Here is a 63,991-nt window from a genome sequence, read left to right on the forward strand (position 1 = left end):
TTCTTTGTGGCTTTGATTGCTTAAAAAGTAGAAATGTAGTTTAAAATATTATATACATAAGAGTGTAAAAAAATAAACATGTCTCTCCATGACCCCTCACAAGTGTTAAGTTTGGTGTTTTCCTTTTGGGATTTTTCTCAAACACATATAATATGCATATAATGATGAACTAGAGTAAATATTTTCAGGAGTTTATTTCCTTTTTTTAAAAAAAACTACTTAGAGCAGGACAAAGAGAAATTGGGGACTAATATTTGGCAGTATCAGGACAGGCAAATAGTCCAGTATCAATTCCTTATCTATTTTCTCCATTTCACTTCTTCTTAAAATGACATTTTCAGTGGTTCTGATCATTGAAACCTTAAAACTCATTGTTTTAAGAACAGCATTAAAGGATAGTTCATTAAAAGGGCAATTTGTCTGTTGCTAAAATTCAGTTTCTTACTTCAGGGCAAGTTTATGTCCAATGTCAGATCAAGACTTGCACAAACGGTGAACAGTTAAGCATTTATTGAATGTCTGTTATAAGTAGTTTTAGTCCAAATGTGTGTTCATATTTCACCATCTGTAGAAATGAAAGATGTAAACACAACCCAATATTTCATAATGATCGCTCTACTATGGTAGCATTGAGGACGTTTGAAAATATAATTGAAACGGACAGAAGAGTCAGAATTCATATTCAGAAACTTGTGAATCATGCCCATGGAGTCCAGATTTGTTGCTGTACAGCAAAGTCACAATGGAGAACACATTCTTCAAAGCTCTTGTATGAAATGAGGTACACCTGCCTCTTGTGTGGCAAACTCTGTGGGACACTGTGGAAATGTAACAAAATTAATTCTCAAGGAGTTTTTTATTTAAGGAAAAAAAGAGTTCTTTTTCTTGTCTTGCAATGGCGCCCTAATATGGGCGCCTGTGCACGTATACACATAAACTCAATAAAGATTGGCAGAATTAATATAAATTTCCTATTTAAATAAGACATTTCTAGAACCTAAAAAAATGCATACTGTATATACCCAGGTTTCATGGAATAGTCTCAGTGATGCATCCCCCTCCCCATCTACTTTCCCATAATTACTAGAAATACAGTGAATTCTGGAGAAGCACTCTCACTCAAAGATACTTAAGAAATGAATGCTTCTCCTCTACAACACTTATCTGACGTAGGTGTATAGCAACACAAAGGACTGAGGTTTCCTAGGCCACCTCAAGCTGTAGATATATTTACAGAACCCACATGCAGAGACCCAAAAAATGGTACTGCTCTCTCTGAACCCCTCCTGGCAGCTTCATGACATTGCAAGCTTTGACTTCTCTAACCTTGGGATTGCAACCTCCCTGCAAGACTGTGCTGCAGATCTCAGTAATACCAGGCTCTAGTTTCTGCATCCCAGAATTCTTTGGGCAACACCACTTTTCTCTCCCTGGTTCTATACCAGTAAACTGCCACTATCCCTAGAAATAGGTAAAGATGGACTCAATTTATTTAACTACTAAATATAGTTTTTCTACAAAGTATCCTTTTTCTGACTAAAGACTCCTTCCTAATTTCTACGAGTTATCTTTTCTGCAATCAGTTCACATTCTCCAGTCAATCTTCCTACCTGGCCTCACTTTCAGTCGTAGACTGGCCTTCTTATCAGTCCTGTTCCTGAAATTCTTGCCATCTCTCTATTCTCTCAATTCTCACCCTTGCCCCCAATAATGAAAGAATGAATTAATGAAAGAAACATTGTCTCGGTTTCTCTTACCAGACTTTCTAGATTAAGAATAACTACTTGTGGGACACCTTCTCTTCCTAAACACCTTCTTCATACCCAGCCAAAGTTAGTGACCTTTTTCTACATTTGCATAAAAAGTAGTATATAACCTTGGTTCCTGTCAGGGGTTATATGTCATAGTAGGTGCTCAATAAAAAATACAAGGTTGTTCAACAGAGTAGGCTTCAAACTGTAACCATGCCATATACTTAGTGTTAAATTTTGGCCAACCTACCAGACAGCTCTGTACCTCAATTTGCTCATCTATAAAATGGGAATAATAACAATAATAGTAAAAAATGGTACCTGGCACATAACAGGCACTACAAAAGAATAGACCGCATTGCCTTTTGTGGAGTAAATGAAAGAATGAACGCATGAAAGAGATGTCATCTGAACTATTTTTACACCCTGACAAGCTCTTGTGGAGCTCCTCAGTTTCTAGATAGAGGGAGCAGTTGGCTAATTCAGGAACTCGAGTTTTCCAAGGCCAGTGAGTCATCCTACCCACCTTGCATCTTAGTTATTTCCTATTTCCTCCATTATTTCTAGTGGACACCTAGATCCTTGGTGTTCCACCCTAAGGCACTGCCCAGCTGCAGTTTACCTGAGGCAGTTCTCATTCTCTTTCTTGTTTTGAGTTACTAAAGCCCATAGAATTATCCTAAATCCTATAATCATTTAATGTTACCAAATCTATATCCCAGAGATTTCTCCCACCCAATCCTCTCCTGTTCCAGACCCTCAGATTTGATGGCTTGTCCTTTTCAAGGCATCAAAGATTGACTAACTGAGATGAAAAGGCAAAGTAACTTAAATTCTAGTGATTGGAGAAATGATGTTATCAGTGAAGCAACTTGGTCTACAGGGAGGGATGATGTAAATTTAGCAAAATCTGTATTAGATTCTGACACATTTTATCTTCTTGGCTATCAATAGTGGGAAATAAGTGCAAAACAAACTATGAATAGGAATAACCAAAAGTAAAAATGACTTTCCATTTAAAGAGTAATGCAATAATATATATCAAATATTAAAACATTTCATCATGTAAGTATCTTGGAGATTTTAAGTAATTCAGAATATGTAAGGATGAAGTCAGACTGTTTAACAATATCCACTTTTGAGATTCTGATTTATTTTATTATTCTATTAAAATTATTTTATTTCCTTCAGTTGACATTGGCTCATCCATCACTTAAAAATGGTACTGCTTTTTATACTTTAATATTCTACATAGTTGAAAATACATTTTTATGAAATGTTTCTCTTAAAAAAATTTTTTTCTTGATTGAAATTCCCTTGACCAAAATAATATTTTCTGTTATATTACAGCCTCACTGTTAGGAATGAAGAAAGAGGGGAAAATGCAGGAAGGCCCACACATACTACAAAAATGGAGAGTATCCAGGTCTTAGAGGAATGGTGAGTGTGAGATCCACATAGTAGTTGCTTCTTGTATTTATATGTCATTTACATCTACTGTGTGCCCAGGTATTATCACTTCCTTCATGTACTCTTCAAAATGATTTTGTAAAATGAATATAAACTCAGTCTGGAAGATCTTATTTTGTCATTGCCATTGCTTTTCCTTAAGTTTTCTGATAGCTATGTGAAGTATTGGCTAAACCATTGTCTATATTTATCTCTTTCAAAAAATAAAAATTATTACATGAATTAGCACCCCCCCAAATTGCTCTCATTTTTTACTTCCTTTTTCTGATAATATGTTAAGTTGTTCTCTTTATAAGGAAACCAATCTAAACATTAAAAAAAGATATGGAATATCCAAGTTGGCGAGGAAGGGCACCACCTGGATCCTGGCCTATTTCTACCAGAGCAGACTCTGACCAAGTGTTCTTCCAAAATGAAAAGTTGAAATGCAGTACCTCTGGAATAAAATAAAATACAAGTAGACTGCATAATTATAAGTGCTTTCTTTTTTCTGCCTTTTATGAGATTTTAATAATCATGTTTCATAGTAATTTTAAAGCTTTTTAAAATTAAAAAATCTAAGTGAATAGGAATATTCAGGCATTATGGAGTCATAACACATCCATTTAAAATACCTAGTCAAAAAGATAAGACAAAAATAAACTATAAGTACTTCTTTGACCAATGTGTTTTAGGTTGAAATATTATTATATAGACCAATGAATGGGGAAGGAAGGTTAGGATCATTTTAACCATAAGAATCTCCAAGCTTCTCTCATCCACTTTGATGTATAAGAAAATGGATTTATGACTGATAGTTTCTGCCGTAGTCACTGAGAATCTGCATATAAATATCAAAAAAAACCACCACTGTCATTATAAAAGTTCTCTGTTTTTCAGCTGTGATAATTCTATCGTGACTAATAATTTGTTCATAACTTTTTATAGAAAAAAAAATTTTGAGATAGGGTCTCACTCTGTTACCCAGGCTGAAGTGTAGCAGTGTAATCATGACTCACTATAACCTCAAACTCCAGGGTTCAAGTGATCCTCCTGCTTCAGCCTACCTAGTAGCTGGGATTACAGGCATGTACCACCACACCCGAGCTAATTTTAAAAAATTATTTTGTGGATACAGGATCTCACAATGTTGCCCAGGCTGGTCTCAAATTCCTAGTGACCTTAGCCTCCCAAAGCACTGGGATCACAGGCATGCATCACCATGCCTGGCAAAAAATTCTTAAAATTTAGGAAAATACGTGACAAGTGCACACAAATGTATCCAGTGACAAATGAAAAAAAAAAAAAAAGGCTACCAGAAATGAAAATTAAAACTGTATCTTATGACTGGAAAATTGGGGCGTGGAAATCAGCTTATTCTAAGTAACTTACACACTGTTTCTATTAACTTGCAATATATTGTTAAAGTTTGAACATTTCCAAGCTTTATTAGAAATGTATGATGACCACATGTGTATTGTGCATAGACCCTTGCTATTTCAACACTTGGTTCCCTTACACACCTCTTGTGCCTACATGAATTTTTGTCAAGAAGTAACTGATCTAGTCCTGGCAGATATTTATGTACCAAATCAGGCTGGACTGAGTGGTAAAATATTGACCACTAGATGGCAGAAATTGGATAGAATTTCTATCTGCTCCTTGCTTCACACAGTCTAGCAGTCAGGTTCAAGTTTCCTTTGATAATGGTCCCATTCTGTCTCTGCAGCCAAAACCCCACAGCAGAGGAAGTGTTGTCCTGGTCTCAAAATTTTGACAAGATGATGAAGACCCCTGCAGGAAGAAACCTTTTCAGAGAGTTCCTCCGAACAGAATACAGTGAAGAGAACCTACTTTTCTGGCTTGCCTGTGAAGACTTAAAGAAAGAGCAGAACAAAAAAGTAATAGAAGAAAAGGCCAGAATGATATATGAAGATTACATTTCTATACTGTCACCAAAAGAGGTAAAAATCTGGAAAATATTGAGGTGGGCTTTCTAAGACCAAGGATAACCCTAAAAGGACTGCTGTCCAAATTGGGTAGTGCATGGAATGTGAACAGGTTAGAAGACTAGCTAGTAGATAGTTTTGCTTCCTTTGGGAGAGTCCTTCTGAGCACTTGTTTGAAGACTAGGTTTCTCCACTAAGCTTTGATCATTTATCCTGGCTGAATGGTGTGTGGTAGTCCACTTGCTTTTCAAAACTGATACTAATGAGCCTGTTTAAGCACAATTGCTGTGACTTAAACTAAAATGGAAAGAATGAATTTATTTTAGTGATGTTTCTCAAAGTCTGATCCCTTCTCATCACTTGTATGAGAAGCACCTGGAGCATTTGTTTAAAAAATAAATCCTTAAGACTTAGGACTTCTGTGTCTAAATTTTTGGAAATAGAGCCCAGAAATCTGTACTTTTAACACACTTTCCAAATATATACTAGTTTGAAAGCCTCTGGTATAGGGGCTCAAAAGAAAAAAAAAATCCACACCTGACATGTTTAATGTTTATGACTGAATATTTACAGAACTGAAAAATGGGCCTTTATGACTACTACTATTCTTGGGGCAGGGGCAGAAATGGAAATTAGTTTACTTATTCTAGATTTTCTGTGATTGAAAGTGCAAGCTTTCTCCTCCATTGCCAGAATGCGCCTAATCAATAAGTAACACTTCTAGCAACTAAATAACACTTTTCTATTAGCTTTTAAAACTTAATTTGTTCTTGAGAAATGTCCCTGCTAACAGTTAGAAGCATTTGGTGAGAGAGGGGTTAGTAGTGTGACCAGACCCTTGGAGTGCTGAGTAACAGAGCTTCATAGAGGGTTCTAGAATGCCTTCCTTCTGCTTTCATGCAACTCTGTTTTTTGTCTTTTCTGTTTCTCCTAAATGGAGATTTTTCACCTTTGCATTTAAATGGCTTAACCTGGTACTTTCTGTTCCCAGAAAGGCTGGGAGTCTTCGCCTTCACACCTCGCCCGTGTGCACCTAAACATTAATGGGGGTCATCTGTGACTCATCCAATACTTGATGTGATCCCATCCCTCCCTACACCCCTTGCTCTGAGATCTGTAAAAAGGAATTTGTGTCTATTTTATGAATCTACGTTTGGAATGCTACACAAACTATTTCACTTCTAGTAAGGTATACAATACATATATAATTTAGATTTCTTTAATTAATTAGGTTAAAGTGCCATTGGTACCTTTGTCTCTACAAAATGAAAAATCTTCTGCAATGGAATGCACAAAAGATTGGTTTTTTTTACTTTCTACATGAGTAGGGAAGAGGTATTCATAAAAACAAGCTGGAGAGAATTTTTCTGTAGCCTCAATACATTGATTACTGAAGTCACATTGTATTTCTAATACCAGTATATTTCTGCATCCTAAAAATACATTCTTCAGGTTACTGGTCTACCTAGACATCTAAATAACTCTACTTGGATCTTATTAGCATAATGATTTAATTCTCAATTTTATTTTGTAGTAGCATTATATGGCAAATAAACCAGATGATCCAGATGTGCCCAAAGAAGTGCTTCTTGTGCCTATAATTACACAAAATTTCATAGTCCTTGGGAAGATCCTTTAGCCTATTTCTTTCCCCAAAATCTGTAAAATAGGTCACCTTAAAGTAATAGTTGTCTAGATTATCTAATCCATTCCTTTGTACTATATATGTATCATCTTAAAATGATACTCTTCTATCTCTTAAATATTAGAAGAAAAAGTATTCTTCATATTAAGTGCGTATAGCTCCTTTATTTTTAGTTTTCATTTTTTAACCTTTAGTTTTGTGGGAAACATTTTCCCATTAACCTCATAGCTCCTGATGTTCTGATGTCAGTGATTGATGGAGCTGTAGAAAACAATTTTCACAAAATCACTTTCTATTTGCATCATATTTAGAGTCACTATATTTATTGATTAAAGAAAGACAAACTATTTTTTTGCTAAAGAGTTTTTTCACCTAATTTCTTTATTTTAAGCATAAGTTTCACCAAAAAGTCATTAAAATATTATTTCCTGTTCAAGAACATGATCTTTCATGAATTACATAGTCTAATATTTAGAGTCATGTCTCTTTTTATTCACATCTTTATGTTCCCATTATTCTCTCCTTTATGTTAATATCCTCAAAACATGATGGGGGGGTTACATTCAAATGTTTATCATTTTGCTGACTTGTAAATAACTCTTGACATAGAATCTAAATTATTAACCATGTAAAGTGCCATTGTTGAGCTAACTGATTTATCGCGTCAACATAGTAATTAAATCTGACCATTGTTTAGCAGCAAGACAATAGGTATTTTCAATGATAAAAGATAACTGTCAAAAATCTATATTTAACACCTAGGTATCATGTTTAATGACTTGACTCATTGATACACTCACAATACAGCCTGCACTTTCTAGCTATTCTGGAATCCTTTCCAATCTAGGTCACTGAATGTTCTGCGAAAAAACTCGTCAATTTCTAATCAGCCACAATACATTGCTAACTTATGACACTGAGTTAGCAATCTTCAAATTTTGTTTTCTAACATCAGAGAGAACACATGTCACATCATGAGCGCCTTGATGATAAAGTAGTCAGAGCACTGGTGCATGGGATTCGAATCCTGGCTCTTCTACAACATAACATGTGATCTGGGATAAATTACTTCAGCTCTCCAGGTCTCAGACTTAGTTGCTTTGTTTACCAAAATAACAATAGAAGTAAGCACAGAAACTTGTCTATAATGACAGCTCTAGGGCCATCTTGTCTATAATGACAGCTCTACTCATCTGCGTTCCAAGAGATACATTCAAACAATCAGTCTTATTTACAACTTATAATTGTTTTAGTAAAAACAACAAACACAAAATAATGCATGACTAAATGTGAGCATAGTAACATTTTATTAAAATTGATGGAGAATCAGATATTCTTTGAATCTATACATTTTAACATCTAATACAAAATTTAGTTCAAATTAAAAGCAGAAAAATTTTCAGTGGTAGAAGTTATAATTGATAACATTTGATATTATAAAGGAAAAATATTTTAAAAACAGAATTTTACTTGGAAAAGAATCCTAAGTAAAGTAACTTCAGTAAAGTTAGAAATAAAATGGAGAAAAATTGTGCTATATAAAAAAATTGTTCAGAAAATTAGGTAAATTAACATAAAGGAGGGACCTCTACAGGAGAAAAAACTTTCAGTGAAAACTCATCATGTTGAGTATAATTCTGTCCAAAATATCCATGGAGTGAAATTTCTATGTATCTTGATCACTACAACAAAAAGACAGGGTCAAAACATGGTGCACGCCCTTTCAGCAATACTCACCTATCTTCATATTCCCCTTCATTGGACAGGAAATCTTGTAAGATTCACCAGGATATATAACTCAGTTTAGCCAGGGATTTCCCAAACCACACTGGCAAGATTTCTCTGTTTTCATTCTCCTCACTTTACCTCCATACTCTTGTTGAATCCTTCTCTCTCACATTTTCCTCCCAGTAGTTCATGAAATTACTGGTGGATATTTGTATTATGCTTGAGAGTCCCTTGCTTTTCTTCTTCCCTGTCTCCTTGAATGCTTCTAACTTCACTGAGGCCTATTGCAAAGTCACTTACTTGAGTCTATTTAAACTACTCTTCAGTAGGCACAACTCAACACTGGTGAGGTGGCCAACACTGCTTAAACTGCCAGTTCAACACTGCCAAAGCTATCAGTGCCGTCCTGTGCCCTGTCTCACAGTAGTAAATTTTTTTTGTAAACTCTATTATTGCTGTAATATACCCTTCCCTGTTTCTCTTCCCCCACCTGAATAAGAAGAAACTTCCAATATCCAAGGATAGCTTTTGTCTTGTGCTACTCAATTTTCTCTTCCCTTAGGATAAGTTCTTTCCAAGAAACTCCTCAGTCCCTTGTGCACTGGAACCCAGATAAGCTGATTTTATAAGTCATTCAGATACACCTGAATCCAAGGGTGACTATTGCTGAGGTCCAAGCTGGGATTCCTTGCATGATAGACATTCCACATTCTGAAGCACAAAGATGCCACAAGATACAATGATAGACTGTTATATCCCTTGGGTTTATCCTTGTTATTTGACCTCTCTACACTTCTTTTGTCTAGCTAACAACCTTTTCAAACAACCAAAATACTAAGGTAAATATTTTATCATTTAAACAGAAATGGCAAATGCATTTTTGTTATACATTATTGAATGTTAAACTGTACTAATTTTCTATGATATTTTACTATTGTTTTTGATTTTCAAAAAAATTGAACATGGGTATTCAAGACATTTAATAGTTCAAGTTATTTTCTTTCTCTTAAGATAACAAGTATGATTCCAGCTACTGAGAAGAAACTATTAACAGTATATTTAATGATGCTACTACTTAAGAAGTAAATGACCCTCTTTAGCACTAATCTAATATTTCATTCTCCATTGAAACAAAGAGTTCTCTCAAGTTTGAAAGTAAGATCACCACTTTCAAAAACAGTGGGGTGTGGTTGGTAAGACTACATTTTACCATAATGCCACATTTTAGGTCAAGGAGAATCAGTGTAGACTCCAATGTCAACATTGTCTTATAGCATAGAAACACAAAAAATAATTTTAGATGAAATAAAAATCCTTGGGGAAATTTTTTTTTTATTTTTAATTACTTTGTACATATGATGACCTCATATGGAAACAACACAGAAAATAAAAATGAAACAATTCATTTCTAGAATGTCTTTATTTTTAATGAATTTCCAACAAAAAAGAATATCTAGTCCGGTCAAGAGTGTTTTCCAGGCACACCTCAGAGATATTACAGTTCAGTTACAGAATACCACTATAAAGTTAGTTGAAAAAATAGTTTGTTTGCCCAGAACATGGAAAAGTTATGTTTATACTATACTGCAGTCCATTTAGCGTACAATATCATTATGTCTTTTTAAAAAGTGCATACCTTAATTTAAAAATACCTTATTGCTAGTATATGCTAACAATCATCTGAACCTTTAGTGAGTCATAACCTTTTGTTGGTGCAGGATCTTACTTCGATGCTGATGGCTGCTAATTGATCAGGGTAGTGACTGCTGAAGGTTTGGGTGACTGTGGCAATTTCTTAAAGTAAGACAATAAAGTCTGCTGCATCAACTGACTCTTCCTTTCACAAAAAATTTTTCTGTACTATGTGATGCTGTTTGATGGCATTTTACCCACAGTAGAAATTCTTTCAAAATAGGAATAGATTCTCAAATCCTGTTGCTGCTTTATCAACTAAGTCTATGGAATATTATAATTTTTTGTTGTCACTTTTAACAATGTTCACACAGCATCTTCACCAGAGGTATATTCCAACTCAAGAAACCACTTTCTTTGCTCATTTGTAAGAAGCAACTCCCCACACATAAAGTTTTATCATGAAATTGATAACTTCAGTCACATTCAGGCTCCACTTCTAACCTTAGTTCTCTCTCTCTCTCTCTCTCTCTCTCTCTCTCTCTCTCTCTCTCTCTCTCTCTCTCTCTCTCTCTCTCTCTCTCTCTCTCTTTTGGTCACATCTGGAGTGACTTCCTCCACAGAAGACTTGAACCTTTCAAAGTCATCCATGAGGGTTGGAATCTACTACTTCTAAATTCCTGCTACTTTTACCTCCTCATGAGTGTTCTTAATGGTATCTAGAATGGTGAATTCTTTCCAGAAGGTTTTTCAATTCACTTTGCCTGGATCCATCAGAGGAATCAATACCCATGGCAGCTATAGCCTTACAACATGTGTTTCTTAAATAATAAAGCTCAAAAGTCAAAATCATCCCTTTATCTGTAGGCTGTAGAATGGATATTACATTAACAGGCATGAAAACAACATTTATCTCCTTGTACATCGTCATCAAAGTTCTTGAGTTACCAGGTACATTGTCAATGAGCCATAATATTTTGAAATAATTTTTTTTCCTTTGCAGTAGGACTCAACAATGGGCTTAAAATATTTAGCAAACCATGCTGTAAACCGAAGTGCTATCATCCAGGTTTTGTTGTTGCATTTATAAAGCACAGGAAATATAGATTTAGCATAATTCTTAAGGGTCGGAGGATTTCAGAATGGTCACTGAGCACTAGCTTCAACTTAAAGTTACCAGCTGCACTGACCCCTCACAAGAGAATCAGCTTGTCCTTTGAAACTTTAAATCTAGGCATTGACTTCTCTCTAGCTATTAAAGTCCTAGATGGCAACTCCTACCAACAGAAGGCTGTTTCATCTATACTGAGAATCTGTCATTTAGTGTAGCCACCTTCATCGGTGATCTTAGCTAGATCTGGAATAACTTGCTGAAGCTTCTATATCAGCAGCACTTGCTGATTCATCTTGTACTTTTATGATATGGAGATGGCTTCTTTCCTTAAACTTCATGAACCAACCTCTGTTAGCTTCCACCTTTCCTGCTGTCACTTCCTTACCTCATTCGACCTTGATATAACTGAAGAAAGTTAAGGCCTTGCTGTGGAGTAGGCTTTTCTTTTCTTTTTTTTTTAGAGTTGGAGTCTTGTCGCCCAAGTTAGAGTGCAGTGGCACACTCATGGCCACTGCAACCTCGACCTGCTGGCCTCAGACGATCCTTCTACCTCAGCCTTCCAAGTAGCTGGAACTACAGGCATCGCCATCATATCCAACTAATTTTTCTTGATTTATTGTAGAGATGAGGTCTCGAAACCCTGGGCTCAGGCAATCCTCTTGCCTCAGCCTCCCAAAGTGCTAGGATTACAGATGTGAGCCACTCCACAAGGCAAAATAGGTTTTTGCTTAAGGGGATGTTGTGTTTGGTCTTCTATCCAGACTCAAAGTTGCTCCATTTCAACAATAAGGTTGCTTTTCTTTCTTATCATTTTTGTGAGTAGCAATTTTAATTTCCTTCAACAACATTGCTTTTGCATTCACAGTTCGGGTGTTTGGTATGAGAGACCTCACTTTTGGTCTGTCTCAGCTTTTGATATGCCTTCCTCACTAAACTTAATCATTTTTAGGCTTTGATTTAAAGTGAGAGATCTGAAATTTGTCTTTTTACTTGAACACTCAAGAGAGCATTGTAGGGTTATAATTGACCTAATTTCAATAGTGTTGTGTCTCAGTGAATAGAGAGGTACAAAGAGATGGATAAAGATGAGGAAATGACCAGTCAGTGGGTGGAGCAGTCAGAATACACACAGTATTTATCAATGAAGTATTGATTACATCTTATTTGGGCATGTTTCTTGCCCCTCCCAAAACAATTAAACAGTAACATCAAAAATAACTGATCAGCCGGGCTCGGTGGCTCAGCCTGTAATCCCGCACCTTTGGGAGGCTGAGGTGAGTGGATTGCCTGAGCCCGCGGGTTCGAGACCCACCTGGGCAGCGAGACCTCATCTCTACAATAAATCAAAAAATCAGCCGGGCGTGGTAACGCGCGCCTGTAATTTCGGCTACTCGGAAGGCTGAGGCGGAAGGATCGCTGGAGCCCAGCAGGTCGAGGCTGCGGTGGCCGGAAGCGGCCACTGCACTCCAGTCTGGGTGACCCAGTGAGACTCCAACTCAAAAAAAAAAAAAAAAAACAAAAAACTGATCACAAATCACCATAACAGATATTATAAAGTTTTTTAATTGTAAGAATTACCAAAATGTGACACAGACACGCAAAGTGAGCACATACTCTTGGATAAATGGCATTAATAGACTTGCCTGACACAGCGTTGTCACAAACATTCAATTTGTAATAAATAAATAAATGAAGCAATATTTGTGAAGCGTAAGAAAGCAAGGCACACTAAAATAAGGTATGCCTACATAAGTTGGTCTAGCTAAATCACAGAACTATAGCCTAGATCACTATTTTCTGACAAATATTATAGCTATATCTGGGATATTTCAATCAACCCAAATCCACATGGTCTATAGAGCTTAGGAATCTGGGAACACTGGATGGAATATGAGTGGCTTCAATCAGTGATTGTTTTAGACCCCAGACTTAGTCCAAGCAACGAGTGGAAAAAGAAGCTAGAACCAACAAGGTCTTTGCAAAATGCTTATGATAACATGTTTAGGTATAGGTATAAAAGGTTTGTATCTGTTTGAACGTATCATGTGATAACTAACTATAGATCACAGTGTCCTATTCCTTGCTAAACAGTGAAAACTGAGGAAAACAACCAGGACTCTGAGTGATTGTTTACCCTTTCTAGGATTTTTCTAACACGTATTTCAGGGTAGCACACTTTAGTTCTGTTCCCCCCAAGGCATACCCCTATTGCCAAGTATTATTCCCACTTCCCTTTCCAACATGCCTTATCAGTTCCAACAGGATTAGCATTTATCCTAAGGAAGGAGACAAAACCAAAATCACTACAGAATTTAATTTCTGTATACTTTCCAAATAGCACTATTGTTATTTTAATAGGTATTCTGAATCCCTATTTATATTTCTCCTCTCTAAGATTCCACTTTGAAGCAATTGTTCTGCTTCACCTTTAGTACAGATATCTTTGGATATTTATCAACTTTCCTGGTCCTTGCCCCATAGACTTAAGGCATTAAGAATGCCTGCTGCATTTCTGCTTTACTATGTCCATTCATATTCCTGGTTTCCTATTTTTTTTTTTTTTTTTAAGTTGGAGTCTCACTCTGTCGCCCAGACTGGAGTGCAGTGGCCGCTCCCGGCCACCGCAGCCTCGACCTGCTGGGCTCCGGCGATCCTTCTGCCTCAGCCTTCCAAGTAGCCAGAATTACAAGCATGCACTACCATGCCCGGCTGATTTTTTTGATTTATTGTAGAGATGAGGTCTCGCTGCCCAGGCGGGTCTCGAACGCACGGGCTCAGGCAATCCACTCACCTCAGCCTCCCAAAGGCACGGGATTACAGGCTGAGCCACCGAGCCCGGCTGGTTTCCTATTTTTAATACAGCAGGACTAGTTGGGATATGAAACTATGGGGAATTGGCATTTGATGTGCATATTAATTTTTGCCAGAAAACTATTCTTTGCTAGATTTTTATCTTGTTATCAAGAGTTGCACCCAGTAGTCACAGAACAGGAGGAAGTGAATTCATAGTCTGGGTAGGGAATACATATTCTGGTACCTCAACAATATAGAAATCGTCAAAACTCCTGCATGCATACATAGAAAAGTTATATCCAAGTAAGTCAACTGTTAACTGCATTTCTGGTTTAAAAGACTAGATCTGTTTGTTTATTCGACTTTTAAGGAGAAAAGTATTCAAGGTTATGTCTTTGAAACGATGACCTCAAGATTTTCAGTAGTTGTACTTACCCTTTGAAGTTTCTCTAAAATGTTGTAAACCTACAGTTACTTAATTGAGGTCTTCTGAAAAAATACGATTTAATGTATCTGCTCTTATTTTTTTTTTTTTAGGTCAGTCTTGATTCTCGAGTTAGAGAGGTGATCAATAGAAATCTGTTGGATCCTAATCCTCACATGTACGAAGATGCCCAACTTCAGATATATACTTTAATGCACAGAGATTCTTTTCCAAGGTTTTTGAACTCTCAAATTTATAAGGCATTTGTTGAAAGTACTGCTGGCTCTTCTTCTGAATCTTAATTTTTCATTAAAACCATCATTTTGGAGGGCTGGGATGAAAAATAAAAGTAGTTAAATAACATCAGAAACTGAGTTCCTGGAGAACTACAGTTTAGCATTTCTCAGGCTACTGTGAAAATACAACCATTATGGTCTTTGTCTCCATTTTTATCAAGGTTATCCATGGTTAAGTTTGGAGAAAATACCATACACACACACACAAAAAATAAATTGCCAAATTGTTTGTTTTATTCAACACTCATTCTACTTGCAAGCAAACTATATCTGTTGTCCTATGACCAGTCTCCTAGCGTATCTCCAGAGACTGCATGTGCAAAGTAAAACTGCTTCATTTGCCACGTAGTTGTTGTAATATTTAATCCAATAGCATAACTTATATCTGTATTTAAGGACTTTTGTGCAATATGATCTTATAGAAATAATTGCCAAAAATTGGCCGTGGTTTGCATTTTTTTAAACATAATCTAAAACAGAAAGACGATTTTTACAATGTGATAATGGTATTCAACAAGGTGTATACTGTGTTCAGTACATTAATTTTGAGGCCAATATTTCTGTACATGAAAAAAAGAGCTATTTATCTCTGTTTGTTGGAAAATCCTAATGGGGGAGTCCTCTGGTTGTTCACTGCCAAAACTGTGGCATTTTCATTATAGAAGAGTTTGCTATGTTAAAAAAGAAAACAAAAATGAAGAAAAGAAAAAAGCACAATCTGAAAATATCTTAATGACAAATCAAAGAGTGATATTGTTTTTCATTGTAATAGAAGAAAATGAATCTATGTATATATATCAAATGTCCAATACTGTAATTAATTTATTAAAGACTGGCTCTCCAGTTCTGAAATGGTTGTGTAAAGTTATGTACTGCAGCAAAAATAAGGTTGATAACTTAGTTGTGGAACATGAAGAAAAAGATTTAATAAGAGATTGCCTACATGTAGCACTGTTAAACATTTTGATGAATAGCATCTGTCCTGTGGCATATTTTCCTTGAAAGAAAAATTCAATGAAAAGCTAAGTTTTTACTGAGAAAAGTTTAATAAGGATTATGAAGAAGATAATTTTCTACTTTGGACCTTAACTGTTTTCACATTATATCTTAAGAATAACTTATTTTAAAGATGTTGAAACCAAACTAGTACTTCTCATCCATAATTAAAGGGCAGTGCAGTGCTCAAATCTTCTAGCTGCCATATTATTTTTTATAAGTACACCAAATCTTTAAGAAAAAATACTTGCCTGATGTTGTCATGTACATCTGACCTTCAAGAAAACGATATCCTGTCATGCATAAAAGTGATGATGATGATAATAGTAATGTGTCATATTTATATCACAATGTTACATTTGAATATTAATATCCCCTGGAGACTATTTTTTTAATCTTAAACTGAATGAGTATAATACTGAGTAACCTAAAATGGAAGTTTTAAAAAGATTTATATCCACTGAGAACACTGGCCTTATATTAAGGATGATATTAAAATTATAGGTTTTCTTTGTCATTTTTTTTAACTACCTCTCATTTTTTAATTTATTAAACATGTTTTTTAAAAAACAAATTTGGGGTTTTCTTTTTACATTTATTTTACTTAAAAGGATGGCATCGCAAGTTTCTTTTTCCATAAGCTTAAAACATTTCAAGAATTTTTTTAAGTGAATATGATTTTCTAATTTATATAGACTTCAGGAGACATGTTAAAAGGGCTATTATCTATTCCCTATGCAAATATTTTAACTGTTGCAGTGTTTGACAAAATGGGATTTAAAAAATTGCAAAGTAGAAAGCAAAATATTCTGTTTACACTGGCGTTGCTGACTATCCTACCATATTCAGCACTTTTAAATACATTATTTATGAAAATGTAGTTAAAATGCAAAATAGAAAATATTTATAATAATTTCTTTTAACAAATGTTTGTTTTTTTTGAAAGTGTTAGTATGTTAAAACATATTTTATCCATGTCACTTAGATATTTACTATTTGAATAATAGTTTTCAGTAATATGTTGAAAAAGATAGCTATGAAGATGTTTACAAAAACTCTTATTTTTTTCCTAAAGAGTAAAGACAAAACTAAAAGAAACATCACTTCTATTGTGAAGTTCTATTGTTCCTAAATTATTTAATTTTTTTCTTGATTAAAACTGAGTTTATTATGCTACTATGATGTATACACATATATGGTATAGTATCATACTTGTTTCTGTGTTTGAAGTACAATAAATTGGTGCACATGACTAGAAGATATGTATTATACTATGATACACTGCATGCATCAATCTTTTTAAATGTAGACTTTATATTCTTGTTGTTACTATATATGATGGTGACCTGCTAGTCATAAGTTATCTTTATAAGATACTTTGGACTATTAGATGAATTGTCTCTTTGACAATACCTTTAACATTTTACCAAATGTAAAAGATAAGGGCCCTTATAAAGAGTCCTAGTCTCTAAACTGGGCATTTGTAGAACACAAATTTTAAAGTTGGTATATCCTTTTGAAACCTGATTAGGAAGTTGTGTTGAGAAAGATTCTGGAACAGATTTACACATCAGATGTAGTAACCATGTTATGTGAGCATTTCTGTGCTTAAATCATATTTTTGGAGTAGGGGAGGGTTTCTCATTTAAAAATGTGTCTGTATATTCTTGCAGTGCTACCAATTTTTAAAGTATGGTATAATTCCTTCTGTTTAAATTACATAGCTATAATAAACAAAAAGTCCTCAACTGGTGTCTATGCTACCATTCCAAGAGCACAATATTTGTTTTAGTAGAATTAGATTTTTCCCTAGTGAGTAAATTTCTTCCTGGGGAAAAATCAGCACTTTAAAAGAAACACTCTGTATTTTAGTTTGCCAAGATATCTTTGTATGTTGTTAGAATTTGCCAATGCACGCAGAAATAGGTTAATGCACTTTCTATAGTGCTTAACTTCAGACATATCTATAATACAAAGAAAAGCAGAGGATATAGCGTATGCATATATAAATAAATTGGAGAGCCAGTTCTCTTCAGAGATTGATCAAGTACATAAATCACACCAATAATAGATGGGTGACATTTCTTTACTCTGGTTGTTATGTTACCCAAAGGTAGTTTAGGTGTTCTGACAGTGTTACAGAGTGCATACGAACAAGAGCAAAACACAATTGTGATACTGGAGTTATGAAATACAAAAGACTATAATGTGATTTTTTTTTGAAATCTTAAAAATATGTACATAGAATGATATTTGGTTATGGTGCATGGAGTGTTTATTAGTATCCTTTGATGCTGCCTAGGTTCTGACTTATGAATAAATTTGTATTGTTTATTTACCTGGTAGTTCAGTTTTGCAAAGAGACTATAGAAATAGGTAAATAATAATTATTTTTAGAGGCAAAAATACATTTTCATCCCATTAATATTATTTAAAATAATATCAGATACTTAATTTTTACTTTACCCATTTTTTCTACACTTTCAACTTCTACTGAAAAAAAATCATATTATAATTGCAACAAATTACACTTGCAAAAAATACCAATAATCAGATGCTTTGGTAGAGAAGTGTAAAGGGAAGAAATATACAATCAGAAAATTGAAAAATATAATCCTTTTTTGGAAACCACCTAACATTTCTTAAAGAGATAGAAAATGTCTATAGTTAGAATCCTATTAAACATGTATTTTGAATACTTTGAGCTTGATTCATTGGCAAATTATTTTGAAAGGTGGTAAAGATATTTCCAGAAAATATTCTTGCCCATCTATTTACATTGACAGTTTATGACCCAAATTTTCAGTTATTGTTCATATACTTATATTTTAGTGTTTTCAATTTTTAAATGTCTGACCAATATAAAATGTTTGTTTTCCTGAGAAAACAGTATTCAATCTGTAAAATTTTAGTAATTCTCCACTTGTACAATTGCAAATATTTATCAATAAAATTGATACCAAAAACTTGCTTCAGATTATCTCTGCAACATTTACAATATCCTTGCAATGCACAACAGTGCACAGAGTGATAAGTATTGTTTACAAATACCAGACTTTGATTTTATTGTAAGTATTTTTATAATTATTACTCTTACAGTTATAGTCCTCTCCAACCCCAAGTGACATCTTTTCAGATGAATTCAAAGGGATATCAAGAATTTGACTATCAAAGGCAATTTACTGCCCTGACTGATAACAGGTCCCAGTTTGGGAGTTAAATTTATTCCGATGATCAAAGCTCTAATGAGTAGGGAAAAAGAAACCCTATTAAGCACTGATGACCACAACCACGAGTAATATTTTAATATGTCATATTAATATCCTATCAATGTGAAATTAATTCTTCCCTCATTACTTCTCATATTGTCTCTTTACTGTTTCAGAAATTTCAGAATTTTAAAACTGTTGACTTATACCTAACTGCTTTTCACAACATTGCAGCTTTCAAATAGAAATATTTTAGAATTGTTAAACAGATTGTGTTTCTGTCTTAGGGTTAAATGCATTTCCTTTCTAAAGCTCTAGCTTTTATTGCTGTATTAAAAGGATGTCACATACAATGCTTACTCATGAAAATGTATGTCTGCAAATTCACTTATGGAGTATAGTGTGAAAACATTAGGAACTTATACAAATTTGATTTCAAGTTACATATGTGTCTCATGTGACTTTGGGCAAATCATTTATCTTCTAAGTCCATCTCCTCATCTGTAAACAAGGAATATTATCCTTAATCATCAGGATGGCCATAAGCATCAAACAAACATGGAAAGAATAAAATGGAACACATAACATTATTTATTGAAGTTCATCAGCTCAATAATTGCTTTTATAGGGGATTGTCTGTATTGTCATTTTAATGTACTTTCCCCCTATTTTTTCAAAATGTACCTTTAAAATGCGATTTAATTATTTCATTAAAATACAATCTTATTTTGAGATAGAGAATATCTATGCTATTGTTTTATTCAATAATGTAATTCAGTCACTATTTTCAGTTCACCAACATCATATCAAATCTATAGAAACGTTTCTTTCAATGACACACATACACTTAGATATAACTGTAGGTTAAAATTAAGTTTAAATAAGATAAATCACTGAAAATTTTATTTCCAAAGGAAAACATTGCCAAACATAGGAATAGTATAAATATCAAGTCATTTTCCAAATATATAAATGGATGACAGGGCTAAAACTGTGTTATAAGAAACTGACCATTATAAAACATCATTTTTAATATTAAGGTAGTATTCTTTAACAGTGTACCATGAAAATAAAAAAGTTGATAAAAGATGGTAATGTTTTCATAAAATCTTTCATTAAACCTTTTACTTTTGAATAGTTTTAGATTTACAGAAAAACTGTACATTTAGTACTGAGAGGTCCCATATACTTCCATGGGACATTTGTCAAAATTAATGAACCAATATTGATTCATTAAGTCCATACTTTATTCAGATTTCCTTAGTTTTTACTTAATGTCCTTTTTCTGTCTCTAAAGCCCATTCAGATTACCTCATTACATTTAGTAGTCATGTCTCCTTAGGCTCCTCTTAGCTGTGAGTTTCTCAGGCTTTGTTTTTGATGACTTTAACAGTTTTGAGGAGTACCGGTCTGGCAGTTTGTAGAATGTTTCTCTGTAGGGATTTGTCTGATGTTTTTTTCTCATGATTAGACAAGGCTCTTTGCTTTTGGAGAGATAAAGTACCATTCTTATCACAAGATATCAAAGGTACATGCTATCATCATGACTCCTCTTACATATTGATATTAACCTTGAAACACCTGGCTAAAGCAGTGTTTGTTAATGTTGACCAGCTAGCTGAGGGAATGCCTGTTGATGCTGACCCTTAGTCACCTGGTCTGAGGTAGCATCTTTTAGATTTCTCCATAATAAGGAAATTTTTTTTTTTTTTTTTTTTAAGAGATGGGGTCTTGATATGTTGCCCAGGCTGGAGTGCAGTGGTGTGATCAAAGCTCACTGCAGTTTGAACTACTAGGCTCAATCTATCTTCCCCCAGCCTCTCAAGCAGCTGAGACTAAAGGTTCATACCAACACACCCAGATATATTTATTTTTATTATTTTAGAGACAGAATCTTACTATGTTGTCCATGCTGGTCTTGAACTCCTGGTCTGAAGCAATCTTCCCACCTCAGCCCCCCAAAGTGCTGGGATTATAGGCAGGCATGAGTCACTGTACCTGGTCTAGTAATACATTTTTAAAAGAGATTATATTGAAAGTAAAATTTCTGATCATTTACACTGAGCAAAAATAAATTATTAGCAGATTCCTCAACACTAATATTATGTTTCATTAAATAATTAACAAATAGTATGAATATACAATACACTGGAAAGTGAAATTGAAAAATAAAATGCCAAAAGTCTTACCTTGAATAGTCACTTAATAGAGGTGAAAATTATTTTTTTTCCTCTTGAACTACCTGAATAATTCCCTTGATCTTCCACATACTTTGGGTATTAAAGATCTTAGTCTTACTGTCATATGAGGTAACACAAATCGATAACCATTTTGCTTTGTGCTTTTCTTTATTGTCCTCCATTGAACAATGAACACTGACTACTGGAATAATGTAAAAGACTTGATATTTCTCTCCTGGCTTTAACCTATTTGTCAAATATTCAGTGTTTCTTATATATGATTTTAAAATGTTTACTAGGTGTTGCAAATAATTTGATTGTGTTTGGTTCCATAAAATTTATTATATTGAACATGTACAATTTTTTACTACTATGCTCATTGTACTTAATAATCTATATCCATAAACCAGACTCCACCCATATTTGTTAGTGGACTATAAAGAAGTTTTGAATGCATGAATACAACTTAAAAGGCACCATGCTTGGTTACTGTCAGAGTAACTGTAGGTACCCATAAATTGAATAGATAATTCAGAGTATGTTTCCTCCAAATTAAGTTTTTGTTGATTTTTATTTCCCCTTCTTTGAATCAGTTTTACCTTTTTAACTATGTACAATAATACACTTTCTGAAAATACTAGAATTTTCACATGTAATAGAATTTGAGCATGACAATAATGTAAGAAAATTCAGAAGTTCAAACTAGGTACTTTTTTTAGTTTTCCAAGTAAATCAAACTACAGCTGTTTTCATTTTACTATATTGTGGAAACCTATGGATATTGTAAAATGCATATGCATTACATTGACTTTCTTAAAATGTTTTGAATTAATAAAGAATTCACCAATGTATCCTTAGACAAGTCACTATTTCCTCATTGATGTAACACTATAGGAATAAAAGGTACACTTATGTGTTACTTAAATTCCTTATGCATCTGAGGGAAAATAATAAATTTTGGCTAGATTCTTTACATTGTTCTCTAAGGCCCATTGTTTATTACAATTTTTCACCTTTTATAAATAATAAACTATATTATTGAAATGATTTACGTTTTGAGAATTCGGCTGAGAGATTTATCATGTTAAATTCAAATGACTCCCACCATTGCTATGGTTTAAAAAAATGCAAAGTTGAGTTTAGACTTGGGAAATAACTATAACTAATAGAGATACAAACAGCCTGACCACTGCTGTTCTATACTCAGATGAGAAGTAAAGTAAAATGGGTTTTAAGCACTTACACCAATCATACAGCAAAAAGTTGTATAAGGTAGTGTAGCTTGAATACACAAAGTGAAACGAAGAACTGAAAGAATTGGTTTTAAGTGACCCAACTATTTTTGCTTTCTATTATTTGGAGAGTCAGTTTATTCTTCCACTTCACTCTGCATTTGTATGTAGTATTAAGTGATTAAATAGAGGCAATGCAAACTCATTTTTTGTTTTTTGAGTTGGGGTCTCACTCTGTCACCCAGGCTGGAGTGCAGAGGCACGCAAGCTCACGGCCTCTCCAGCATGGACCTGCTGGGCTCAGCCATCCTGCCGCCTCAGCCTTCCAAGTAGCCAGAACTACAAGTGTGTGCTAGCTACCACGTCCAGCTAATTTTTGGTTTATTGTAGAGACGAGGACTCACCAAGTTGCCCAGACTGGTCTCGAACCTGAGGGCTCAGGCAATCCACCTGCCTAGGCCTCTCAAAGTGCTGGGATTACAGGCTGAGCCACCGAGCCTGGCTGCAAACTCATTTTCTAAGAATTTTATATTTCACCTCAATAGTTTTGATGAGCAAGGATGTTGTAATCTTGATAAGAGCTCCCATTTTTTTTTTTTGTCATTTGATTTTAAAAGATTAAATTAGAAGCTGTACTGAAAGAGGTAATTTATTACAACAGTGAAACACCACTTAGGAGACCCTGACCAAGCCAGTTAGATAGTGATAGTTCCTAGAAGCAGTGGTCAGTCTTGTATTATCAAGTTGTCTTGGTGTATTTATTTTCTGGTGAGCTGTGAATAGGTCCTTTGAAGACTGCAAAGCACTACACCAACAAACTACAGTATTCCTGGTATCTGTTCCCTATTTGCAGTTTTTTGGGAAGGGACGGGGAAGGGCTTTTGAAGGCGGGTCTATGAAGGCTTCGTTGTGATGTAATTCATTGTCACACGGATTCAGCCTCTTTAAAAAGTAGCTGGCTAGACGGGCTCGGTGGCTCAGCCTGTAATCCCGCGCCTTTGGGAGACTGAGGTGAGTGGATTACCTGAGCCCGCGGGTTCGAAACCCGCCTGGGCAGGCGAGACCTCATCTCTACAATTAATCAAAAAAATTAGCCGGGCGTGGTAGCGCGCACCTGTAGTTCCGGCTACTTGGAAGGCTGAGGCGGAAGGATCGCTGGAGCCCAGCAGGTCGAGGCTGCGGTGGCCGGGAGCGGTCACTGCACTCCAGTCTGGGCGACAGAGTCTGACTCCAAATAGATAGATTAGATAGATAGATAGATAGATAGATAGATAAAAAGTAGCTGGCCAGGAATCTCTGACTAGGAGTAAGCAGGAATGAAAAACAGGTGAGGAAGAGCGGTCACTGCACTCCAGTCTGGGCGACAGAGTCTGACTCCAAATAGATAGATAGATAGATAATAAAAAGTAGCTGGCCAGGAATCTCTGACTAGGAGTAAGCAGGAATGAAAAACAGGTGAGGAAGAAAGTCGTCTGAAAGCAAGTAAATTGAGTAGCATATGAAGGACAGGTTAGATTTTCCAAATTCATTTGGTGGTTATCTTAGAGCACGCTTGTCATGTCCTCATTCACACGAACCTGATTCATCGTCGAAAACAGAAACATGAGCAAGAATAAAGCAAGAGTGAACACACACACACACACACACACACACAGATGACCATCTCAAAATTCGCTTTTGGAGACCAATGGCCAGGCTGGTCCTGGGGACAGACTTCCGTGGCTGTGGTCCCATCTCCGGCGGCGGACTCGGCCCTGCTCTCTGCTGCGGCTCTGGAAGCCTCCTTTCCCCCATAGACACTGGGCAACAAATCCTCGCCGTCAGAATAGACTGGCACCTCGCAACCTTACACTTCCGGACCAACACGCCTCCGGGGCACGAGCTAAGAGGGAATTAGAGGAGATGCCCGAGGTCTCGGGGACCGCCCTGCAGACCAGCTGAAACTCCACCTCTTCCTCTCCCTCACAGCTCTCCGCTCTGCTCCCCAGCTTTTGGTCACATGAATTTCACCGCGTTCCTACGCTCGGGCGGAAGTGCCCGCCAGGGTTTCCGGGAGGCCGGGCACAACTGAGGTGTACACTGGGCGGGGCGTAGTCAGTTCTCGACCCTATTTCCTGCTGTGTAGTATCACGTGACCTGCTCTGCCCAGAACTTCCGGTTCTGCTCAAGTTTTGGGCGCTGGACTTTAGCGATGCGGTCCCGACTTCTTTGGGGCGCTGCTCGGTGTCTCTGGGCCCTCGGAGCTACTGGTCCGGCCCGCCGGCCCCTAAGCTGCGATACCCCGCCGCTGGAGGAGCTCTTCGCCCGGGACGGGTCCTTGCGGACTTTCCTCGAGCGCCAGGCGGGGTCTGGAGCCCTGGTCAGCAGGCCCCAGTTGGCGTCGGCGGCCAAGCTGCTGAGTGAGAAGGAGGGGGAGCTGCGGGAGATCGAGCACTTGCTGCGCGGTAAGGGCACGGCCAGGGAGAGGCGTCGGAGCACGTTCTCGACTCTTCGTTTGCCTTTTCTACGATGTCACTGGCCAGGTGCCCACACTTTACCCGAGCTTGACACTGCTCACTTGCAGACGTTTTTGTTTTGGATCAAAGGTCAAGACATGCATGCCTTCTGACGCCATCCTTCCCCGAGAGCTCTTGTACTCCCTTGCCGCTGTGTTCCGCCCGTTTGTACGCGTTTATTAGTCGCATCTTTTCCGGCGGGAGCTTCTTAGCTAAGGACAAGTAAGGCACTGGCTCTGTGATGAGCTCCAGAGCCGTGTTCTCAACATAGGGTGTGGAGACCGTCTTCAATAGTATCAGGAGTGGTGCTTGTCAAGCCAGACTTAGGACTCAGAATCTGAGACCTTGGCATGATAAGCATCTTTAACAAGTTTCCCAGGTGTTTCGCGTATATTGGGCTCTGGAATGGGGCTTAAAGTGTCTGCATTGCTACAAGCTCCCAGGCAGGCGGAGCTGCAGGTCCATTGTCCACTTTACTGGTCCCTTACTATGCCCCAGCATTTGCTTAGTTAGACACTACTAATTACCAAAAAATTATGGAACTGGCTTTTAGGAGCTTACGGCTTAGTAAAGGAGTTGTCTGATAATTAAGTAAAATTATGAGTGAATGTTTAGCCTGTTCAATAAAGACCAGGGTGTTTTTTTTTTTAAAGGCCGAAATTTAAACGGGGCTTGAAGAGTAGGCAGGAGGTTGTCAGATGGTGCAGGAGAAGGGAATTGAAGGCAGAGGTGACCAGCAAGAGTAAAGGTACCAAATTGGGAAGTTACAATATGGCAGGAGCAAAAAACAGGTGTGGGAGATAATGTAATCAAAACTTGAAATGAGAAAGAACTTTACATCACAAAGAATTTCTATTTGTTTCTATAAACCATGGGAAATTAGCATGTTTTCAACCAAGAAGTGACATCTTTGGAAAGAAATTAATGTTGGCATCAGTGTTGAATTGGCTGAAAGCCAAGGGAGGAAGCTGCTGAGACAGTCCGAGGGAGAGGTGATGATAGGTATAGGTCTGACTCAAAAAACATTCGGAGCCAGGATTTGGTGGCTTATCCCGGAGAAGGATGAACAGAGAATGAATTCTAAGAAAAGTCTTAGGGTTCTGGCTTTAGGACATGATTGTACTGCTAATTAAGATGAAAATATAAACGTTGAATCGAATTTAGGGGAAAAAATAAGTTTTGCGTTGAATGGCCATATTAGGTTAAGAATACCCATGAGAAGGACATTCACATAAAGACACCCGTAATAATCTAAGAGAAAACACTACTGGCATAGGAGAAAAATTGAGCTTAAATAATCATGTGAGATTTGTACATGATCAACGTTACAAGTAGATGAGAATACTAGGGGAAAAAGATAGGAAAAGTCTAACAAGGCCAGAAACGCATACTATTTCAGGAGCAGGAAGAGGAGAAAGCTAAATAGATCAAGAAAGAACCAGTAGTGCTTTAGGACCTAGCAGATTAATAAATGAAGCTGTAAAAACAAAATTTCAAGAAGCAAGAAATGGTCAGTACCTGACTTATAAGAGATAAAGCTCACCTTTTCAGCTCACAGCGAAATAAGTCTTTAGGTTTGGCAATTTTGTCTCTGGTGATTTAAAAAACAAATAGTTTTAATGTGATTATTAAATCCAGCCTGAAAAGTAAATTAGAGTTAACAGACAAGAAATAATAAATATTTCATTTTATTTCCAGAAAGCTGCATGAGAAAAAAGTGGGTGACAACAAGCAGTTACTTCAAGGGTTGGAAACAAAAGGACCCTTTTAGAATAAGGAAACCTTAAACATCTTTGTATCTTTGTTAACAGAGAGAAAGAGTAGGCAGGCACGTGGTTGGTGCCCAATAAATATATGTTGATTTATGATACTGAAAGAGGACGTAAAGAACTAGTGTTATTACCACTGCCTATGAATAGAGCTGCACTATCCAGCACAGGAGCCAGTAGCCACACATGGCTCTTGAGCATTTTTATGTGGCTAGTCTGAATTGAGATGTGCTGTAAGTGTAAAGCACACAGATTTCAGACTTGGTATAAAAAATAATATTTTATGTTAATTACATGTTGATAATATATTGGGTATACTGGGTTAAATAAAATGTAATATTAAAATTAAATTACTTCTAGATCTAGACATTATTTCCAGTCTCCTTAGCCTTGCAGAAATGAAAGGCACCCTAGAGGTCATCCATCTCAGAACTTCCATTTAACTCTTGACATAATTGAAACTCAGAGAAGTTGAGTGTGTTGCCCTAAGAACATCTTAGCGATTGAGCTAGGGATATAATTCATTTTTCTTTTAAAATTCAGCACATTTCCCATTTTACCAAATCTCCTCCAAACCATACACTTGCCAAAATAATTTTCACCAATGCTTCCTATACTTGCCTATCTCAATTTTGCTGTTGTCATTTACTGTCCTTGAGTTAATCTTACTTTCCTTGTTCTGTCCATCCCCAAAACAAATTCCTTCAAGGTACTATTGTTTTAATATTTAATCATATGGTGCTTTAAGTTATTTGTTGTGAAGTTTTCTACTCTAGAAAAAATATTAAGTAACTAAAATTATCTATAATGCTGCCTTGAGGGTAGGTCTTATATATGTATTATCCCCAATTCTCAGCATGGTTAGTTCTTAATAGATAAGAAGGCAAACTTCATAAGAGTTTGAACTCAACAGAGAACAATTTGTAATAACTAAAAAATTTCCTCTCCTTCCTCTTCTGTATAGCTGCACATTGTCCATAAGGTAGAGGAATGAGAAGTATATTTATAAGGTAAACATCAGAACTCAAAGATGAAACATGAGTAGGGGTAAAGCCAGAGAGAGAGAATTTCATGGAAACATTCTGTAAACAATTAGGCAAAGTCTAATAAATTGGTTGGAGACTTGTTTTATACTAATGAAACATTTACTTATAAGATGATAAGTTTCTACTTTTTAATTCAGTTTTGGCTAACTGGTGAAACTTTCTGGCTTTTTAACTAGCTCAATGCGTTTGTTATTATACAGCCTAAGTTGGGAAACTAAAAGCATCTTTATCTATGTGACTATTTTATGGAGGTGAAATTATAGAAAAGTTTTGCTATAAAAAATTTTATATTTTTCTATAGAGACCTTTTTTACTTTTAGTTTTACTTGTACTTTATTTTATGATCAGAAAAAAATGTTTTATACCTGCATGCTTATGAAGACAAATGTTTAAAATACTACTATTAATTAATGGCATTTCTTTAAAGGGCATTTATTTTTCCCTTCAACTATGCTAACAATAAACCTAAACCTGTCAATTTAACACTAATTAAGATAAACCTCACTGCTGCCTTTTTTTCTTAGATGAGAATGAAGACTTACAGAAACTTGCAGAGAATGAAATAGCTTTGTGTCAAAAAGAAATAACTCAGTTGAAGCAACAGGTATGATATTTTTGCAAAAAATAAAGCATTAGTGCTGTGACACATTTTATTGGAGGCTTATAAAAAAATTCAAGAAGAAAATAGATTGTTACTATTTAGAATAAAATACTTTTTTAAGAATTATTATTTTCCAGCTTTATGTAAGTATAATTGACAAATACATATCAGTAATGTGAGGTTATAGGTATATAATGTGTATAAGGTATATAGTGAGGTATTTTGATATATGCACAGTTTGAAATGATTACCATTATTAAACTGGCTTTTAAAGCAGAAAAAGATCAACTATATGTAATCCTGATTTTATCATACTAAAAGGATTGTAAGGCTGTCACAGAAAGGTGAATGCCACATTGATAGCATTTTTTTTAAAGGCAGTGAAATATTGGCATATCTCCCTTGGTTTTTTTAAGGGGATAGAGGTAACACTAGGTAGAGGACATTATGTGAAGGAACTTAAAAGTTCATGAAAAAATGACATTAAAATTTTTTTTAAATGCATAAACTAATTTCTTGACATGAGCTCCATCAAGTTCAAGACACTACTGTATAATCAATGATAACCAGCATTTAGTCTATCCCTAAAGAACTTAGAGTCCTGGGAACTTAACCATGTCAATGATGTGGTGTTTTACATTATTAACCAAAGAAAAATGGGTGCCCTTTACAGATATTTTTAAGATTAGAAACCCAATTTTAAAAAAAGAAGGAACCAAATCAGGACTAAGTGGATATTTCCCTTGTTTGATGAGAGGAATAAGCAGGAATGTTGTCATGGTGGAGAAGGGCTCTCTGATGAAGCTATCTTAGGCATTTTTCTGCTAAAGCTTTAGCTAACTTTTTCAAAACTCTTCTCAGAATAAGCAGGTGTTACCATTCTTGGTCCTTGCTGAACAACAACAAGAAAATAGTCTTAAGCAGCCCAAAAAACTGTTACCATAACTTTTGCTGTTGATTGGTGTGCTTTTGCTTTGACTAGACCACGTCCATCTCTGGATAGCCATTGGTTTAATTGTGTTTTGTTTTCAGGATCATACTAATAAAGTCATCTTTCATATTCTGTTACAATTCTTCGAGGAAATGTTTGCTTACCTCTAGTTTTTCAGCCAGAATTGTGTAACCTGAACTAGTTGAGATGTCTATGGTGTGCTATTGTTTCTGCTATTAATTGTTGGTCCTCTTCTGTTAGGGCACAAACAAGATGAATTTTTCCTTGCAAATTGATTTGAATGGTCTGCCACTGCAGTCTTCATCTTTGTCATCTTGTCCCTTTTTGTTTTGTTTTTTTGAGTAGAAGTCTCACTCTGTCTTCCAGGCTGGAGTGCAATGGCACACTCACGGCCACTGCAGCCTCCACTTGCTGCACTCAGGTGATCCTTCCGCCTCAGCCTTCCAAGTAGCTGGAACTACAGGCACCAGGCATGCACCTCTATGCCTGGACAATTTCTTGATTTGTTGTAAAGACAAGGTCTCACCAAGTTGCCCAGAGTGGTCTCAAACCCCTAGGCTCAGCAGTCTTCTAACCTCTGCCTCCTAAAGTGCTGGGATTACAGGCGTGAGCCACTGTGCCCAAACTGCTGATTTCTTTGTGTCATTGTCTCCATAAATGTTTCATAAAGCACCAGTGATTTCACCATTCTTTCACCCAAGCTTAATCATCAATTTGATGTTTGTTCTTCAATTTTAACAGAATTCATGTTGCTCTAGTAGGAGCTCTTTTCAAACTGGTGTCTTATCCTAGTTCGTCAAACTAGATCCTATTCAGAAATATTATAACAAGTTAGATTATATATTTTGGTGCAAAAAAAATTGAAATCTAATTTCTTGAAGTGCTTTCGTAGAATGATGGTAGATTGTGAGCTCCTCAGAGTCAGGAATGTTTACTTTGTGTCTCTGGCACTATAAGAATGCCAAACCTAGCCGGGCTCAGTGGCTTAGCCTGTAATCCCGCACCTTTGGGAGGCTGAGGTGAGTGGACTGCCTGAACCCGTGGGTTCAAGACCCGCCTGGGCAACTTGGCGAGACCTCATCTCTACAATAATTTTTTTTAAATTAGCTGAGCGTGGTAGCGTGCACCTGTAGTTCAAGCTACTTGGAAGGCTGAGGCAGAAGGATCGCCGGAGCCCAGCAGGTCGAGGCTGTGGTGGCCGGGAGTGGCCACTGCACTCCAGTCTGGGCAACAGAGTGAGACTCCAACTCAAAAAAAAAAAGAATGCCAAACCTAGACTAGGTCCTCAAGATTTTAAGAACTAAATTATTTTGCTTTTATTTTACATCCAAAAGAATTGCATACATATAGGAGTCAGATGAAGAATAATCATTATATTAATTTAAAAGCACTGCTAATAATGTAAAGCAGAGCTTAAAGGTTCATAGCAGTTATCTCTGGGGATAATAAGTGAAAGAAATTTTAGATGAGGAGGAAACCAGCAAAAAGGGTGCTTAATTTTGAGATTCTGCCTCATCTTCAGCCACATGTGAAACTTATTGAAAATTAATGTCCCAATAATCTACTTTAGAGGAAGAGTTTCACTATAGGGTGAAAACTATAGTGTAGCTTGCCTTTTACTCATTTTCTATTTTTTGGGGGGTGGGGTAATTAGAAGGATATGTATATTTAAAGGTTTCTTTCTAGTGGCTAGGAATCAACAAACAGAAATAAAGTCTATTATTTTTTACTTCAAGATCTGAATGATATTTTATTGGCGTAGGCTAGAGAAATGGAAAAGTAGTGATAAGTATAGCTTCTAACCCTTAGGTGTATGATAGTTCAGAACTTAGGTATGCTTAGGTTCAATTCTAGCTCTTCATGTACTTTCTAGTCATATAATGTTGGGCAACTAGATTACTCAGCCCCTCTAAACTTAGTTGAATATCTTAAGGTAGAACTGTTAATAGGGTCTACCCAAGATTGTTAAAGAATTAAAGCATATATATACACACAGTGCTTAGCAAAATGCCTGCCATTTATTAAAAGTACCAGTAAATGTTGTCACCTTTTCTTATTAACTGACCTGATCTAAAAAAAGCTTTATCCTAGATCCCCTTTATTAGTACATACTTATGTGTGAAAAAATATACTATTGTAAAAGAAGGAAGACTGACCTGGCACAGAGGTCTTGTGCCTGCTTAGCCAGTAACTGACACTTTGACCTTTATCAAATCATTTATCCTCTGTTAACCTCAGTTTTCTTCACATGTGAAGTAATTGGACCAGGTCATGTCTAAGAACCTAAAGTTTCTTTTCTATAATAAGAAATTGTTATCAAAGAAATCTATAATAAGAAATAATTTTTAAAAATACAAAAGCAATTTGACTGCATTTGTTTTTCTCTCATACTGGACCTTAAGTTTACTGAGGATAGAGCTAGAATCTTCTTTCGCATTCTACATACAGTATAATGTCCTACACATAGCAAGCACTTAGTTCTTTTTAACTGAACAGAGAACTGATATAAAACAAAAGAGCTATAAGAGGTAATAAACAAGCCTGTAAATTTTAGCTACATTTTACAGCATTCATAATATAGTTATGACTTGAATACTCTATAGAAGTTATATATTACACAGTTCTAATTGGCAAGATTCTTGGACAGTACTTGGCAGTATTACTTGCTTGGGGAAACTTAAGTCCAACATTTAAAATTCCTGAATCTAATAATTTAGCTTTGTTTTGGGTAAGTTTTAATAATTCTTAATTATAGGAGGGGTAATATTTTTATATTTACAGATTATCTTACTTTTGGTTCCCTCAGAAGAAACAGATGAAAATGATTTGATCCTGGAGGTAACTGCTGGAGTTGGGGGTCAGGAGGCAATGTTGTTTACTTCAGAGATATTTGATATGTATCAACAATATGCGGCATTTAAAAGATGGCATTTTGAAACCCTAGAATATTTTCCAAGTGAAATAGGTCAGTAAATTGTTTAATTTGTTTTGGGTTAAATGTAGATTTAGTCAGTCTATATGTATCTTAGGAAAAGGGTTGAAAAGACCATGACTAGGATTTAGAACATATTTGTTTATATAGTTTGATGCCCATCGTTTATCTAATAAATTTGAATGCAAATATCAATTTTGAAATAGCCTGTAAAATGTAATAGATAATTATTTAGTAACATTAACCAATGAATTGCTAATGATTTTTAAAAGTGGTCTTTTACATGTGTTATTGATGTCAGTTCATTAGCCTCATAAGTACTTTAATAATTGGAAGCAGTAAAAGTATTAAAACACTGAATATCTTAATATGTTTTATAGTCTGTGCTTATATCCTTTTGTTCCTTTTAAAAACGTATTTCAAGTTAGTAGATGTGGTAGTCAATTATTTATAAATGACAGGAATAATGAAAATAATTGTTTCCCAACATTTTTTCAAGGTGGCCTTAGACATGCAACTGCCAGCATTGGAGGTTCAGAAGCCTATAAGCACATGAAATTTGAAGGAGGTGTGCACAGAGTGCAAAGAGTGCCAAAGACAGAGAAGCAAGGCCGCATCCATACCAGCACCATGACTGTAGCAATATTACCCCAGCCTACTGAGGTAAGGGATATGCCCCTCTTCTTGGAATCCTGTCCCTATCATAGTGCCTTGCCCCCAGAGTAACACTCAGAGGTTACTGAATTAAGTATCTCCTTTTCTTCTCATTTCGTGTTCCTCATTTATTTTGAGGTTTTTTTTTTAAAGAATCTATTATCTCAGTCCAAAAACTATACAGTAGATGGTAAGAATTATGAATTTATAAGTGTACAATCTTACATCGTATTTTAATTTTTTCCAGTAACACAGTCATTGTGAAACAATCTCTGTATTAATAACCCATTTAAATACAGACTGATTGTCTTTACAATATGTTGCTTTGACTGGTTCCTAGGGTATTAATAGCAAGAATGCTGTTGTAACAAGGGTAACTAACAGAATTGCTACTTCATAACCAATGACATCAATGGAAATACATTGCTACAGTGTTCATAATGAGTATACTTTATTCTCACAAAGCAAATTCACCATCTTTATTTTCAAGATAACATAGTTTAGAAGTTCTGTTTTGCTTAATTTCCCTTCTGGAAAGTGATACAAAATACTTGTTTTTCAGAATTAAATATGAATGCTTTGAGAGAAAGTTTGAATGTTTCTATATTAATTTTGGGAAAAGGTGCTGTTTGACTTTCTGTAATAGGGTTAGTGGAGTTCCTTTCTTTAGGTCTTAGTAATTTCTTTAGATCTAATTTTTGTGTGAAATCTAGCTGATAAACTAAACAGTTTTGGAGAGCATAAAGTAGAATAGGTGGTGGGAGCCATGCCTAGGTACTATTCACTTTGGTTTAAGCAACTTGGAGGTTGAAGGAGTTTTCAGGAAAAGATGGGAGAAGTCCATATATCATCTAATTCTTCTAGCAGCCATAAGACAGATTCATGCAAGGACTCTTGGAGGACGTAGGGAATGGTAGGATTCTTAACTGCCAGTGTTATGGACATGTCACAGGGCAGTTTGCAGTTGTTCATGAAACAGTGCTTTTTAAACCTAGTGCTTTGCATGGTGGCTTCCAGGACAGAGTGTTACCTTGATATCATATCCCAGTGTATTCATGAATTGATTCCATACCCGTGACTTGGCCACTGCCATATCCATTTGCCTTACCTCTACCTGCAAATATATTTGAAAAGAAACAAAATTAATTCTTCCTTTATTTATTAAGCTAGCATTGCATCCCCCTCCAGTAGTCTTTTTAAACTCAGAAAAATTCTATAAAATCTCACTTTAGCTCATTTATTCACAGTTCTAACAGTAGCTAACTTCTGCTACCCCTGTGGTAAAAGAAGGGTAATTTGAAGAGAAGCCCAGTTTTTGAGGATTAGGGAGGGATTGTTTTTCCCTATATTATGTTTTGATCCCCTACTCTTTCAAAAAAGGAAAAAAGCATTAAAATGGTATCATTCCAATTACTTTGTAGTCTTAAAATTAAACCTTCTCAACTTTACATGAATTCTGTACATAACAGATATTTACAAATGGGTAGTTCCTGCCTTTATACAGTTGGTACATATGGTTTTTTAAAATTTTGAATTTTCTTCTTCTATATAGATTAATCTGGTGATTAATCCTAAAGACTTGAGAACTGACACCAAGCGAGCCAGCGGGGCTGGAGGGCAGCATGTAAATACTACAGACAGTGCTGTCCGTATAGTTCATCTTCCAACAGGTATGTACTTACTCCTTCAACATAAAACACAAACACACACACACACACAAAATCAGTTTCTGAATGACTTATTGCCTACTGAAATAAATCCTCAACTACCAGAGGTACATACACTGCAAAAGATCCTTATTAAATTTTATACTTGTTTTATTTAGAATCCTTAGCTGATATTCTGTGGGATACTGCAAAGCCAGGAAGAGGGAGAGATCTAAGCCCAGGGAATTCCCATGTTAGTGACTGAGTAGAAGGTACGGATAGTCCTTCCAAGTAACTTTCTAAAATTTACACTTTGTTGGCAATTTTTTAAAATCCTCACAGTGAAGTGTCATGAGTTCTTCATTAATGCTCTAAGTCACTGATTCTTAGCCTTCTTGTGGGGAAAGGGAACATGGACTCCTTTCAAAAATCAAAGCATTGGACCTGCTAAACAAAAACATAAGTACATGCAAAGCTTTGCATATAATTTCAGGGGCTTCTTTCCATTAACTTCACTCACAGATCTTCAAGGAATCTGATGTAGAATGAAATGTGTTTTCAAAGTATTGCTACAGTGATTCACATGTGGATAGCAACCTGTGGATAGCAACCTATGGATAGCAACGCTTAGTTATCTAAAAAGGATAAAAGAGTTTCTTACTATGATCTCAATTAGGTATAATTCCCACAAACCTATAGTAGTTGTTAGGAGTGCTGGATTGCTATGATTTTGTTCTTTTAACTATAGGAAAATCCTCATGTTAAACTGAATGTCTTATGTCACACAGAGTATGTAAACAGAAATAGGAAAAAAATAGATATCTTCAAAAATACTAATAGTGATTATTCCTAGTAATATAATTTATAACTTTTATATATCTTAGTTTCTATAAGTAGGTATTACCTTAAAAACATTATAGTGACTAGCTGAGGAGAAACAATCCATATTAAATGATGTATGCTTATGGTTTAGTATGTATGCCTTCAACATGGAAATACTTTATAAGTTATTAAGTTTATAGTCTCTTTCTTTTTTATTAGAGTCCTGTTTTTTCCCCTTATAAAGGAAGAAGAAAAAGGATGAGAAGGACAAGGATTATTCCTTGATAATAAAGGAGATGTTTCTATTAAAACTCTTTAATTCTCATAACACTATTCAGGTGTTGTTTCTGAATGCCAACAAGAGAGATCTCAACTGAAAAATAGAGAGATGGCTATGAAAAAGTTACGTGCAAAACTGTACAGCATGCATCTGGAAGAAGAAACAAGTAAAAGATACAATGCTAGAAAGATTCAGGTAAAAATGAATTTATAAAATGCTTTTAAGAAATAAAAATGTTTTTTAGCTAACTCCCATTTTTTTTATGTATCAAAATTGTTTTAATATATCTGTCAAAGCAATTCTAGTAGTTTATCTAAGGGTTATACTTGCTTTGTAGTAATTTTACACACACACCCTATTTTCTATATTCAAAGACATTTTTCTCAGACTTCTAATCAAAGGTACTAAAACAAGATATACTGAATCCCCATTCATTTATAGTCCTTGGAAATTATAAAAGCAAGAAATTTGGAAAGGAAACCGAGATTTCTGCTTGGTATTTAATTTTATAACTACAGAGCTTTTTAAAAATATATATTATTCTAAAGATTTGGGGTACAATTCAGGATTAGGTATACAAGTGGACATCATACAGGTAAAGTTTGGGCCTCCCATTGGTCCCCACTTTGCCTGATTTGAGATCAGGTACCCTTATTGATGTTATGTGCTCCCCCACCCCTCCCCACCCCACGGTATCCCACTACTACCAGTCCCTTTCCCATACAACTACAGAGCCTTTTAAGAATTCCTCCATATGGGAAATTCATCATCTTGTCACCACATAAGGTGAATACATTAATTTAGAGATTGTATTCAGTTATTTGAATATCGGCTGTGTGCTAGTCTCTTTATATGCCATCAGTGTATAGTAGATATTCTTTGTATTTTGCAGATGGGGAAACTAAAGTTTAGAGTTGAAGTAAACTACCTGAAGTTATAGAGCATTGTAGTAGATATTATTTGTCTGTATTTTGCAGATGGGGAAACTAAACTTTAGAGTTGAAGTAAACTGCCTGAAGTTACAGAGCATTGAAGTAGTAGAGACAGAATTCAAATATTAATTTGTCTGATTTTAAAACCTATGTTATTTTTCTGTATCATGCTCTCATGACATTTGAAGATTGACAGTGTTTAAAATTCATGTTATAAATCAGGAACTTAATTTCTAAGTAAAATTTATAGGCAAGTTGACCTGAATCTATCTTTTTTTCTTTTCCTTTTTTTAAATATAGATTGGAACTAAAGGAAGGTCAGAGAAAATAAGAACTTACAATTTTCCACAGAACCGGGTCACAGATCACAGAATAAACAAGTCGCTGCATGATCTTGAAACTTTTATGCAAGGAGATTATCTACTGGATGAACTTGTACAGTCATTGAAGGACTATGCTGATTATGAGTCTTTAGTAGAAATTATTTCTCAAAAAGTTTGAGTTGGTCACTTATTAAAGACTTCATAGCTTAGAAAAACTCTACAGGAAATCACGTTGTGTGTAAAAATACCAGTATTCTCTTGAAAAATATTACAGTTGGAAATAATATGCATATATATTTTCTTTATTGGAAAATATAGTTTATTTTTAAAGTAAACTAGAGTCCATTGCCTTGCTAAGCTAGGGTGTGGCCATGTTTTCTTAAACTTTGGTCCCCTCCCCTTCCTTGGGGAGGTGCATTTCCTCTTTCTGACTTTCTAAATAAACTATATTTTCTAATCTTAAGGATAAAAAAGAATAGAGAGAAAGAGAAGAGTCGCCTCCCCAAGGTGGAGGAGGAGGGGGCCAACGCTGGGAAACCATGGCCTGGCCAGTGCTCAAAGAGCCAGGTGGCCACATCAGAGTTTAACAAAGCAATGGCCACATATTCTTAAGACAAAGATGATTTATATAAATCACTCAATTTATTAGTAAAAAACATACAATTTACATATGCTTCTCAATTTACAATAGGGTTATTTCCAGATAAACACATTGTAAGTCAAAAATATTGCAAGTCTATCATAATATTATGAGAAAGGGATTGGCAGTAGTGGGAAACTGCCAGGGGAGGAGGGGGCACAGCTCATCAACAAGGGTACCTGCATAATAAACATTTGTATACCTAACCCTGAATTGTACCCCATACCTTCAAAATTAAAAATTAAAAATATGTATATAGCAATTAAAAAATGTATTTAACACTGGCAACACAGCAGATTATCCACTATTTAATGGTTTGACTTACAGTTTTTCAGCTTTACAAATAGCTACAGAAGAGCTATGCATTCATAAGTTACAGTAAGCTCCTCGACTTAAAAAGGGGCTATGTCCTGATAAGCCCATCGTAAAGTAAAAAAAATCCTAAGACAAACCTATTGTAAGTGGGGACTGTAATCATGACTATGGTTGTAAATTTTGGATTCTTATAAGAAGTTGACAAAGGAAAATGGTCCTTTGTCCTGTTTTTATGTAAAAATTGGAAATCAAAAATTTGGTTTAACTATCGTGAAAAACGTCAAACATAAAATAGCAATATGACAGTAAATGCTATACTATGTTCCAGTCAGTAGATGGAAACCATACCATTAATTTGTACAGGGATCATTTTAATATAGAGAATTTTTAACTGATAATGGAATAGCTATTCAGAAAGATGAGAGAGAATTCAAATATGCTAGGACTCAGTAACGTAGCAAGGGCTTCTCTTCCCCACATAAGTCAGACATATTGGAAAAGGTATGGCTGCAACCTACTTGATGAAATTCCCTGGGTTGCTTTATGCCAAAGCTGGTGTGCAAAAGGTGGATCAGCTCTTGCAAGCAGAGAACCTAAAACTTCGCTACTAAGCAAGAAGCCTCCTGCTAGGGTGTGAGCAAAACTTGTTGGACAGAAAGCCCCAGTAGGTGTTTGTATTAGGGTTCTCCAAAGAAACAACCATTATAAGGATTGGCTGAAAAGTCCAAAAGGCTATAGTGTGAGCCAGGAGGCTAGAGACCCAGGGAAACCCAAAGGCAGTCTGCTGGTCAATTCTCTCTTGCTTGGGGGAGACTGGTCTTTTTGTTCTATGCAGACTTTCAACTGGTTGGATGAATCTCACCGATATTACGGTGAGCTATCTGCTTTATTCAAAGTTCACAGATAAAACTGTCAATCTCCTTCAAAAACGCCCTCACAGAAACACCCAGAATAACATTTAACCAGATATCTGGGTACCCAAGAGTGTACCATTGAAGCAAGAGAAACAAGAAGCCACTTTCTCCTGCAGTGCCCCGTTACCACACCCTAATGACAAAGCTTAACATGGTGCTATCTGGCAAAGAATAAGTGTTGTAAAGTTGCTATGAGTTATATGTGTCCCCTCCAAAATTCAAGTGTTGCCTATGTGATAGTATTAAGAGATGGGCCCAGCCGGGCTTGGTGGCTCAGCCTGTAATCCTGCACTTTGGGAGGCTGAGGTAAGTGGACTGCCTGAGCCTGCGGGTTCAAGACCCGCCTGGGCAACTTGGTGAGACCTCATTTCTACAATAAATCAAAAAGTTAGCCAGGCGTGCTGGTGCGTGCCGGTAGTTCTAGCTACTTGGAAGGCTGAGGGGGAAGAATCGCCGGAGCCCAGCGGGTCGAGGCTGCAGTGACTGGGAGCGGCCACTGCACTCCAGTCTGGGTGACAGAGTGAAACTCCAACTCAAAAAAAAAAAAAAGATGGGGCCATTAAGAGGTGACTAGGCCATGAGGACTTTACTCTTCTGAATGACATTAAGGCCCTTACAAGAGAGGCTTCATGGAGCAAGCATTCTATCTTGTCATTCTGCCTTCTGCTATGTGAGGATGCATCAAGAAAGTCCTCACCAAACAACAAATGCCAGCATCTTGATCTTGGCCTTCTCGGCCTTCAGAACTGTGAAAAATAACATTTCTGTTTTTTATAAATTATCCAGTCTTATGTGTTCTGATACAGCAGCACAAACTAAGACACAGGTCCAGCTCCAGCATCACAAACTTGGGAATAAAAGGTGAATTTGCTGCTGAGAGGCAATAAATTTAACTGGCACTAATACCCATACTCATTGCCTACTTTCAGTAATGTTTTCATATTTGCTTAGTGTTTGAAGTAAATTACAAATATCACAACACTTCACCTTTAAATATTTCAGCTTGCATTTTCAAAAACTATCCTTATTCTATTTAAGCCTATACCATCATCACACCTAACAAAATTCACAGTAATTCTCTAATATCATCAAATACCCAATAATACAAATTTTCCCAATTCTCCCCAAAATATAGCTGGCTTCTTCAAACCAGAATCCAACTAAGGATTACACATGGAATGGAATTTAGTGGTCACATTCCATAAGTCTCCCTTAATCTAGAACAGCCCTGCTGCCTCTCTTCCCATTTTTTTCATGATAATGCATTGAATTTGCATTTGAGAAGGTCAGGCTAGATATTGAGTAACTAGGTCTTTGACTCAGTATTTCCTCAAACTGGACAATGGAGCTTAATACTTGGCTAGTGTTGAATATTCCAATGCCTGTGACTTAGCATTGTTGTCACTAAAATATTAAGTAGATCAGGTCTGAATATTCTGATATGCTTTTACTGAGATGTATTAGATTGCCCCCAAAATAATAACAGATGAGACAAAACCAACCTATAAAGTAAGAATTTGTAATTGATAAGCTTAAAACAAAATTAATATAGTTTATCAATATTCTTTTGACCGAAGGTGTAAAAGAAAAAGTATGTTCCTTTTTCCGTGGGAAATCTTGGTTACAAATAGTTCTTTTCTGAGAAGAAAGATTAGAAAGAATTGGGGCCTGAGAGGTCAGGAAAGCCCAAGAATGTTTGCATGGGGCTGCCCAGCTACAAAAGACCTTGTGATGTTAACAGGAACAGGATAAAGCAAGTATCCTTGATGAAGAAATGTAAGGTTTTTGTTTTTGAGTTGGAGTCTCACCCTGTCACCCAGGGTGGAGTGCAGTGGCATGCTCACGGCCACCACCGCAGCCTCAATTTGCCCGGGCTCAGGTGACCCTTCTGCCTTGCCTTCCAATTAGCTGGAACCACAGGCATGTGCCACCACAACCGGCTAATTTTTTGATTTATTGTAAAAAGGAGGTCTCGCCATGTTGCTCAGGCTGGTCTGAAACCCCTGAGCTCAGGCAATCCTCTCGCCTCCATTTCCCAAAGTGGTGAGATTGCAGGCTTGAGCCACTGCGCCCAGCATAATGTAAAATAAACATAAGACATTTCAGTTATCAAAGAAATGAGAAAAGGTGGAAATGGCTCAAGACTTTTTTTAACATGGGATAAACTAAAAGCTCTGAGAAGAGTTCCACCTAGTTACAACTGTGAGAAATGTTTGTTCTTTACAAATTACCCAGTCTGTGATCATAATAAATGTTAAATTTCTAGTAGTTACAAGATAGGTTTCCAAAGAAAATGACTTCACTATTAAAGTTATGTTTAAAATGTTGAAAAATTAGAAGACATTTATTTAACTCCCAAAACTGCCACACTTCTTCCATATTTTGAGAATCAACAGTAGTCTGATTTCTTTTTTCTTTTTTTTGAGTCAGAGTCTCACTCTATCGCCCAGGCTGGAAGTCAGTGGCACACTCACAGCCACCACAGCCTTGGCCTGCTGGGCTCAGATGATCTTCTGCCTCAGCCTTCCAAGTAGCTGGAACTACAGGCATGTGCCACCACATCCAGCTGATTTTTCTTGATTTATTGCAGAGATGAGGTCTCGCCAAGTTGCCCAGGTTGGTCTTGAACCCGTGGGCTCAGGCAGTCCTCTCACCTCAGCCTCCCAAACTGCTTGGATTATAGGGCATGAGCCACCATGCCTGGCCTAGTCTGATTTCTTATGAGCATATATAGTACATAAACTCAAAACTATAATATTATCATCAGATGTTTTTCCTTGTAAGTCAACATTAGCCAAATTTCTTTTACAGCCTAGTTTGTGCTAATTTGTACAGTATTTTATATTGATAATCAATTGTTTTCCTTATTTTTTTAAAAGAGAAATATAAAGCCGGGCTTGGTGGCTCAGCCTGTAATCCCGCGCCTTTGGGAGGCTGAGGTGAGTGGATTGCCTGAGCCCCGCGGGTTTGAGACCCGCCTGGGCAGCAAGACCTCATCTCTACAATAAATCAAAAAATCAGCCGGGCGTGGTAGCACATGCCTGTAATTCCGGCTACTTGGAAGGCTGAGGCAGAAGGATTGCCGGAGCCCAGCAGGTCAAGGCTGCGGTGGCCGGGAGCAGCCACTGCACTCCAGTTTGGGCAACAGAGTGAGACTCCAACTCAAAACAAAAAACAAAAAAACAAAAGAGAAATATAACACCTTGATCAGGCAAGCTAGCTATACTCACCTCCAGGAGGATAAATAAATAAATAAAACAAATAAAGAAAACCATTACAGACGGTTTAGGATTTTAAAACTGGCCAAGGGGTTACCAAATATATCAAAGAATTTTATTTTAAAGAGCATCTCTCTTTTAATCTGCTTAAGAAGGCATTCTACCTTTATAAGAACAGTTACATGCAGCTAAGTGTGATCTATGCAACTCAAGTATACAGTAGGGATAATCATTCAGATTATTCTACCATATTTAGTGTCCCTCACTGTTTTATCACTTTCTTCCTGAGTGTTTCAGTTTCCAGGTTTCTGTTTTTAATGAAAGGCACATATTCACAGTTTACTAAATATTACAATTTAATATTACTTCATTTCCCCTTACCACTTCTAACAGGTAATAATTAGAAAAGTTAGATTAAGACTGTGAAGAGTTTTGAATGCTGGATTTCATTCTGTGAACAAGGTAGAACTATTAAAAGTCTGTTTATTCCTGTCACCCCCACCCTCCTACCCTCCCTTATCCCTTGCCCCACAGGAAAAGCAGGTAGGAGAGCTGTACTAATTAAGGTGGGAAAAAACCCTTGGTCGATTTTGAAAGCATGATGTTCCATTAGAACATCATAGTTGGTTAGGAAAAAATCATAACACTTAAATAATTTTAACAATATAAATTTAAAATATGCATTAGTAGGTATATTATGAACACATAAAGAGTATCACAGGTCTATGACCTCATACTGCCTCCTTCACTCACTAATCTTAGTTATTCCTAAATGACCAAGTGTAATTTTGGAAGCCCAGTAAGGGTAGAGCACCATAATTCTGGCAGAATACTGGACGCTTAAGTCTAACATTTTAAGGTTCTTGGGATTTGTAGGTGTTTGCACAAGCAATCCATCTACATAATTATCTTAATGATAAACCATGTACTGTCACTCTGTCTTTGCTCATGCTGCCCCCTCTACATAGAAGACATATACTCTGTTTACTTTTGCAGGCAGATTTTAAGGTCCATTCTAAAGGGCACCTTACTCCCAGGTAGAACTTCATTTGTTTTCCATAGTACTTTACCACATGCTGTGGTGTGAGTGTGTCCCCCCAAATTTATGTGTTGGAAACTTATTGCTCAATGCAACAGAGATGAAAGGTAGGGCCTTTGGGGAGGTGTTTAGGTCATGAGGGCTTCATGAAGTCTTCATGAATGAATTAATTAGTTATAAAAGGACTTGATGGAGAGAGTTTGAACTTTTTGGACCTTCCACCTTTTGCCATGTGGAAGACACAGTATACCTCCCCTCCAGACGATACAGAATTCAAGGCACCATCTTAGAAGCATAAAGACACTGCCATCAGATGCTGGTCCCTTGTTCTTGGACTTCCCAGTCTCCAGAACTGTGAGAAATAAATGTTTGTTCTTTACAAATTACCCAGTCTGTGGTCAAAACAGACCAAGACACCATTATCTGAATGTATATCACAAGGTAATAAATTTACTGATTTATTCCAGTCTGAAGATTGTGTGCTTAATAAAGGAATGAGAAAAGTTGAGTCAGGGCACAGGATAAACAAGTGTTGCTAGACCTCTCACATTCGTCTCATTAATGGATTAGATTGTTTTCACATCGTGCCATAACAGGCACTAAATGGATGCCTAAAAGCAGTTATAACTAAAGTATTTATCTAGAAATCTAGTGTAATGTTCAGAAAGAACCTAATTTCAAAAGGGCATTCAGCACCAATTATTAAAGGTTCATTAGCTAAAATGGCAATGCTGAAGATTTTAAACAGGTGATTACCATGATTAAAATGAAACGTCATATTCCTCTAGAACCCATTTCTCAAGGTGTGATCTTAGTTTAATTGTACTATCATTCTCCCTCTCTCTCAAATTTAAAATGTGGTCATCTTAGATTCCTATTTCAGTTATTTGCTAAATTTTACTCTCCTAGTAAACACTGCCATTCTCTCTAATTCCATTATCACTACTCTTGTCCAGAATTATTCTCTTTTTGACTTTAACAGTCACCTGACTTCTCCTTGCATTCTATTTGATATCAGTTCTGGTTACATATAAGCAACTGCCAAATTAATTTTCCCAAAAAGCAAGACTCTGATCTTGTCACTCCTTTGCTCAACAATGTAATAGCTCCCCATCGCCCCCTAAATAAAGCTCCAGTTCCCAACACTGCAAACAATACATCCATGATCTGTGTCCAGTATCATTTTGTATTAGCCCTTTCTATACACCACTTCCCTTATGACACATCCTATTTACCCTGATAAATGCACCCACATTTAAACTTTCCCTCATTTTTTTCCCCTGTGCTATGGAAGGCCTCACTTGTTCCCGTTTCCTCAAAAGACATCTCCTATAGCGGTGGTCCTCAATCAGAGGCAATTTTGCACTCCAGGGATCATTTGGCATTGCTTACAGACAGTTATTACAACCAGGAGGGAGAGTTATAGACTAGAAAATTTGCTTAGGATAGTTCCATACAATGCACAGGACAATCCCCTACCACAAAGAATTATCTAGCCCAAAATGTCAATAAAGGTGAGGTTAAGAAACTCTGTCCTACAGATTATTCCCCTATCCTGGCATATAAAAGTAATTCCTCTTTTCTATAAAAATTCCCACAAATTTAAATATATTTGACTCACCCAATGTTCCATATAGCTTTATTTTATACACCTTACTCTCACCCTCCTGCACCTCAGGATTATTTTAATCAAAAGGCCGGGCTCGGTGGCTCAGCCTGTAATCCCACAATTTGGGAGGCTGAGGTGAGTGGATTGCCTGAGCCCGAGGGTTCGAGACCCACTTGGGCAACTTGACGAGACCTCATCTCTACAGTAAAAATCAAAAATTAGCCGGGCATGGCAGTGCGCGCCTTTAGTTCCAGCTACTTGGAAGGCTGAGGCGGAAGGATCGCCGGAGATTTACCAGGATTCTACTATTCAGTAAGCCCACAGATAGTAAGCACAAGGGCAGGTATCATATCTCAATTATTTCCATATATTCCACTATGTTTTGCACGTGGCAGGTCTTCAGTAAGTCTAATGAAAGAATGAGGGCAGTTCTCTCTGCACTTCACTTTGTACCTCAAAACCCAATTCTGATACTGATTTGCAGGAAGAGTATACTTCTTGTTGGCATCTAGTAAAATCAGAAAAGCTCTTTAGTTTCTCACTAAAGATGAAATTAACAGGTGCCAATTAACTTACTGAACAAGCTGTCAGTCAGTTATGAATAATACTTTATCATAATCAATTACAGCTCAAGCATTTAAAGTAATGATTAAGTAAATTAATAAACTAAAAAAGACTGAAAATTATTCCAATACACAAAAAAACTCTTTAATTTTAGTTTTTCCAATAACAGATCAATCTTTTTTTAGAAAAAGAAAATTTGCTTAAGAACATTTTTTTTTTTGAGTGGATGTCTCTCAGGCTATCCTTACACCTCAGTCTCCCAAGTAGCTGGGACTACAAGCATGCGCCACCACACTCCAGGTAATTTTTTTTAAAACTTTTGCAGAGACAAAGTCTTGCTATGTCGCCCAAGTTAGTCTAGGGCTCAAGCGATCCTCCTGCCTCAGCCTCCCAACATGCTGGGATTACATACGTGAGCCACCACATCCAGCTAAGAACACTTTTAAGCTGTGCTTAAAACCCAAAGGTTATATTCCAGATGCTCAACTAATTTAATGAGAATCATTCCTCCCCTAAAACTTCATATTTCTGGCCACATCTGAAAATTTTATAAGTTGAATAAACATCTCCATGGTCCAAGTGGGAAGTGATGTAAAATGTACTATAAACAACCAGGACTCCAGCAAATACTACTACTCCTCAGCATAAAAGGAAAGTATATGGACTTTGAATTGGAATCTTTTGCTTACTAGCTGTGTGGTTCTAGGAAAAAAAACAATGAGAATTAACTTACACTTCTAAGTACTATATTCATCATAAAATTAAAATAATGCTAGGAGTATTGTGAGAATTAAAGGCTAGCATTTACATTTTATTTATAACACATAAAAAGCAGCTATTATTGTTTGAATAGTCACTCAACAAATCACTCCCTTGCTAGAATCTCTCCAAAGCTACCGACTGCAATCAGAAGAAAGTCTAACCTCTACATGGAAATCTATGAGGTCCTACAGGATCTGGCTTCTGCTTACCTCTCTGACCTCATCTATTCTATTGTTGCCAATGTGTTCTACTCAGGCATTCTCCTTTTCTCTATGTATCACCAGTTCAACATTCACATCATGGTTCAAGTTCTTAGAAACCCTGACCATCCAAAATCCTCATCTATACCTCTAATTCCCAATCCCTACCCCATTATATTGTTTTATGTCCTCTTTCATTTACTGAAATTGTACCTGTCAATTTCTTTCCCATTAGTATGTAAACTCCCTGAAGTTTACAGGACCTAGTAACTGAGGCACGTTCCTCAGGTGCACAATTTAAGGGACGACAAAAATTTCAGTAATCAAGGCTGACACTATTTTAATGTAACATTTTTTAATCCATGATAAATTAATTATCAAAAGACAGTAAAGATGGGATCCACCCAGCACTTGTATGAGTCATACTAATCCCAGCCTAGCCTCACACAGGACTAGTCACTCACTAATGGCATTGAACATTAACCATAAACCAAGTACCACCTCTCCCAAAGGCTGCCCAAAATCACAAGAGGAAACAGCAAAAGATGAGGATTCCTCTTGTTGCCCTATGCTGTAGTCAAAAACTGAGTTCAGTGAATTACTGTCGTAATAAAGTGACAAAAAGGGGGGCCACCGCTAAAGTGCATATTCAAATAGTGAAAGGTTCAGCATCACTAATAATATGGTGCGCTTTTAATATCTGCATCCATTCCGGCCAACACTAAAACCTATCCAACTTGGACAGGGGCCTCTAGCCCAAGAGGGTGGCAACTTTTATTTTTGAGCAGGACTGTCACTTGCGCTTGGCCCTTGAGGAAAAGAAACAAAAACCTACGAGAGCGTAGAATACAAATTCAGTAAACTTAACTCCGTACAAAACAATAGTTTCTGAAGAATTGTGGTTGAATATACAAACACTTGCGCTTACAAGAGTGACTCTGTGCCGCAAGGCCCTGGGACAGCGCGGCCGCAGGTCTCCCGCCACAGCAGCAGCCAGCTCCGACCCAGAAGCGCGCGCACGCGCAGCGAGGGCCGCAGAATCCCTTGCCGCGGCGTGTCTCCCTCCTTTCCCTCCCCCGGGAAAAAAGCGGGGGAACCCCAGTCCGCAGGCGCCAACCCGCCAACTCTGCAGCCACCGCCCGCCAAAGGCGCCTGCGCAGAAGCATTGGGCAGGGGGCGTGGCGAAATTAGGAGGGAGAGAGGAGCGCGCGCGTAAATCCTAGAGAGGCGGGCTAAGTAGGCCTGGGGGGAGGGTTCATCTTCCGGAAAGACTGGATTCCGGGACGACCAGAGTTGCCGCTCACCGACCTCTCACTTGTAAGATGATCCAAGAACGTTGGCTGCCATTTGCACCCACCGGAGATCTTCATATGGAAGCCAGAGCCGTCTTCAAGCTGAAATCAGGACTTACAGCCGACGGGTTCCCAAGACGGCGGAGGGAAGCTTGGCGGGCGCACGCATGCGTGGTAGGCCCCCTCCACGTGCGGCCGGACCGCGGCCTACCCGCGCTTGAAGGCCCCGCCCCGGGTCTCAGCATCTTTCCGGTCGTGCGGAGCCGGCGAGATGAAAGTGGGTTGGGCTTCGCGGCTCGGCCCCGCCCCGGCAGCCTCCAATTGGGTGTGGGTGAGCTCAGCCCCTCCCACTGCCTTCCTATTGGTGTGCACGTGCAGGCGGTGCTCCCCATTGGGCTTCGCGGATTTGGGAACCAAATTCAAAGATTTTAAAAGTACCAGCTGGCGCCTTTTAAGAGATACGGCCCTGAGAAGCAGGCAGCGCACCCTGTAGCTGCCGTCGCAGTTCTTACACCTGAGGCGGACCCCACGACCACTGATATGAGCCGGTCTCCCTGCAGCTGCTCCCCACGGCCACCCCCCTGTGCCTGCAGCTCTGTCCCCAGCACCGTGACAGCCACCGGGCGCCCTCGCCCCTCGGACTGTAAGTGAGGAGAGCGGGCGCGAGGGGGGCGCACACTTCCAGGAGGGGTGCATGGTGAAGGAACGCAGCCTGAGACCCCTGACCTGACATCCTCCCGAGCCTGGACGCGCGACCACACGCTGGGCCCTCGGGGGGTGGCGGCGGCGGTCCCTGGGTCCGGGAGAGAGAATACTGGGGTTCGGGGAGGGGAAGCCAGATGTGTTGGGGCGGGATGGCGGGCCGCAGGGTCCCGCCGCCCGCGCCGAGCCTAGACTCCAGCTCTGGGGAGACGCTGGTCGTGGCACATTAGGGCGCCGTTTTTCCTCCTCTGAAGGTCTACCTATCCCCACCCTGCCTGAATAGGCGCCAAATGCCCCCTCCCCCACCCTGGGGCTCCCGGCTGACGGGGCTGTGGGCCGGCAGCCCCCAGGGTCTACTCAGGTGCCTCACCCTCACCACCTGCACCTCTTTTGCGTTTCTGTCCCGCACCCTCCGATCTGAAGTCAATTTCCCCGGTTTTTCGCTGCCCCAGCCTTGCTGGCGGGCGCGGGAGATCGTGCTCGCGGTTATCTCCCGCCTCCTCGGCACGTACCGCGCCCTGAAGGGCAATCCCACCGACCCCTCTGGAGTTCCAGGGTCTCCCTCCCCACTCCCGCCAAATGGAGAGGACCCCACCACCACCATTGGACCACACTCAATTGGTATGTTCCTACAAAAACGATAATTTTCCTCTTTTTTTCTTTGCCCAATAACTCAGTCTCAAGGCCTGGGGCCTAAAGGGAACAGTTTTTTAAAAATCGCTTTTGACTACAAAATCTTGAATTTGCCCATAATATTTAGCTGATTTTGTGAGAACTGAAGGTTTGGTTATTTTTTTTCCCCCAGTACTCGTAAAGAACTAGATAGTCCTTTATTTCAAAGCTTGTAGAGAGTGGAAGGCACTCAAACGCTTTTTTCTTTATCTTTTTTGTTGTTACCTCTAAATGAAATACAAATCCATTTATTTCTACCTCAGAAAATACTCAAATGAAGATAGTTAGCAATCCAGCATTGTACTATTTGGGAATGCCTCTTTTATCAGGAAAGAAATCTTAGAAGTCTCAAGGGAAAAAATAGCACTTAATTTTAACACATTTCTAAAAGGTCCTGGATCATAAGTCTCCCTTCCAAAGTGTCTGAAGCTTGATGCCTTTATGAGAAGTTTTTTTGATTATTAACTTCAGTTTTTTACTACCTTGCTCCTCAGAAAGTATTTGCAGCCCCTTGGAATTTTTTCCTGTTTACAGGTTTGAGGAAATGAAGTTTATAAAACTTACATCCAAATATTTTTAAAAGTAGGCTTTTCTAAAATTTTCTCATAAGGATTATGACTGATTTACACTGTATAGTCACAAATCTTGGACTGCTTTTAGCCAGAGGAATGACCATACCTAACACAGGGCACACGGTGGTTATCTGTAGGTATTGGAGACATGGGACTTAATCATTTATTTAACATATTAGAAGAGCTGTAAAGATTTTTAAGTACTGTAGCCTTAATCATGGTATTTAATATGGAGTGTCAGGTCCATGCTGAAAAATTAAGTGTACTGTAAGGTTAAACTTTGTACAGTTGACTGTAATACCATTTTTCCATGATTGGACTGGGAATTGGTGAGTGGTTTAAAAGATAATCTATTTGAGTTTTAATTAGTATCTCCACTTTGGGGAGAATAAAGGATAATTAGAACGTCTCAAGTTCACAAAGCTAGTCAAAAGGCTGACCAAGAATTTTCATTTGAACTTGAATCTCATTCCTAAATCTACACATTCTAATGGAACAGCATATAATCTTCTGAAATGTATACTTTTGTGTGGAGTGTATTTTACTACTTTTAAATGTTAATGATTTGCAATGTAAGGAATGTGAGAAGGTTTGGCTTATGTGATTAAAATAGGTTGTATTGCTTAGACTCCTGAGACAAAGACTTTTCCATGCTTTTAATTCAATTTTACTTTCTTACCCCCATTTTATGAATGAGCAAACTGAGGTTTTAAAAGTTAACTTCCTCAGTTTCTCCAATTCAGTAAAAGGCACAGTATACCTTAAATACTTAAGTCTTAAACCCCGGGGTGCTTGTTTTTGTGGGATTTTTTTTTTTTTACTCCTTTTCTGCATATTCACATCTAGTACCTTAGCAGGCTCCATTGGTTTTACCATCCTAAGTAATAGACCATGAATGTATCCAATGATTCTCATTTCCACTGCAATCATCCTAGTCCTGGGTACCCCACTCTGTACTCTTGTGGTTTAAAAAAAAAAACAACTGACTAGTCTCCCCGCTTCCACTTTGACCTTCCTACAGTCAATTTCCACAGCTGCCAATGATCTTTTGAAAATGTAAACCAATTCTCTCTTCCACATAAGGCCCAACCTACCCTACAAATCTATGGACCATTCTACCCTTTCAACCTTATTTTTCAATCATCTACCAAGTTCATAAAGTTGCAACCTTGCTGATCTTTCTCTTCCTTGAACACTCTATAATTGTCCTTCGTTTCCCTCTTTCTGCAACTTTTCCAGATTTCCACAAGCCTTTCAGATGTCAGCATGTCACCTTCACTAACAGATTATTCCTTACTGATATCTTCCTCTACCCATACCTTGTCACTGAGTATTGGATAAATTAAATGAGATGACAGAACTGTACTCTTAACCCTCATCTGTTTAATTCAAGAACCATGTAGCATTTTTTTCTCTTCTCTGATAATATGTCAATTATACAAATACCATATATAGTTCCCAAATTTGACTTGGTCACTAGAAAGCACTAAACTTGGATTTAGCTTTTAGCAAAGAGTTTGCTTCAGTTTCCTTTTGTATAAAAGGTAATACTATTTCATTTATTCTGCATTATTGTTAATAGAGACGAAACATTAATTTTACATTAAAATTAAATTTACAGCCAACATCTAGATTTCAGTTTCAGCTAATACCTTTCTCCAAAAAAAAGAACCAGGAGAAGTGACTGATTCTAGGACCAGAGCAGGGAAAATACTAAATGAGCTTGTAGCATCTTGTAGTTGGAGCAACAATTTAAATAGTATTGGATTGTATAACCTGAAGCCTATGAGAGTATACTGACTTAAATAATTGAATTAATAAATGGAAGACTATTAATAGACAAATCTCCAGTGATTTATAGGTATACTCCCCTCAAAGAAGTGAAGAATAATTCCTCACTGCTTTAAGTGTGAGCTGTGCATAGTGACTTCCTTCCAAAGAGTTTTGGCTGGAAAAGGAACAAAAAGGAATAAGTTTATACGTTGGGAAAACTTGATAGATTCTACATCAGCCAAATGATCACTGTTAGCATCTTCAATGATAAAGCATATTAGTAGCACGTACACTAGATGTGATTTGATGATAATGACACTTTACCTCTGTGGTCTAAAAATCTCCATACTAACCTTGGGGAAAATATCAGACAAATCCTAATTGAGGAACAGGCTTCAAAATAACCGGGCCAGTATTTCTCAAAATTGACAAAGTCATCATAAGCAAGGAAAGTCAGAGAAATTGTCATAGACAAGAAAAGCCTAAGAAGATACGACTGACGAAATGTAATGTCACATCCTGGATGGCATTCTGGAACAAAAGAAAGATATTAGGTAGAAACTAAGGAAATCCAAGAAAATAGGAATTTTAGTTAATAACGCAACAATACTGGTATATCAATTGTAACATGCATGCACATTAGTAATGTAACAATTGGGTTCAGGATGTACAGGACTGCTGTACTATTACTATCCTTGCCACTTTTCTGTAATTCATAAAAGTTCATTTTAAAAATTATCTTACATAATCTATGTGAAAATATATGTTGGCACAAGAGAAATCATTTTGTTCATTTTATGTTCATTAAGTGCTAACTTAATGAATAAGGGTACAGATCCTAACATTGGTATTAGCTAAATGACTAGGAAGTACATTTTTATATTGCATGACTTTATTGTGTCAGGCACCATACTACTTGCCTGGATTCTGTAGTAAGCAATAATAGTCATGTCTGACCTTTAAGGTGCTTACATTAATCTTACTAATTTCAAATTGGTAGTGCTTTGAAGCGGGGTTTGATGAGGTCTGAGAAGCCCCCTTAAAAAAAAAATAGGAAACTGTACATGATTTATGCATTAGGAACTATATAGGCAAAAGAAGCAGAAAAGATATTTCAGGCAGGGAAAACGTAATGTATAAAGCCTCTGGGATGGAAAAAGTCATTGTAACTAAGGACTGTCAGGGCTTACGTAAATGAGAAAAGAAACGTGCAAAAATTCTGGCTTTTTTATCATTTTTGTAAAGAATATGAATGTTATTTGTAAAGTCTGTTTTTCCAAAGCACCTGATTCCCAAGTGAGATAGTGGAAAGAACACAGAATAGACAATCAAGAAGAGAAATCTGCCTCATTTAAGTACTTGTCCTGGGCAAACTATTTTGCTGAGCTAAACAGAGTAAGAGGTGTGCCTTCATAGGTAGCTTCTGTTTTCTTTCTCTCTTTCTTCCTTTCTTTCCTTTCTTCCTTTCTTCTTTCCTTTCCTTTCCTTTCCTTTCCTTCTTTCTTTCTTTCCTTCTTTTTTTTGAGTTGGAGTCTCACTCTGTCACCCAGGCTGGAGTATAATGGCATACTCACAGCCACCGCAGGCTCGACCTGCTGGACTCAGGAAATCAGCCTTCCAAGTAGCTGGAACTACAGGTGCATGCCACCCCACCAGGCTAATTTTTTGATTTATTGTGGAGACAAGGTCTTGCCAAGTTGCCCAGGCTGGCTCAAACCCCTGAACTCAGGTAATCCTCTCGCTTCTGTCTCTCAAAGTGCTGGGATTACAGGCATGAGCCACTGTGCTGGGCAGCTTCTGCTTTTTTTAATCTGCTAGGATAAATTGTGGTCACATAGGATTCAAACCTACTTCTTTACTTGAGGCAAGAATAGCAATCTTTTGGCATGTTTTACTCTTCTGATTGAAAGGAAACCACTCAATAATTTGTTCTAGATTTTGGAATAACTGGGGGTTTAAAATTTTTGTATCTTTATTTTGTGTGTACCCAAACACTTAGTTTACACCCAAAGTTTAAGTTTAGTAGTATCCTGAAACACATACTTAATGTCTTCCATTGTGTTAGACACTGGTAGTTTAAAAGCAGTTGCTATCTACAAGGTTACTTTCTATGAAGGTGTTCATTTGTCCTTTGGCTTGAAGGTTTTGTTCTAAGTAAAAAGGATTAAATTTTAATGGATTAAATTAAAATGGATAGTTTACCAAAATTTAGTACAGACTAAAATACTAACTGGTTTATACATTTACTTACATATAAGGTGAATTGTTAACCTATATACGATGGATTTGTTGGGGCATGGTAGATGGGGCACATTTTAAACTGACATTGAAGAATCAGGCTTTCTTAGCTCACATCCCCATTTTTCCTCTATTCATTTACTCTGCCTTCAACAATGCTGAGCAGTTTTCCTGAACCCATCTGCCATATTCCTTCCCTGCATTGTACCTTTTCTGGTTAACATCGGTGAATGCCCTTCCTTCCTTCCCAACCACTGTTGTCTGACAAAATTCCTAATCTTCCTTTAAAACTGTGGTTCTCAACTGAAGAATGGAGGAAATTTTGCCGCTGGCCTTTCCTCCCCAATATTTGGCAATAACTGGTAACTGGAGACATCTGTTTACTGTTGCATGTTGGGAATGAGGGCTACTACTAGTAAATGGGTAAAGGCTGCTAAGCATCCTACAATGTGCAAGACAGTTCCTAAGAACAAAAAATTAGTACTTCTAAGTCCAAAATGTCAGTAAAGCAGAGATTGAGAAACTCTGCTTTACAAAGCTTTCTTAAAATGTTACCTGCTCCATTATGTCTTAACTGATTTCTTGGGCCCTGGGGCTGGAAATGGGGGTGGTGATACAACCTTGAACGAGTCTTTAGCCTTTTTGAAGCTTACATTTGAATCAATAATTATGAATTCTAATTAATAATACCAAAACCTTCATAGTTAATAGCTGTTTTTCCCTTGTATGCTATTTGTAAATAGCCAGTATATTATCTTAAGTTATTTAAAGCAATTGAATAGTCGTAATTTTTACCTCCATGTTCTTAAATCTGGTTAACTGATTGAAGTGTCAATCTTATTTACCAACTCTTCTAATTGGTAGCTGAACTATTCTTCTGTTTGTTTTTGGTTAATTAGTTATGAAAAATCTTTGCTCAACAATTGAAGATAGCAGTTTCTAGCTTATATTAACCAAGATACAGGGAACCATCCTGTGATTGAGTTTACTATAAGATTAAAGTAATATTTGCACATACTATTGTCATATAAATAAACTTGGATAATATCACAGCTATATAGGCAATGCATAGTGCTGAGAAAATGCAAAGTAATCTTTATATGACGATGTAAGAAGGCATGTGAAAATTTTGCCATTAAGAAGTAAATGTTCTCTTTGTAGGTTGTAAAGAAGAAAGTTCTACTCTTCCTGTCAAAATGAAGTGTGATTTTAATTGTAACCATGTTCATTCTGGACTTAAGCTGGTAAAACCTGCTGACATTGGAAGACTAGATTCCTATACTCCTGCATATTTGGAAGGATCTTGTAAGGACTGCATTAAAGACTATGAAAGGTTATCAAGTATTGGGTCACCAGTTGTGAACCCTAGCATTGTAGAACTTCAAACTGAAAGTAAACCCTTGCATAACAAGGAAAATCAGCATGTGAAACAAACATTTAATACAAATGAGATAGAGGAGCTACAGACCAGTAGACTTTACGAAGACAGTGGCTATTCATCATTTTCTCACCAAAGTGGCTTCAGTGAACATGAAGAAGATAGCCTCACTCTGGAGGAAAATTTCAGTGACAGTCCACAATCCTGCCTGCTACAGATACAAAGCCCAGAACAATATCCCAACAAAAATTTGCTGCCAGTTCTTCATTTTGAAAAAGTGGTTTGTTCAACATTAAAAAAGAACGTGAAACGAAATCCTAAACTAGATAGGGAGATACTAAAGAAAATCATAGCCAGTGGAAATTCTGGACTACAAAATATAATTGGAAGGAAAATGGGCCTAGAATTTGTAGATATTCTCAGTGAACTCTTTCAAAGGGGACTCAGACATCTCTTAGCAAATGTTTTAGCACAGCTCAATGATATGGACTTAATTAAGTAAGTATTATTGCTTGGAATATGCATAATAGTATTACCCACTTAACATTTTTGCTAAGTGGCTCAGTACTATCAGCTCATGCAAAGATTGTACATCTTAAATGCTTGGGGCCAGAAGGATTTTGTTTTTCAGATTTTTTTCAAAGTTTGGAGTATTTGTATTATGTTAGATGAGCATTCCTAATCTGACATTTGAAATGCTCCCATGTGCATTTTTTGAGCATCATGTCAGTGCTCAAATATTTTTGGGATTTTGGGTAAGGGATGCTCAACCTGCAGTATGATAACCCTTACAGTGTTTAGCAGACATAATGACTTGATTGCTGGTGTTTCACTGTGAAGATAAAAATTTTAGAAGTATGCATTTAATCTAGTTCAAATTTTATATTCATGCTATTATAAGTCTGCATTTCTGGAATCTTTATTTCTTCTAGTCCTGAAATTCCTAATATGTAAGAGACATATTTTTGGCTTAACTGTAAAACAGCCTAGTTCCAGTCTACAGGACCAACAGGCATTTTGATTTTTGTTACATCTAAAAGTATGAAATAATAAGTATTGATTTTTTTTTTTTTTTTTTGAGTTGGAGTCTCACTCTGTCACCCAGACTGGAGTGCAGTGGCCGCTCCCGGCCACCGCAGTCTCAACCTGCTAGGCTCCGGTGATCCTTCCACCTCAGCCTTCCAAGTAGCCAGAATTATAGGCATGTGCTACCACGCCCGGCTGATTTTTTGATTTATTGTAGAGATGAGGTCTCGCTGTCCTGGCGGATCTCAAACCCACGGGCTCAGACAATCCACTCACCTCAGCCTCCCAAAGGCGTGGGATTACAGGCTGAGCCACCAAGCCCAGTGTGTATTGATTTTTTGTTAGCTAGCTTCTTAAGGAATAATCAGTTTCATAGATTCAACTTTTTCTATTAATAGCGAATTTTTAAAATTGATTTCTTATAATAGCAGTGTGTCCTAGAGTGTGTCCTTTGAGATTTGTCTACAACTTATACCAAATAGCTATATGGTGTCATATATAATGGTGCCTACTTATTTGATATTTGAGATATTGTGGGAAAAAAGTACAAAGCAGTTCTTAAATCTGGATGCACTTAGAATCATGGGGAGCTTTTAAAAAAAATGCAGAACCCTGGATTCCATTTTAGACCAATTAAACTCAAATTACTGAGCATGGGGCATTCTTAAATCTTAAATGCCCAAGGCCATTCTAATATACAGTCAGGTTTGAGAAGCACTGCTAACACAAATTTGTTTTTTGCACTGTTAATATTTTTTCTATTATATTCATCTTTGTTCTTTGTGAGGCTTTAAGTGTTTCCTTTATGGTTATTTACTTTTCCAGTGTGTCCAAAGTAAGCACAACTTGGAAGAAGATTCTAGAAGACGATACAGTGGCATTCCAGTTGTACAATAGAGCAGTGCAAAGAATTACTGTAAGTCTTTGCAGTTGATGTTTTCATTTTAAAATATACTGCAAAAGCCAGAAATGGGGGAGAAACAGGTAGTCTGGAAACCCTTCTTTATACTCACAAAGCATTCCAGCCTTGTGCTGCAACTTATTGAGAACGAAAATTCAAAAATAAAGAGAAAGGAATCTCACCTCATTTATTTATTAGATTCTTCCTAGAAATAGAATGCCTAAAATAACAAGGGAAAATTACTCAGTTCTCAGGTAGTGAGAGTTGACTATATAGCTAATGTTGGTTGCCATTTGTGTGTATATGTGTCTTATAACCTTTGGAAAAGCTGTTATGCTTAACACTTTTTTTTAAATTAGGAAAACATCACTAAATTTTCACCACATGCTTCAACCAGAGATTATGTTATGTTCAGAATCCCATTGGCTTCTATTCAAAAGTCAGCAGCCCAGACTCATGTCAAAAAAGATGCTCAACACAAGTTGTCCACTCAAGGTGATCAGAAAGTTTCTACTTATAGTCGACACAATGAATTCTCTGAGGTAATTTTTTGTTTAATCAGTAATTTACTAACAAGGTAACACAGCTGATATTGAGGACATTTAAATTTAATTGTAGTAGAAATAGAACTATTAGTGGGGGATCTTTTCTGTCCCTTTCATTTTACTCTCAAAAAATGAGAAAAACCAAAAAATTTCAAATTGGGAAATTACAAAGATTTATTTTCTATGAATTATAGATACTAGTTGGCATTATTTATGAAAGTTCAATTTTGTTGAAATAATGAAACCTTGGTTTTAAAAATTTCTTATAACTGGGTATGGTGGCTCACTCCTGTAATCCTAGCACTTTGGGAGGCAGAAGCAAGAGAGGATTGCCTGAGCTCAGGGGTTCAAGACCAGCCTGGGCAACTTGGCAAGACCTTGTCTCTACAATAAATCAAGAAAAAAAAAATTAGCTGAGTGTGGTGGCATGCACCTGTAGTTCCAGCTACTTGGAGGGCTGAGGCGGAAGGATCACCTGATTCTAGCATATCCAAGCTGTGGTGGCTGTGAGTGTGCCACTGTACTTCAGCTTAGGTGACAGTGAGACTCCAACTCAAAAATAAAGTTTTTTTTCTTGTAAAATTACTCAGTACTGCATTTTGCAGTTCATGCCTTGAGAAGATGAGGAAGAAGGCTAAACAGAAAAAGGCTAACCTTCTAAGAGTGCATTTTTTTGTTTGTTTTTGTTTTTTTAGTAGGAGTCTCACTCTTTGCCGAGGCTGGAGTGCGGTAACACTTGCATGGCCATTGCAACCTCAACCTGCTGTGCTCAGGCGATCTGTCTGCCTCAGCCTTCCTAGTAGCAGGAACTGCAAGCTCGTGTCACCACGCCTGGCTACTTTTTTGATTTACTGTAAAGACAAAGTCTCGCCAAGTTGAGCAGGCTCGTCTCAAATCCTGGTCTCAAGCAATCCTTTCACTTCTTCCTCCCAGGGTGTTGGGATTACAGGCATGAGCCATCGTGCCTGGCTAAGAGTGCATGTTTTAAAATACCGACTGCCTCATGTTGGCCAATAAATGTAAATTCTGTATAATAAAATTTAGTTCCTGTCTTAAATGTTTGATGTAATGACTAATACAACATGTAAATGTGCTATCTGTGAGGTAGTACATAGATAAAGAAAACAGGGTAAACTTTATAGCCTTACAACCCAAATAGAAAGGAGCTACATAAAAATAAGTGGCATATATTGTGATAGGTGCTTTTTAAAAAGATAGAGGAACTGGGCAACCCCTTTGGGTCCCCTCTCACTGTGGAAGCTTTTCTGTTCTCTCAAATCCTGCTTTAAAATAAAAAAAAAGAGGAACCAACTTCTCAGCGACACTAGGAAGACTTTACAAAAAAGGTGACCTTTAAGTTAGGCATGATGTATCAGTAGCATTCACAAAGTAATATAGCATATCTAAAAGTAGCAATAGTATGTCACTATTGGATCACTTAAGTGATATTCTTTTACACCTATTTTTTGAACAGTAAGCTCCCTAAGGGCAGGAGTTCTCTTAAATGTGACAGTGATGCTTCATGCATATATTGGAAAAGGCACAAAAGTGCCCTTGGTTTTTCTAACTAAATTACATTCAGTCTTTACTAAGATTTACTTATGGAATTTTTTATTTCTAGGTTGCCAAGACTTTGAAAAAGAATGAAAGCCTCAAAGCCTGTATTCGCTGTAATTCACCTGCAAAATATGATTGCTATTTACAACGGGCAACCTGCAAACGAGAAGGCTGTGGATTTGATTATTGTACAAGGTGCCTCTGTAATTATCATACCACCAAAGACTGTTCAAATGGCAAGCTCCTAAAAGCCAGTTGTAAAATGGGTCCCCTACCTGGTACTAAAAAAAGCAAAAAAAACTTAAGAAGATTATGATCTCTTATAAAATCTATTGATCATGAATGTTACATAGAAAATATTAGGTTTCAATGTAAAAATTTAAAAATTAAATGTATTGTGGTTTTTTAACTTTATGTTGAAATTAATGTAGTATCTGGGTTGTTTTCCCAAATGATGAAACCTCTTAAAATATTTTACAATTTAAATGTGAAAAGGTTTAAAATTCTTAGTACAAATCAGACAATTTAAATATTTTTAGAAAAAAGGAAAAGTGGATAGTTTTTGATACAGGGGGTAAAATAAAATTGATTCAATTTTATGGTAAATGAAAGCCATGTCATTTTACCTGGACAATCTTAAATATAAATTTGATTTACCATCTATTAACATTGAGACATTTTATTCATTTTACCAAGTTAATACCAACAGAAATATCAACTTTTGGAGTCTGTTAGTTTAAATGTTATGTCATCTTTCTTAAACTCTTTTTTTCAGTGTCTATTTCCCAAGAAGGTATCCTTTGTAAAATCTTGTTCTTTCCTTATTTCTGAAGTCTGTTTTAATAGTGTTGTATGCATGTAAATTATTTCTGTATTTTTATGTCAAATTATGAAAATAAATATCTTTTTTATGTTTGTGTAAAATGTTTTGTTCCTGTTATCTATACAATTGTTATAAACTTAGTAAATAATATATTCCTCTTATTTTTTTAAATATCTTAATCATAGAAACAACTGAATTAAGAAACTATAATAGACTGCATTTGTTTGCGTGAAGGCATTGAATGGATCTGTGTCAAGGCTTCTGGGGAGCTTGTGAGATTCCCAGCCTGCACCCTGAGCCCAGTTGTTTTCCTACTTCCAATAGTGTAATTCAGCATTTGTGTAGTTGGGTCTTGAAATCAGCATCTCAAAATGATCCCGTACACAAAGACCATAAAAACACAGAAATACTGACATGTTAATTCATCTATGACTAAACCAGTTGAATTATGGGTGGAACAGTCACAAAAAAAGAAAGATTAAAAATGTGTAGAATAAAGATTCACCTCGACTGCCATCAAGCATTTGTACTAGTAAAAATAGCCCAGGGCAAGGATTTTTTTATTCCAAAGTTAAATATGTTAGTTTTAACTATTAGTATGGAGAAATCCTAAGAGGTTGAATTCAGACAAATGGACCAAAAGAGTGTACTTCACAGATTCTATCAATAGCAGCACAAGTCTAAGGTCTTTGCCCTTCATCTCAGCAGAAACCTAAGGGAGGCAGAGCGTTCCTTTTATCCCCCAAGCAATCATGAATCTGCTTCTTGTCACTGCAGATTTGTTTGCCTTTCCTAGAATTCTATATAAATGGAATCAAAGTATGTACCCTGACTGCTTTCACTGGACATTTGTTTCACACACTACATGTGTGTTCACCGGTAATTAATTTTTTTTCTTACTAAGCAGTATGCTGTTAGATATGCCACTTTGTTTATTCATTTGTTGGTGGATGTTTGGCTTACCTCACTGTGTGCCCTTTTTTGTTATTAAAAGTAAGGTGCTGTAAACATTTGTATACAAGTCTTTGTAAGTGGTTATATTTTCACATCTAGGGTAAATAGGAGTGGAATGATTAGATAACATACTAAGAGTATGTATAGCTTTTTAAGAAAATACCAAAATATTTTTCAAAGTAGCTGTGCAATTTTATGTTATCAAGTACTATTTGAGAATTCTATGTATTTCATTGTCAAAACTTGATATCAGTCTTTCTAATTTTAGGCATTCTGATGACTGGGTGGTAGTATCTCGTGGTTATTTTCATCTCCCAAATGACATGATGTTTAACATCTTTCATGTCACTTGTCTCCATTTTGGTGAGGTGACTTAAAATTATTTGCTTTATTAATGTTGTTTTATTGAGACTTGAGAGTATATATTCTGGAGTAAGGTGCTTTATCAGGATAAGCCTCATTTTCTTAGCAGTGCCTTTGTAAGAGAAGTTTTGTTTTATGAGTTCCAAATTATTTATTATCTTTTATGGGTCATGCTTTTGGTGTTGTATGTAAGAAATTCACGAGCCGGGTTTGGTGGCTCAGCCTGTAATCCCACGCCTTTGGAAGGCTGAGGTGAGTGGATTTTCTGAGCCCCGCCTGGGCAGCGAGACCTCAACTCTACAATAAATCAAAAAATCAGCCGGGCGTGGTAGCACATGTCTGTAATTCCAGCTACTTGGAAGGCTGAGGCGAAAGGATCGCCAGACGCCCAGGAGGTCGAGGCTGCGGTGGCCGGGAGCAGCCACTGCACTCCAGTCTGGGCGACAGAGTGAGACTCCAACTCAAAAAAAAAGAAATTTACGTAGGCTAAGAGCATAATACTTTTTCTCCTATGTGTTCTAGAAATTTAACTTTCAATTTTACATTTAGATCTATGATCCATTTACAATTAAATTTTGAATATAGTGGAATATATGAATCTAAATGGACATCCACTTGTTCCAGCACCATTTTGACAAGACTATCATGACTGGCTCTGCACCTTGGTCAAAAATCAGTTTTATGGAAATATGAGAGACTATTCCAGGACTTGTTTAATCTATTTGTCTCTTGAACTCCAAAAGCACACTGCCTTGGTAGCTTTATAAGTTTTGAAATCAGGACAGTACTTTATTCTTTGTCAAAAAGAATTTCCCCCCCCCAATTTGTCTATCCTAGGTTTTTTGCATTTCTACATGAATATTATAATCAGCTTGCCGATTTCTACAAAAACAATGGGTTTTGATTAGGATTGCAATAAATCTAGATGGCTTGGAAAGAACTGACTTCTTAACACTGAGTTTTCCAATTCATGAACATAGTTTTTCCACTAATTTACATATTTCATTCTCTTAGCAATGTTTTATCTTTTCATTGTACATGTTTTGCACATCTTATATCAAATTTATCCCTGTCTCATGTTTTAGGGCTATTGTAAATGGCATTTTTAACTTCAATTTTCAGTAGTTTATTGCTACTGTATTAAAATGCAATTTCTGTTTGTATATTGATTTTGTATCCTGCAAACTTACTAAACTCAGTTATAAATGAAAGTCTATCAGATGTAGCTGATCTTGTCTTTTATAAATATGTACAGTTTTATTTCATCCATTTCAATCTATATGCCTTTTATTTCTTTTCTTACCATATTGTACTGGCTAAAACCCTCAGTAAAATGTTCTGTAGAGGTGTCATCTTTGTCTTGCTCCAGATGTTAGAGAAAAACATTTAGAATGATGTTAGCTACAGGTTTTTTATTTGTCTTTCCTTACCAAGTTGAGAAAGCTCCTTTTTATTCCTAGTCTGTTGAGAATTTTTGTTGAATCTTCTTTTTTCTTCATCTATTGATATATATATTCTTTCTGGATGTAAACATGATGAATTACATTGATTGATTTTCAAATGTGAAAACAACCTTACATTTCTAGCATTAATTACACTTGGTCATGATAGATTACCCTTTTAAAATACTGTTGGAATCAATATATATATATATTTAAAGGATGTATTTGTAGTCATGTGGAATATTGATCTGTAGTTTTCTTACGATGTTTTTGAGACATATTCTCTTCAATTTTCTGTATGTTTGTGTAGGGTTGTTTTTCTTCCTTTACCGTTAGCTAGAGTTTTCTCCGTGTCTGGAATTTTATTTGTAAAATGATTATCCTTTTAATATTTGTAGAATCTGTAGTAATGACATCTTTCATTCCAATGTTGACAAATTTTGTCTTCTTCTACTGATTAGTCTGACTACAGGTTTATCACTTAGAATGATCTCAAATAATGGATTTTTGTTCTCATATGTTTTCTCTATTTTTCCATATTTTTTATCTTTTCTTCTGTTTACTTTGGGTTTACAATTTGCCCTTCTTTTTTCTAGATTGTTAAGTAAGTGTTAAGATCATTGAGATGAGAACTTTCATCTTTTCTAATAGGTAGTGCTAGAAATGTCCATCCAAGTTCTATTCTGGCAGCATACCACAAATTGTGATTGTGTGCTTTCACTTTTGTAAATGCTTTGTAATTTTTCTTTTAATTTCTTCTTTGATCAATGTGTTAACTAGAAGTGTGGCATCTAGTTTTCCAATATTTTGAAATTTTGTATATATCTTTGTTACGGATTTCTAATTGTGTTGTGGTCAGAGAAGTCACTTCTATCACCTGAATTCTTGGTGGCTCGTGCCTATAATCCAGCACTTCGGGAGACAGAAGTGGGAGGATTTCTTGAAACAGGAATTCAAGAAGATCATTTGTATGACTTAGGGTCTCACAACTTTATTGAGATTTGTTTTACAACCTAGAATACGATCTATGTAGGTAAATGTTGCATGGTCTTTTGAAAAGATTGTGTATTTTGCTATTCTTTGGCATAATACTCCATAAATATCAGGTCAATTTGGTTGATACTGTTTTCTATATCTTTGATATCCTTACTAACGTCAATTTATTTGTTATTATTGAAAAAAGTATTGAAATCCCCAATTATTATTATGGAATTGTCTATTTTTGTAATTCCATTCCTTTTTGCTTTTATACACAGATACTCCTTGACTTATAATGTGGTCAAGTCCTGATAAACCCATCGTTTGAATTTACAAAGGATTTACCTGGGTATAGCCCCATCATAAGTAGAGGTGTATACTGAATGTGTGTGGCTTTCACCGCATTATAATAAGTCAACAAATTGCAAATTGGAGACTATATTTTGGAGCTCTGTTATTAGCTGCATAAATATTTAGGGTTATTATGTCCTCTTACTAAAATGACCCCTTTTTCTTTTTCTTTTTTTGAGTTGGAGTCACTCCGTCGCCCAGACTGGAGTGCCGTGGCCGCTCCCAGCCACCGCAGCCTCGACCTGCTGGGCTCCGGCGATCCTTCCGCCTCAGCCTTCCGAGTAGCTGGAACTACAGGCGCGTGCTACACGCC

The 63,991-nt window shown here is 36.9% G+C and overlaps 3 protein-coding genes across 8 annotated transcripts in view; all 3 read left to right on the forward strand.

Moving 5' to 3' along the window:
• RGS17 (regulator of G protein signaling 17) overlaps positions 1 to 15,463 on the forward strand; it is a 129,306-nt gene extending 113,843 nt beyond the window's left edge. Inside the window, exons 3-5 of the mRNA XM_008071341.1 lie at positions 3,102 to 3,191; positions 4,930 to 5,164; positions 14,599 to 15,463. Of these exons, the coding sequence (XP_008069532.1) occupies positions 3,102 to 3,191; positions 4,930 to 5,164; positions 14,599 to 14,787 (514 nt within the window). The 3' untranslated portion in view covers positions 14,788 to 15,463. The remainder of the gene's footprint in view (positions 1 to 3,101; positions 3,192 to 4,929; positions 5,165 to 14,598) is intronic.
• A 9,077-nt stretch (positions 15,464 to 24,540) lies between these two features.
• MTRF1L (mitochondrial translational release factor 1 like) lies at positions 24,541 to 37,662 on the forward strand. Of its 5 annotated transcripts, XR_002482729.1 has the most exons (8): positions 24,541 to 24,842; positions 28,233 to 28,312; positions 32,043 to 32,226; positions 32,693 to 32,856; positions 34,400 to 34,517; positions 35,654 to 35,790; positions 36,828 to 37,139; positions 37,453 to 37,662. XR_002482729.1 is itself a non-coding variant. In XM_008071342.2 (7 exons), the coding sequence occupies exons 1-7, from the start codon at positions 24,590 to 24,592 to the stop codon at positions 37,026 to 37,028; spliced, it is 1,137 nt and encodes a 378-aa protein (XP_008069533.1). In that variant the 5' UTR covers positions 24,541 to 24,589; the 3' UTR covers positions 37,029 to 37,185. The 5 variants fall into 5 exon arrangements, 3 of the variants coding, with proteins under 3 accessions (XP_008069533.1, XP_021574861.1, XP_021574862.1); XR_505222.2 differs by lacking the exon at positions 37,453 to 37,662 and having other exon boundaries at positions 35,560 to 35,790; positions 36,828 to 37,015; XM_008071342.2 differs by lacking the exon at positions 37,453 to 37,662 and having other exon boundaries at positions 36,828 to 37,185.
• A 9,636-nt stretch (positions 37,663 to 47,298) lies between these two features.
• FBXO5 (F-box protein 5) lies at positions 47,299 to 59,701 on the forward strand. 2 transcript variants are annotated; one of them, XM_008071347.2, is made up of 5 exons: positions 47,299 to 47,669; positions 54,522 to 55,236; positions 56,590 to 56,680; positions 57,025 to 57,207; positions 58,832 to 59,681. In XM_008071347.2, the coding sequence occupies exons 2-5, from the start codon at positions 54,557 to 54,559 to the stop codon at positions 59,081 to 59,083; spliced, it is 1,206 nt and encodes a 401-aa protein (XP_008069538.1). In that variant the 5' UTR covers positions 47,299 to 47,669; positions 54,522 to 54,556; the 3' UTR covers positions 59,084 to 59,681. The 2 variants fall into 2 exon arrangements, with proteins under 2 accessions (XP_008069538.1, XP_008069537.1); XM_008071346.2 differs by lacking the exon at positions 47,299 to 47,669 and adding an exon at positions 47,821 to 48,046 and having other exon boundaries at positions 58,832 to 59,701.
• The last annotated feature ends 4,290 nt before the right edge of the window (positions 59,702 to 63,991 follow it).

Source organism: Carlito syrichta, unplaced genomic scaffold, assembly GCF_000164805.1.
Source record: "Carlito syrichta isolate Samal-C Ts95f unplaced genomic scaffold, Tarsius_syrichta-2.0.1 Scaffold314291, whole genome shotgun sequence".
Taxonomy (NCBI): domain Eukaryota; kingdom Metazoa; phylum Chordata; class Mammalia; order Primates; family Tarsiidae; genus Carlito; species Carlito syrichta.

Excerpts from the sequence above, each read along its gene's own strand:
- MTRF1L (XM_008071342.2), top strand. The coding sequence starts at position 24,590 with ATGCGGTCCCGACTTCTTTGGGGCGCTGCTCGGTGTCTCTGGGCCCTC. Across the intron at positions 28,313-32,042 it reads TAACTCAGTTGAAGCAACAG|ATTATCTTACTTTTGGTTCC; the intron begins GTATGATATTTT and ends TTATATTTACAG. Across the intron at positions 32,227-32,692 it reads ATATTTTCCAAGTGAAATAG|GTGGCCTTAGACATGCAACT; the intron begins GTCAGTAAATTG and ends CATTTTTTCAAG.
- FBXO5 (XM_008071346.2), top strand. The coding sequence starts at position 47,944 with ATGAGCCGGTCTCCCTGCAGCTGCTCCCCACGGCCACCCCCCTGTGCC. Across the intron at positions 56,681-57,024 it reads GAGCAGTGCAAAGAATTACT|GAAAACATCACTAAATTTTC; the intron begins GTAAGTCTTTGC and ends TTTTTAAATTAG. Across the intron at positions 57,208-58,831 it reads GACACAATGAATTCTCTGAG|GTTGCCAAGACTTTGAAAAA; the intron begins GTAATTTTTTGT and ends TTTTATTTCTAG.